Consider the following 71,337-nt stretch of genomic DNA (forward strand, 5'->3'; position numbering starts at 1 on the left):
AACAGCCAATCAAGAATGCTTTACCTATCAAAGTTGTCATTCAGAAATGAGACAAACACTTTCCCTAACAAACAAAAGTTGAGAGAGTTCATCGCCACTAGAACTCCCTTATAATTAATGCTGAAAGGAGTTCTTCAAGCACCAATGAAGGGATGCTAATTAGTAACACAAAAACATTCAACACACTGATACAGGTAAGCATATAGTTAGATTCAGATATTCTAATACTGTGCTATGGTGGTATGCTAACCACTTAACTCTAGTATAAAGGTTAAACACAGAAGTGTTAAAAATAGTTATAGCTACAATAATTTGCTAATGAACACACAATATAAAAAGAGGTAAATAGTGACATGAAAAACATAAAAAGGGGGAATAAAAGGGTGAAATTTTTGTATGCAATCAAAGTTAAATTGTTATCAGCTCACAACACTGTGACAGATAGATAGATGATTGATAGATAGAAAGAAAGAAAGAAGGAAGGAAGGAAGGAAGGAAATGATGTTTTACGCAAGCTTCAGGGTAACCTGAAGCAAAAACCTACAGTAGAGTCACAAAAAATTAAGAGAAGAGGATCAAAGAATACCACTAAAGAAAATCATCAATTCACAAAGGAAGACAGCAAGAGAGGAAGAAAGGAACAAGGGAACTACAAAACAGACAAAAACCAATTAGAAAGATGGCATTAATAAGTCCTTATCTATCAATAATTACTCTAAATGTAAATGGATTGAATTCTCCAATGAAAAGACACAGAGTGGCTGAGAAAACAAGACTGCTATATGTAGCCTATAAGAAACTCACTTCAGCTTTAAGAACACACATAGGCTAAATGAAGGGATGGAAAAGATATTCCATACAAGTGGAAACCAAAAGAAAGTAGAGGTGGCTATACATATATCAGACAAAATAAGACGTTAAGCCAAATATGGTAAAAAAAAAAAAAAAAAAGGAAGGTCATTATATAATGATCAAAAAGATATAACAATCATAAACATATATGCATTCAACATCAGAGCACCTAAATATATTAAGCAAATACTAACAGATCTGAAGAGAGAAACGGACAATACAATAATAGTAGGAGACTTCAATACCCCAATTTCAACAATGGATAGGTTATCCAGATAGAAAATCAAAAGGATACATTGGACTTCAACCCTACTTTAGACCAAGTGGACCTATAACAGACATATACAGAACATTCCTTCCAACAAAAGTGGACTACACATTCTTCTCAAGTGCAGAACATTCTCCAGAATAGATCATTTGTTAGACCAAAAAACAAGTCTCAGCGAATTTAAGAACGCTGAAATCATACCAAGTATCTTCTCCAAACACAATAGTATGAAACTAGAAATCAATAACAAAAGGAAAGCTGGAAAATGCACAAATGTATGGAAATTAACACACTCCTGAACAACCAATAGGTCAAAGAAATCGAGCAGAAAATCAAAAAATATCTTGAAACAAACAAAAATGGAAACACAACATACCAAAACCTATGCAAGGCTGCAAAAACAGCTCTAAAAGGGAAGTTTTTAGCAATAAATGCCTACATTAAGAAAAAAGGAAGATCTCAAATAAACAACCTCACTTTACACCTCAAGCAACTGGAAAAAGAAAAACAAACTAAGCCCAAAGTTAGTAGAAGGAATGAAATAACTAAAGTCAGAGTGAAAATAAATGAAACACAGACCAGAAAAACAATAGAAAAGATTAACAAAACTAAGAGCTGGTGTTTTGAAAAGATAAACAAAATTGACAAACCTTTAGTGAGACTAAGAAAAAAAGAGAAAAGACTCAAATAAATAAAATCAGAAATGAAATGAGGGACATTACAACTGATACTACAGAAATACAAAGGATCATGAGAGACTACTATGAAAAATTACATAGCAACAAACTGGATAACCTAGAAAAACAGAAAAATTCCTAGAAACATATAGCCTACCAAGACTGAAGCAGGAAGTAATAGAAAATCTGAACAGACCAATAACAAGTGAGTATACTGAATCAGTAATCACATACTTCCCAACAAAGAAAAGGCCAGGACGAGATGGTTTCACTAAATAATTCTACCAAACATTTTTAAAAATTAACAGCAATCCTTCCCAAACTCTTCCCAAAAATTCAAGAGGAGGGAACACTACCAAACCCATTTTACAAGGCCAGCATTACCTTGATACCAAAGCCAGATAAGGGTACAAGAAAAGGCCAATGTTCCTGACATATAGATACAAAAATTCTCAACAAAATTAACAAGCCAAATTCAACAGCACATTTAAAGGATCATACACCATGATCAAGTGGCATTCATCCCTGGGTTACAAGGATGGTTCAACATACAAAAATTATCAACTGTGACACACCACATTAATAAAATGAAAGGCAAAAATCACAGGATCATCTCAATAGATACAGAAAAAGCATTCAACTAATTATAACATTCTTTCACGATAAAAACTCTCAACAAATTGTGTAGAGAAGGAACATACCTGAACACAATAAAGGTCATATATGACAGGACCACAACTAACATCATACTCAATGATAAAAGGTTGAAAGCTTTTCCTCTAAGTTCAGAAAAAGGCAAGGGGGCCCACTCTCACCATTCCTACTCAACATAGTACTGCAAGTCCTAGTTAGACGAATCAAGTAAGAAAAAGAAATAAAAGTCATCCAAATCAGAAAGAAGTAAAATTGTCTCTGCAGATATGATCCTATATATAGAAAATCCTAAGAACTCCACCAAAAAACTGGTAGAACTAATAAATCAATTTAGTAAAGTTACAGGTTACAAACTAAACACATAAAAATCAGTCTCCTTTCTATATACTAACAGTGAAACACCAAAAAAGAAAGAAAATGATCCCATTCACAATAACATCAAAAACAATAAAATACTTAGGAATAAATTCAACTAAGGAAGTGAAATTTCTATATACCAAAAACTATAACTTAGATTAAAGAAACTGAAGGCACAAAAAAATGGAAATATATCCTGTGTTCATGGATTGGAAGAATTAATATTGCTAAAATGTCCATACTACTCAAGCCAAGTATAAATTCAACACAACCTCTATCAAAATTCCAATGGCATTTTTCACAGACATAGAAAAAATAATCCTAAGATTTGTGTGGAACTACAAAAGACCACAAAAAAGTAATAACCAAAGCAATCATGAGAAAAAAGAACAAAGCCAGAGGCATCACACTTCCTAATTTCAAATTATACTACAAAGCTATCATAATTAAAACATAAAAAAACTAGCATAAAAAGAGACACATAGACCAATGCAACTAAATAGAGAGTGCAGAAATAAACTCCTGCATTTACAGTCAACTAATATTTGACAAGGGAGCCAAGAACACTCAATGAGAAAGGACAGTCTTTTCAACAAAACTATGTGTTGCAAGAACTGGATAACCACATGCAGAAAAATGAAATTGGACCACTATCTTACACCACTCCCCAAAATTAACTCAAAATAGATTAAAGACTTAAACTAACACATGATACCATAAAATTCCTAGAAGAAAACATATGGAGGAAGCTCCTTGACATCAGTCTTAGCCACAATTTTTTAGATATCACACCAAAAGCACAAGCAACAAAAGCAAAAATCAGGAGGTGGGACTACATCAAACTAAAAAACTTCTGCACAGCAAAAGACACAATCAAAAAAAAAAGAAAGAAAGAAAGAAAAGACAACCTACGGAATAAGAGAAAATATTTGCAAACCATATATCTGATAAGAAGATAAGAAGTTAATATCCAAAATAGATAAAGAACTCATACAACTCAGTAACAAAACAAAACAAAAACTAAAAACAATCCAATTTTTAAAATGTGCAGAGGAACTAAACAGACATTTTTCTTAAGAAGACATACAAATAGTCCAAAGATCATTTTTTTAGAGTCACAAGCAGTTGACTGACTCAGTGTGACTCAAGACCACAAAGAAACCATTTCTAATTCACACTGTTCTGAGTCCTAGGGTTGGGGTCCAGGCTGGCAAGAATGATGCTTGGGACCCATTCCCATGAAAAGGTACTCAACATCACTAATCATCAGGGAAATGCAAATCAAAACCACAATGAAATATCACCTCACATCTATTAGAATGGTTATCATCAAGAAGACAAGAAGAGATAACAAGTGTTGGTGAGGATGTGGATCAAGGGGAACCCTAGCACACTCTTGGAGGGGATGAAAACTAGTACAGCCACTATGGAAAACAGTACGGAGTTTCCTCAAAAGATTAAAAATAGAACTACTATATGATCCAGCAATTCCACTTCTGGGTATATATCCAAAGGAAATGAAAGCAGGATATTGAAGAGATACATGCACTCCCATGTTTATTGCAGCATTATTCACAATAGCAAGGTATGGAAACAACCATAGGGTCCATTTGCAATGAATGGATAAAGAAGATGTGGTATACATATGTAAGAAAATATTATTCGGCCATAAGAAAGAAGGAAATCTTGCCATTTGCAATAACATGGAGAGACCTTGAGGTTATTATGCTAGGTGAGAAAAGTCAGAGAAAGACAAATGCTATATTTTATGATACCACTTATATGTGGAATCTAAAAAAGCCAAACTCATAGAAACAGAGAGTAGACTGGTGGTTACCAGAGGCTAGGAGGTGGAGGAATTGGGCAATGCAGTTTAAAGATGCAAACTTTCAACCAGTAGATAAGTTCTGGAGATCTAATGCATAGTACAGTCATTATAGGCATACCTTGGAGAAATCACAGGTCCAGTTCTAGACTACCAGAATAAAGCGAATATTGCAATAAAGCAAGTCACATGAATTTTTGGTTTCCCAGGGCATACCGAAGTTATGTCTACACTACACTGTAGTCTATTAAGTGTGCAGTAGTATTATGCCTTGAAAAACAATATACATACCTTAATTTTAAAATACTTTATTGCTAAAAAATGCTTTCCATCATCTGAGCCTGCAGCAAGTCATAATAGTAATGTCAAAGATCACTGATCACAGATCACCATAACAAATATAATTATGATGAAAAAGTTTGAAATATTGTGAGAATTACCAGAACATGACACAGAGACACAAAGTGAGCAAATGCTATTGAAAAATGGCACTGATAGATTTCCTGGATGAAGTGTTGCTACAAACTTTCAATTTGTGAAAAACATAGTATCTGCAAAGTGCAATAAAGCAAAGTTCAATAAAATGAGGTATGCCTGTATAGACATTATATTACCAACTTCCAAGTTGCTAAGAGATTAGATCTTAGTTGCTCTCACCACAAAAAAGAAATGACAATTACATGACATGACAGAAGTGTTAGCTAACACTTCGATAATTGCAATAAATGTATCACATTTTGTACACCTAAACATTTACAATGTTATATGTCAATTATATCCCCATAAAAATTAACTTTTTTAAAAAAGGAAAGGATCTCATCATTTTGCCCTTATACTTACCATGTTATTGCAATCCTAATAGCCAGAATTAAGATAGCCAGCCAAGCAGCAGTAGTAGAAGCAGTACTAACAGAGAATTTACCATACGCCAGGCTTTGTTCTAAGCACTTTAAATTTTTAACTTATTTTATCCTGACAATAACTCTATGAAGTAGGAACTATTATCTTCATTTTGCATACGAGGAAACCAAGGCAAACAAGGGTTAATTTGCCCAAGGTCAAAAAGCCGGTAAGTGGCAGACTAAAATTTTGTGCCAAGGCTGTCTGTCTCTTCCCAAATTCATGCTCATAACCACTCCTCTTTACTTCCCATTAATCACCTATTTTGGTGGGACTGGGGAAGGTGGGGGGGGTCATTAAAATCAATAAGTGTATTCCCCATTCATTCAAAGATTTATTTAAGTATTAAAGTCTGAAGAAAGTATTATTCTGTTCTTCATTTTCCACCTACCCAAACAGCTGTTTTTCTACATTCCCAACAAACTTTGGATCGGGTACATGCTTACTCCATAGATGAAATGTCCCTTGACAGTCTTCATTTATGTCTTCAGGTGTCTCCCCTGCCACCAGGAAATCTGAGCAGTAATTCCTACCGCTGTGCTAGAGTTGCTAGGGGAGCCCGTCCTCTAGTGGTCCCATGCTGATATGCAGCCAGTTAAAGCATTCACAGAAATTGCCCCAAAGACATTTTTTTACTATTATTAGGTGCAGTGGCAGAACACACATAAGACAAAAGAAAATATTAAAAAGCAAACAGAAACATTCATCGTTGGTCTTAATGCATTATTGTGTTTAATTGAGGGGATGACACTAGTCTTAGATTGATAGGGCAGAACATGAGGTCTCAAAGGACAATTATTTCACTCCTGACTGAGATGTAGACTTTAGTATACTAGAGCTTTTTAAAAAACATACCACCCCCATATCTTAATAACTTTCAAAAAGGGACTGAAAATGACAATTCTTATTCTGAAATAAATGCCATACAACATGGTTTCAACCATGGTTGCTGTGAAAACCACACCACGCCTATACATTCCCCAGGCTTAAGGGACTTGAAAGTAAATGTAATCCTCTTCCTTTTTCCTTTCTTTCTCAAGAGAATATGTGATTGATGGGGAGCTCCTGAGTATAAGTTCTAGTCAAAAACCATATGTATCTTCCTCATGTACAGTTAAGAGGCAATAACAGAAATGACTTTTTTTAAAAAGCTAAAAAAAAAGCTAAATATAACCAAGTGCAATCTTAGCCAGTTGTAATAACTGAGATCAGAAAGTAAGCTACCAGATTTATCAGCAGCTGCGCTACATGATATCCAGTTTTCCTTTTCCCAGGCCATAGCGTCTATGTATCAAAGTAAAATTTGTCTTCAATGCTACTTTCTTGGGCCCTAATATTAACTGACTCTGGAGCATATAAATGAGACCTTCTGCAACTATAACAAAGCATATAAGGAATACTTATGTCCTGTAGCTAGGAACAACCAAAATGAGAATGAGTGAAAAAGGAAAAACCCAACTTTCTGATGTCTAGTCCCTCTTCACTGAAATCACTGTTAATTCAACAAGTATATATTTATGGCATATGGAAAGTATTGAGTAGATAAAAATGAAGACATGGTCCTTATATCAAAGAGCTTACAAACTAGTAAGAAGAGAATTTCAACAGCAACCCCAAAAAACAACGGAGATCACCTTTCAGACTGAGGGGATAAGTAACGTTTCATGAAGCAGCACTTGAGCTTTCCAGGATGGGAAGGATTTCACCAGGCAGGTAGAGAGGGAAGGAATTCTAGGCAGAGGGAATTGCAAGCACTCAATGCCCATGTTGCTGATGGCATCTGCAGAATGACAAGTGTGCAGGAGCAGACTGAAAGGGAAAATTGCGAGCTGAGGATGAAATGGTACTTTGGACTTTAACCTGTAAGCAAAGGAAAATTATTAAAGGTAATCAATGAGTAGGGGAGGAAAGGGCATGAGCAGGGTTTGGTTTCAGGAAGATTATTCTGGTGGCAACGTGTAAGCTGAACTAGGGCTGAGAAAGCTAGAGGCAAGCCAACTACCTAGAAGGTTATCCTAATGGAAGAAGTGAGGAGTAATAAAAGCTCACATGACAACCGTGAAGGCAGATGTCAATGTCTAACCAAGGGGGTTGAGCTGGAAAAATTATTATCTGCATCTTCAGCCCAAAAAACCCCCCTGCAGTTTAGGATACATGTTTATCCATGATAGTGCCTCACAACCTCACTAATGATAAGAAAGGCCATGGTTGGGGAAGCCATCCAAGCCCTTCCCTGGGAGGGCAAATGGGGGAGGTGTATCAGAATCTCTGGAGAGAGCAGTATGTTATTTTAAATTGGAAACAAAAAAAGAAAAAAAAAAAAAAAGCAGCAGCACCCATATCATTCTGATTCATTTCCTGTGACAATCACTGAATGAGAACTCCAAGATCCTTCTGGCTTCTAAAGTCTGTAACTCTCACTTTGGTTCTATCTCATGCATTGATTCCCTTCATTTATGCTGACCATAGTTCTGGGATATGAAAGGTGGCCTAGATCACAAAGATAATTCGAAGCAAATGAAATTAACTGTACCAGCAAATAAATAATAAATACAAATGATCTCGACAAGGAGCCTCTGTGGGTTTAGAAACATGAGGACAGAGGTCTAGCCTTAACCTCTTAAAACCTCCATTTCTTGAAAATGAGTAATAGATATAAAATGTCCTTTTATTACCTACTGGCCACCTATATTGGGTCAATTAAATAAAAAAGATAATGAAACAGGCAAATAGAAAGATAAAAGAGACACTACCTCTTTCCATATTTTTAATTACCATTATTGCACCAATACAGCATACATATGCTCTATATACATATATCTGAAAGTTCATTTTCAATTTTTCAGCAATTCAAATACATAATATATTATCATCTTGAGAATACAAAGAACACAACATAGAGGAAGATTGAGAAAATAGGCTCCCAGTAGTTAGTCACTAGTGATTCTACAGGCTTTCCTTTTAGTGTTTTCTATTGGAATTTTTAAATGTCCTGCCATGGCTCTGCAAGAATAGAGCTGCCTGGAACGGGAAGTAATGGAAAAAAAAATGGACCCAAAGTTAAAAAGAGTCAAGAAGGAAATCCAAGAGAGAGAATCTATTTTGAAACTAAATATAAGGACTCCCTTCAGCCAGAGGGTACACATCCACATAGGTGCTAAGGGAAGAAGTGAGATCCTCCCATTTCACTCTCAAAATTGCCCCTTAGCAGACAAAGTAGCTGGTGCCAGCTCACCTAAGAGCGGGACCGCTTCACAGCATTGTAAAAGGAATGGTGGGTAGAGGGAGGGAAAGTGGTGGGGGGCAACTTGCTTCTGAGATACTCCTGGTGATGGGTATTGCAGCCGTCATTTGGGCAAAACCTAGCACAGCTAAAGCCATGGCTCTCCAGCTTGCTTCATAAATGATGGTACATGTAACAGCAGCTTTCTGTTGAAGAGCTGGTGGACTGAAAAAATAAATGTGTATGAAAAGGAGCCAGATACCCAGGCAGCAAGGTAATGTGGGTACTGAACAAGAGTTAAGTGCTTTCAACCTCTCTGCTCTACAAATTAGGTTAAAAACTCTAAACCCTTTAACTTTAGGACAAATAATGGGGCCATTACAAAGTAACGCTGTGCTTCAAATGCAGCAACTAGATGGAGCTGCAAGAAAGTAACTGCTTCTCTAGAATATAAGTAGGAAAACATAGTCCCTTGAACCTCCTTCATCCAAGAGACACCCACTGATCAGAGATGCTGCACTATTCCACAAAAGAAGAGTGGGGTGCCACCAACACAACCCTCTTGTCACAGGAAGAGACATGTAAACACACTAGACACTAGAGGGTCAGGGGGCTGCACCCAGCACTGGATGTTCACTGAATAAGACAAGCCTGAGGGAGGATATACAGCAGAGACCCAGCAAACAGGTCTTTCTTCACACCTACCCCTATCAAAATTCTGAATCTGTAAACACTGTGATCAGTCTGTCCATTTTTAGAGTCTTCAGTTAATGGAAAAGGAAGTTCTGAGGTTTTTGTCTCCCCTGAAATTGCTAAACAGAGCTTCACAAAGAGGTACACAAGGGTCATGAGATGATTCTGAAAAAAGTTAAAGAATTTAAAGATGGAGAAAATTTTACAGATGTTGGAGGTTATTTCCCCACCAAAGAGACCCTGGCCTTTAGAGCCCTGCAAAAGTCAGCCACAAGTATCAGAAGACCCACTATGCCCCTGCCCTGATAGTGAACAGGAGATAAGAAATACTTTCTCGGCTGTACAGCAAGGAACACCGGGGAGTGACACACCAGCCTGAACGCAATGGAGAAGCTATGAAAACAACCGTTCAATAATTTTGCTTCTGGGGAGGGAAGGGGTTCCGAGCTCCCCTCAGATTGGTGCCCTCAAGGTCATTGTGATTCTTCAAGTCTGTCCTTAACGTCCTGCCGGTGCTCCTCAGAACTGGACCCAGTTGGACGGCTGTGGTGCCTGGTTTGGAACAGAGCTGTGAGACAGAACAGAGAGATAGCCAAAGGCATATTAGGATAGGGACTCCATCCTTAACAGTAAGAAATTTCTGCCCAGAATTCCTGAAACTGTACTTCACAGCAATTCTACTTACCAAGGCCTGAGATATTCCACTCAAGCTTCATGCTACAGCTTTCTTATCCCACCATCCCCAGCACTCCTATACTTCCTTACCTAGAATTCCTGCTGAAGACTCTATATGACCTACAAATGCCCTGCTTTCCCAGATCAGAGACTTCATTTGACTGTACATACATCATCAATACCCTGGTTGAGAGTATGCTGGTTTCCCTATGCTAATACCTGGATGCAGTGCTAAAGTCACCCCACAAGTCACTGCTTGCAGAAACTGGAGCTGGTGCTGGTGTCGTTACAGGAGCAGGAGAATCCAAATCTAAAAGGATATCTGAATACAAGGTAAGAGAAGAAATAAGAAAAGGGGAAACAGAATAAAAATTTTAGAAACAAAAACTTATGTTCACACAAAAACCTATACGTAAATGTTCACAGTGACTTTGTTTGTAACAGCCAAAAACTGGAAACAACCCAGATGCTTTTCCATGGGTGATGATTAAACATACTGTGGTACATCCATACCATGGAATACTACTCAGCAATAAATAGGAACAAACTGTTGCTATATACAACTTGATGACTCTCAAGGGAATCATCCTGAGTGGGAAAAGTCAATCCCAAAGGTTATATACTATATGGTTCCATTTAGGTAACATTCCTGAAGTGACAAAATTAGAGATGGAGAACAGATTAGTGACTGATTGCTGAGAGTTAGGGATTGTGGGGAGAGGCAAAGAGGTGTGGCTATAAGGGATCCTTGTCATGGTGGAACTGTTCAGTATCCTGACCATGGTGGTGGATCCAGGAACCTACACATGACAAAACTGCACAGAACGACAGCCGACCCTTGAACGACATGGGTCTGAACTGCGTGGGTCCACTTACTCAGGGATTTTTTTTCAATAAACACTCACTACAGTACTACGTGATCTGTGGTTGGCTGAATCTGCAGATTTGGAACCGCAGATACAGAAGGACAACTATGAAGTTATACACAGATTTTTGACTGCATGGGGGGGTGGGCAGGGAGGAAGTGGTCAGTGCACCTGAGCCCTGCACTGTTCAAGGGTCAACTGCACACACAAATGAGAATACGTAAAAACGACGAAATCTAAGTAAGATGATGAGATGGTCTCAATGTCAATTTTGCAAAATGTTGAGGGTAACTGGGTAAAGGGTATGTGGGATTTCTTTGTATTATTTTTTACAACTGCATGTGAATCTACAATTATCAAGTTTAGTTTTAAAAAATAAAAATAAATAAACCTTAGATACTATCCTCAGTGCCTTCTGGCAACACTTACCAAAAGAAGTAGCCTATAACCACTTTTACCTCAAAAATTCCAGAAAGAGAAAGTTTGCTCTTAGCAATCAATTACAAATGATTAATGATATAATTTAAAACTTAAATTATGTTAAATTATAATTAACTAATTAATGATATAACTTAAAACTCCCAGATTCTAATACTAGGTTCTCTAAACCTAGGAAAATTCCTTCCCAAGTTCTAATTTCTCATCTTTTAAATGGAAATAACTATATCTATTCTTTTTTCCCACCAGACGGTAAAGAAAAACGAAAATGTACTCATAAACCCAGATGTCGTCTCATTTCCTCTCATTGCCCTTGTGAAGAAATGGAACGGATTAAGAAATGACATTCACTGAACGGCTACTATATTCCAAGAACTGGGCTAGGTGCCATCACTTCATTTCACCCTCACAGTCTTGGGGTAGTTTTACATCTCCATTTTACAGGTAAGGATACTGAGACTCAAAGAAATTAAATAATGTTACCCAACACATTCAGATAAAAAGTAGCAGAGCCATGACCAAAATCTTGGTCCATCTGACTCGCAGGCCCACTAGCATCTCTGTCACCAAGGTACAGTGAAGGAAACAGTCTTCTCAATATCTACTCATTTTCAGCCAAAGAACCACCCAGAACCATGACTCTCAGCTCACTAGAAAAGCTTCAATGCCTTGCTAGAGGCTTCCAGAATCACCTTGTCAGTGTCAAGCACCATTTAACAGCAAAACCATCGACACTCTCCTTGGCAAATAGGTGTTACCCAGTTAAACCCTAAGATATGATTTCTCAAGGTTAAAGTGCTAGAGAGAGTTACCTGCATCAGTACCTCCATGACTGGATTTTGGTACGGGCGGTGGAGTGACATGATTGCTGATGGCAACTGAGGAGGACGGTGGGGGAATTGTGACTCTGCCTCCAGGCGGTGGTGGGAGTAAGCTTAGGCCCCCAGTCGCTGTAGTCTTGGGCCTAGAAGCACCTCCTTTCTTGGTTGTGATGTTCTACAAAAAAAAAAAAAAAGAAGCAGAGTGAGAAAAGAAAAAGAGCAAGTCACAGGCTTATGGAAATACAAGGAGGGGTGGGGGGAACCATACTCACCCCAATACTCAACTTGATGGTCTGCCCTTCCTTGAAACCCAGATCCAACTTGGGACGATTATCCATTTCCTGAGATTCTTTGGAAATCTCAGATTCCTGCTTTACCCACCTTCAGTAAAAGAGTAAGTTATTTTAATTGGGATTCCCTGAAAGCGGAGTCTGACACACAAATTTGAGTGTAGCTAATTTATGTGAAACATGATTCCAGAAAGTAGAGTAAGGGAACATGAGATGTGAGAAAGGAAAGGAAGAAAAGCCAAGAAAGGGCAACTGGGGTTCAATACCGCTGAGGAACCATTCAAAAGGCATATTAAACTTGTCCCTCCAAAAGAGGGCACTTAGCCACCAATTCCCATCCCCCATGGTTGAGGGCGGCCCCTGAGGGGGTGTTAATTCCTCAGTCCTTCCAGGTTGCCCCCCTTGCTAACTGGCTGGCCTGCCACAGTTTCAGGAAGTCCTAAGGCAGAAAAGCCTGCGCTTGAGGTAGGAAGCCAACAGCGTGCATGGTGCTGTCCACCACAGCTGAGCCAAGATCGAATGGGCTGAAGAAGTACTGCAACAGGCACTAAACATGTCAGCTACATGGAGTAAGAAAACTGGCACATAACTCCCCACATATCTCACAGACAGCCCTGCTGTTACTGTTATGCCTCCTTCAGCCACCTAAAAGCAAGGGCAAATTCCCCAGAGGCATAAACAAAAGCCCCATCTCAAACCACTGTACAAGGGATTAAAAACATATTCTAGCTATAAGGAAAGGATAGAACAGATACAAATATAATGTAAGAAAACAGAGTGAATGGGAAGATTTATATTCACGTGAACTAGTTTACCAAGTAAAGAAACCAGGAGGTAAGAGAGATAGTGCCCACTCAACTGAGGAGCAGCATTCCCCAAACATTTAACCTGGTAACTAAAGACAAGCTTCACTCACTTGAAGTGATCTTGCAAAGAGACATTAAAGTCAAAGGCATCACCCCGATCTGAGAAGCCAATGCCAATGAAAGCACTACGCCCTGTGAAAAAGACAGGAATCTTCAGAACAGGAAGTATCCCTTAGGGCAAACTCTATCCAATGAAAATATCAATGTAATATTTACCCTAACTAGATAACATCTGTGAATGTGAAATATTTTCTCATGGACCAGGGATCGGCAAACTGCATGCAGCCCATGGGCCAAATGCTGCCAGAGCTTGTTCCTGTAAATAAAGTTTCACTGGAACAAAGGCACACCAGTTTGTTTACATACCATCCATGGCAGCGTTCACATTACATCAACAGAACTGAGTAGTTGCAAGAGATCATTTGGCCCACAAAACCTAAAATATTTATTATCTGTGTATTTACAGAAAAAATTTGCCAACCTCTGATTGGAGAAAAGATGACTGCCGTAAACACATTTGATGTAAGATAGTCCCACAAAAAACCACCACAACAATGAAGAGGCAATATGTGTCAATTCTTTGGTTAGATAAACATTTTGATTTATTTACGTCTACTTTTAATAACCACATCTTGGAACTTGTGTTCATATCTATTACAAACATGTTAATCCTTCTCCTTTAGCAACTAGAATTAACTTTGGACAAAGGGGAGGAAAAATTTAGTAAACTGAAGTAAGATAAATGCATTGGGGCACACTTCTGTTGAACTGCATTAACTATTTTCCTAACCTCAACCCATTCAAAATCCCTGATCCCTTACCAGTACCATCCTGGATCCGGATTACAAAGTAGCGGCTGGAATCTGTCACTGTCTCCACAGCAATACCAGGATATTGTTCTACTGGTGCTTGAGCAAAGAGCTCCCCTGACAGGTAAGGAAAAGACTTCTTTGAGCAAAGGAAACAAACATTTGAAACTCAATTAACAAGTATTTCCATGCCAGTCCCCAATTTGAAGGTATTTATAAAAGAACACCAAACCAATATCCTTAATATGTTAGAGAGTCACCAGCACAGATTACCTGAAACTTTATCCTCAAGTTTGATATAAGCGATCTTCCCTTTTGAAGTGATTCGGAGGCGACCAGTCCAATCAGGTTGATCTAATTTCCAGTCAGATGCCCTAGGATAGGAAAATGGAGAAGCCTCAGGCCTCGGGTCAACGTCTTTAATACACTAAAAACCTACGCAGGATCATTTGCCATATTTCTATTTCCCTCTTCTGAACTGCTTACTCTTTCTACGTATTAAATAATCAAAAGACTAACTCATGATTCTCTCTATACAGATGCCTCATGTTACACACAGTCCAAAGCAAACAGAAGGTTACTACTGAAGTCCAAAAAGCATCAATAAAAGTATATAAAAGTACAAAAAGGGCTTCCCTGGTGGCGCAGTGGTTGAGAATCTGCCTGCCAATGCAGAGGACACGGGTTCGAGCCCTGGTCTGGGAGGATCCCACATGCCGCGGAGCGACTGGGCCCGTGAGCCACAATTGCTGAGCCTGCGCGTCTGGAGCCTGTGCTCCGCAACAAGAGAGGCCGCGATAATGAGAGGCCCGCGCACTGCGATGAAGAGTGGTCCCCACTTGCCACAACTAGAGAAAGCCCTCGCACAGAAATGAAGACCCAACACAGCCATAAATAAATAAATAAAACTTAAAAAAAAAAAAAAAAAAGTACAAAAAAAAGCAATTTAAAAATTTATCACAATGACACTATTTTATATAATACTGTAGATGGTATTTTATATAATAGTGTTTTGCTGATCAGGGAACAACAAAGTCTACTAAATGAAATATATTAGGTAACAGAAGCCTCCCAAATCCCTAAACATATTATCTTTCACTGAATTCAACCAATATTTACAGAGTGTGTATTAAGTTGCAGGTACTGTTCTAGGTACTTGGGATACAAGATGGAACCAAATTTAAAGCCGTCATGAAGCTTTCATTCTAATAGAAGACAGATAATAAAAAAGAAGCAATAAATAAGTAAAATAATTAACATCTCAGAAGGTGATAACTGCTACGGTAAAAAGAAAATGCAGAGGCAGAAAAGGGAGATCGGGAGGGTCGTGGGAGAATGAACATGTTGCAGCATTCAAAAGATGTGGCACATATATACAATGGAATATTACTCAGCCATAAAAAGAAACGAAATGGAGGTATTTGTAGTGAGGTGGATGGAGTTAGAGTCTGTCATACAGAGTGAAGTAAGTCAGAAAGAGAAAAACAAATACAGTATGCTAACACATATATATGGAATCTAAGGGGGAAAAAAAAAAAAAAGGTCATGAAGAACCTAGTGGCAAGATGGGAATAAAGACACAGACCTACTAGAGAATGGACTTGAGGATATGGGGAGGGGGAAGGGTAAGCTGGGACAAAGTGAGAGAGTGGCATGGACATATATACACTACCAAATGTAAAATAGATAGCTAGTGGGAAGCAACCGCACAGCACAGGGAGATCAGCTCGGTGTTTTGTGACCACCTAGAGGGGTGGGATAGGGAGGGTGGGAGGGAGGGAGATGCAAGAGGGAAGAGATATGGGAACATATTGTATATGTATAACTGATTAACTTTGTTATAAAGCAGAAACTAACACACCATTGTAAAGCAATTATACTCCAATAAAGATGTTAAAAAAAAAAAAAAGGGTGGTCAAGGTTAATAAGGCAGGCCTTATTAACAAGGTGAAATGTGAGCAAAAATGTGAAGGAAGTGAGAGTTACCCATGCAGATATCTGGAGGAAAACCATTCCAGATGTAGGAAACAGCTAGTGCAAAGATGCTAAGATAGGAGCATGCCTGCCATTATCTGCCCTCAAGCAAGGAGGCCACTGTGGTTAGAATAAAGAGATGAAGTGGGAGAGCTAACTGAGGGACAGGTCATGTAGGGTTTTATAAGCCATTGTAAGAACTCTGGCTTTTACTGTGAGTGAAAAAGAAGCCATTTAAGAAGAGGTGTGGCTTCCCTGGTGGCGCAGTGGTTGAGAAACTGCCTGCCAATGCAGGGGACACGGGTTCGTGCCCTGGTCTGGGAAGATCCCACATGCCACGGAGCAGCTAAGCCTGTGAGCCACAACTACTGAGCCTGCGCGTCTGGAGCCTGTGCTCCGCAACAAGAGAGGCCGCAATAGTGAGAGGCCCGTGCACCGCGATGAAGAGTGGTCCCCTCTTGCCGCAACTAGAGAAAGCCCTCGCACAGAAACGAAGACCCAACACAGCCATAAATAAATAAATAAATAAATAAAATTTAAAAAAAAGAAAAGAGTGAATGGCAGGATTAGCTTCCTTTAAAAAAAAAAAAAAAAAAAAAAAAAAAAAAGAAGAGGTGTGACATGATCTCCCTTTTAGTTTAAGAGGATTACTTTGCTATCATAGCAGAGATGCAGCAATATGAACACTGAAGCAGGGGGATTAGTTAAGAGACTACTGTACTAATCTAGGAGAGTCACGATGGTGACTAGGAAGAGAAAGGAGCAGAAGTGGCTAGACTGTGGATATATTTAATGTAAGGCAGCGGGATTTTCTAATGGAATGGATTTGAGGTAGAAGAGAAAGAGAGACATCAAAGATAAAATCAAGGATGACTCCAAGGTTTTTAGCCTGAACAGAGGAATTGCCAATAATTGAGATGAGGAAGGCTACAAGTAGAGCAAGTCTGGGAAGAAAGATCAGGAGTTCAGTTTTGGCTATGTTGAGTCTGAGATGTCTTACAGATTTTCAAGAGGAGATACAGAGTATGTGTTTGAATATATGAATCTGGACTTCAGGAAGGACTTGTGGATTAGAGATACAAATGTCCATGGGAACAGTACAAACACTGAATCCTTATGATCTGTGTTATAAATGAATCTGAATGAAATCTAAGACATTATTTAAACATGAAACAATTTTACAAAACATTGTATTTGTGATTTTGTTTTGCCAGCAGTGTGGAAAAGGGAGGGCAAATAAAAGTCAGTAATAACTCATCCCAAAAAAAAAAAAAAAACTCATCCCTTGGGAATCTGAATAAAAATAAGTTTCACAAGATGATAAGCAAATGGTGGAAAGGAAGAAATGAAAATTTAAATTAGGACAAGTTCTGAATAGGATTTACAAGATAAAACCTTTGTCACACCCTTCTCTCTTGATGTCCCGCCTCAAAGACCCTCAAGTACCTGAATCTGATCCAGATTAGAGCAAGCTCTAGAGGTCCCTGTCTATGAAATTTTTTTAATGAGCCGTTACTTATTCCACTATACCGCCATGAGCTAGACATAGTGGAAATGGGCTACTGAAAATATTAGGAACAAGCCTACTAGACACGCTTCTTTGGACAGCTTCCTAGGCTTATTTGTGTGTCTGGTGGCCAATATTTAACAAATCCTCAGTAAATGAATGGATACTCATGGCAGCAGTTTCCCTCAGCCCTGAGCCTTACCTCCTCTGCCACTCCCCTGACCTACCCTGAGGAACTCTTGGTTTTACTGATCTTCTAAACCAACCTCACAAATTTTCATCTACCTTGGCAATAAGTCTTATAGCAGCTGTATGGAATAGGCATAAAAGTCTACCACCTCTCTCTAAATGAAGAAATAGACAATAACACACTAAGTAACAATCCCTAACTTCAAAGTCCAGCATTCTTTTCATTACATTAAAACACACTATAGGGTTTAATACTGATTTAGCTGAGGAGGAGGGTAATGATGAATAAAAAAAAGTTTTATAGGTTGGGAAACCATTTTCTAACCATTTATAAGTTTTGCATCAACCTAAATTCCGTAAGTCTGGTCAGTGAAAGTCTGGGAAGCAACAGCTTATGCTAAGTGAACCAAAGTCAATTATTCCCTCTCATCTTACTAGTCACTCAAAGAAAGCATTTCTCCTGCTTCCTACAAAGTCCAGTTTTTCCTTTAATGGCAGCCTAGAGAACAAATCATGCTCATAATGTAAAATGGACACAGACAAAAAGGGAGAAAAGTAGTATTTATCAAGCACCTGTTCCAGGCATTATGCCCATTCTTGTGAAAATTGAGAGGATCTCACAAAGTAAGTAATATTATATCCATTTCTACAGACGAGGAAACTAAAGTTCGAAAGAGTTAAGTGACTTGCCAAAGGTAACCCAGCAAATAAATGAGAATCACAATTCAAACTCAGTTCTGCTCTCTTCACTGACTAAGAGTGGTTGATGTAAAAAGCCTCTTGTAAGATAAGATGACAATAATAAGCATGGAAAACACAGAATGACAAAAAGAAAAAGGGTAAAAGAGGAGAATTAAGAAATTGCTTTGATGGCTCAATGCAGTTAATTGACATAAGGATAAAGGATAAACCAGAAGTGAAGACAGAGAAAGCAGATGGGTGAGAGAAGCTTCAAGCTTTTAAAAAGCTTTAAGTAGAAGAAAAAGAACAGAACCTCACTTCAACGTGTATCATATCCTTTAGGAAGTCTCAACGCGTAAAGTTGGAGGTCATGAGCTATTTTACCTTATTTCACAGCTCAATCAATGCTAATTTAAATGTAATCTACTAATTTCTTTAAGTCAACATTTACAGAGTCTCCACCATGTGCCAGAAACTGTGCTAGACCCTAGGAATATAAAGTTTAAAAAGACCTCAAGTTGTTCACAGTCTAGTCTGGAGAACTGGGAGACCAAACAATCAATGAGAATGCAGAAGGAAGAGCTCTGTGATAAAGACAAGCCCAGGTGCTATGGAAGCACCAAGAGCACACCTAAGCCAGAATGGAAGGTCAAGGAGGGCTCGCCAAAGAAGGAGAGTTCTCAACTGACGCACACGTATTAGTACCTGTGACTACCATCAAAAAGCATGCAGAGTCTTATTCATGGTCAATCTGGAGTATGATTGAAAGCTTGAAATCAGGACTACCTCTTTGCCAAAAGGTACAACCCACAGGGTCTAGTGCACAGGTCAGCAAGCAGAAAGATACTGATTCACGATGAATGAACCTCTGATAACGAGGCAAAACATTGGACACAGGGAGAAAATAACTTTTCAGCCGAGGTAATAATAAATGCCAAGAGGAAAATCCTGATGGTGATGTGAGTCAGAGAGAGAAATCAAACCAGTATCTCATATTTATATACTGCTTTACTGTTTTCCTAAATTCTTTTTAGGAAATTTACCTTAAATTCTTTTTCATATTTATTGTATGATTTCATTTAACCCTCTAAAAACTTCTACAAGGTACCTAGCTAGAGCAGGTTTTATTACCACCTTTTTTTTTTTTTCTATTTTACAGATGAGAAAACTGAGGCTTGGAGAGGCTAAGAGACTTGTCTCAAATCATACAGCTGTAAAGTCGCGAGGGCTCACACTCATATTTTTTAACATGCAACCCAGTGAGTTACATGTGAACTCTTTGGACTACATGACTTGGTGACTTCCTACAGCATACTCAGACCCTCCCAGTCATTGGATTACAAGGTGGTTAGTCAGCCCTCCAGTGAAAATGCTGCCTTAACTCTGGAAGTAAAAGCTATAGGCGAAATGGAGAGAAGGGGGTAGGGAAGAAAGATTGAAAATACTACAGTATCACCAAGAAAACATATTGAAAAGAGACAGACCGGACAACCATTGGAAAACTTAGGATCATAACCTTTGCCCACTGGCAAAAGAGCTGAAAGGAAAAACCATATGGTGGATGATGAGATTTGGTGACAAGACGGAACAGCACAAGAGACAAATTAGCTCATCCAGAGAGGGGCCAACGACACAAAGATTACCCACAAATACGCACGAGGTACTGGAAATGGGGGGCGGGGACAGACAGCGAGGGGAAGATGAGGGTGACAAGCTAAAGGACGCAGGGAAGAGCGAAGGAAAGGTGACTGGTGATAGAGCAGACACGACTGGAAACGGATGGAGAGCAAAGGGGTAACCCAGAGGGGGTCCGGGGGAGGAGGGGTGGGAGAATGCAGGATAGTCATTTTTTTAAGCGGCGGAAACAAGGATGACAGCAGTCCAGAGTGGGGGAAGAGCAGGAGGACAGGGTGACAACAACCCAGGTGGGGAGCCTAGCAAGGTGACAACCCAGAGGTGGCAGTGGCAGGCACGGGCAGCGTGCTACTGAGGAGCAAAGTGTCAGCCCCGACCGGGTACGCGCGTGCCGCAGTACCTCGGGGTTAGTACCTGTAACCGCGGTTGGAGGCCCGGGGCGGAATCCGGTAGACGCTGACGTCGGGCTTCACACACAGAACAGACTCGTACTCCAACTCGGCCGCCATCTTAGCTCTGCTCGCCGCCCAGCTGGGGGCGCGGCGTCAGCACGGGGGCGGGACGTGGAGGCGGGGAGTCGCGTTACGCAACAACTTCCGTTTACGCTACTTCCGCGAGAGTTCCGCTGGGTTCCTGAGATTAACCTCCGGTGCTGCGGGTCCGGGAAGCCATGTTGAAACCTGGAAACGGTGAGTTTGCGCGACTCACCATCTTGGGTAAGGGCAAGGGTGGCCTCCAAGTGAGTGATTCCCGTTAAGGAGCTCTCCATCCCCGAGAAGCGAGGAGGGAAAGCGCCATCTTGCTCTGGCAAGGGTCCGCATTGCTCTGGGAGGGTGCCGACCTTCGTGAAGTCGGGCGAGTTTCTTTCTTCCAAGAGTCACTTTAAGAAGTGTCTTAGAAACCGTAGTTTCCAAGCAGAAAAGGGGAATCCGCCCGTCGGTATTCCCCAGTTGGGTCCCTACAGAAAGTGTTATGACCCAGGCGTAGACAGACGTGGTGGATTTTAACCTTCCAGAGTCCAAACTTCAAAAATGGCCACCCAGCCTGATCCATTGCTTTATAACACCTTTTTATCTCAGAGTTTCGAGAACGGCACCGTTGAAATAGTCTGCCACACTTTCAGTGTGTATTCTGGTTATCTTTTTGGAAATTTTGCCCGTGTTAAACTGTAAATGGGATCAACTCATTCCTGACCCATTGGGAAAGCACCATGAACTATTTAATAGCCGCTGTTTGCTCCCAGTCTTATTATAATGATAGATTCTACTGTCTCCATAAACACATGCCTCGTACACTCCAAAGGTAAACTTGCCACCACTCCATCAGTTAATTGATTCAAGTAGCACAGACAGCAAATGGAAAACCGAGATACCAACTCAAGGCTGTCTGACTGCAACAGCGGTGATCTTCACCACTTCATTATGTTGACTGGTTGGAAACCTGTCTCTAATTTGTCTACCCTGCTTAGCAAAGTGATATCTTAAAATTCAAAGAGAATCATAATATCTAGCCCTTATGAGGAGGTGGGGAATCAGCTACTCTCGTACACTGTGAGCAGGAAGGTAATTTGGTACAGCATTTCTGAAGGTAAATTTAGAATTGACAGAATAGTGTAGGTAACCTTCAGTGTAGCAAATCCACTAATAGCTATTTTAGAGAAGTTTTTAATGTGTGCAAAAAAGTATGTATAATAATGTTTATTACAGCATGGTTTGTAATAGTGAAAAATGGAAACAACATGAATGTCTATCAACAGAAAATGGGTAATGGCATATCCATTACTATAGGATGTTTTGAGGTGTGTGTGTGTATAATATATATATAGTAAATAAATAAGTATAGGTATATAGATATTAAGGCCATAAAAGAGATCCAAGATTTTTTTTTAAAAGCAGACATTCACTTAAAATTTCAGTAATCCTCAACTACTTAAGGTTTCCTGAGTTGTCCATGTTCTTCCTATTCTTCATACCTTTACATGCATTAAACCTTCTGTCTTAAACACTCTCCCCTAGCTTGTTAATTTTGCAAACTAATATGGTCACACATCAGCTCAAATTGTACCTCCTCCTGTGACTTTGCCAGGTCCTTTAGATGAACTTTCTCTAATGCTTCCACTTGCTTCTGTTATACCTTTTCGTTGTACCTAACGTGTTATTATTCTTCAAATATCTCCCACTAAACCATCAGCTCTATAAAGGCAAGAACTTTGCTTTTTTGGCACCCAGCACATTGCCTTTCACATAGTAGGCAGTAATAATTGTTGAATAATACAAGATTTCTGCTTAAGTCCAATCATTTAACTTATTAACTTGGCCATTTCCCCAAATCCCCCAATGTAAGGACCCTACATATACTTTGCAAAAAATTCAGAGAATATGAAATTATAAAATGAAACGTGAACTTCCACATCTCTATATTATTAACAACTTTATGCCAACAAATTTAATAAATGGTAATTGATGTACACAATTTACCAAAAATAATTCAAGAGATAGAAAATTTGAATAGCCCTGTACCTGTTAAAGAATTTGAATTTATAAGTAAAAACCTTCCCACAAAAAAACAAAGACAAACCTTCGTGCCCAAAAAGTTTCATCATTGATCAAACATTTTAGGAAGAAATAATGTAAATCCCACACAAATGCTCTTAAAAAAAAAGAAGAGATAAGACACTTTCCAACTAATTTTTATAAGACAATACTACCTTGATACCAAAACCAGAAAAAGATGTTACAAGAAAAAAAAAATATATATATATATATATATATATATATATATATGGAACTACAACGAGATAACACAGCACACCTAATATAATGGCTTAAAAGAAAACTTGACGACAGCAAACAGTGCTGGCAAGAATATGGAGCAAAAATACAGAGAAACTTTCATACATTGGTAGTGGGGAGTTAAAATGGCACAACCATTTTGGAAAACATAGTTTTGTATTTTCTTAAAATTTAAATATATCATTTATCACATGACCCAGCATTTTACTCTGAAATATTTACCCAAGAGAAACTAAAACATATGTTCACAAAAAGACATATATACAAATATTCAGAGCAGTTTTTTTACAGTGGTTAGAAACTAGAAACAACACTAAATGTCTATCAACAGGTGAATGGGTAAACAAATTGTGGTGTATCCCTATAATACTGTCATATTGACATACAATAGTAATAAAATAAATCGAATAGCAATAAAGAGGATCAAATACTAACACTCAGGGATAACAATTTTAAAAATTGAACTACTAACACCTACAATGACATGGATAGATCTCAAAAACATTATACCAAACAACAACAACAACAAAAAGCCAAGCCCAAAAGAGTACATACTGTATGACTCCATTTATATGAAATTCTTAAAAAGACTAATCTACAGGGCTTCCCTGGTGGCGCAGTAGTTAAGAATTCACTGCAGCATTGTTTATCATTTATAACAGCGAGACATTGGAAATACATGTCCATCATTAGGACAAATCAATTGTGCTGTATTCATGTAACAGGATAGTGTAAATAAATAGTGAACATGAATGAACTACTTGCTATGGACAACATGGATAGATCACAAAAACTTAATTTTAGGAGAAGAAAAAAGTAAGTTTAACAAAAGATAAAACAAAATTGTCCATTTGGACAATGTTTAAAAACAGACAGGGCTTCCCTGGTGGTGCAGTGGTTGAGAATCTGCCTGCCGATGCAGGGGACACGGGTTCGAGCCCTGGTCTGGGAAGATCCCACATGCCGCGGAGCAACTAGGCCCGTGAGCCACAGTTACTGAGCCTGCGCGTCTGGAGCTTGTGCTCTGCAACAAGAGAGGCCACGATAGTGAGAGGCCCGCGCACCGCGATGAAGAGTGGCCCCCGCTTGCCGCAACTAGAGAAAGCCCTTGCACAGAAACGAAGACCCAACACAGAAATAAATAAATAAATAAATAAATAAATAAATAAATAAATAAATAATAAAAATAAAGGAATTCCTTAAAAAAAAAAAAAGACAAATCTAAAACTGTATTGTTTGGGGGTATCCAGTTAAATGGCAAAGCCATATTTAACATGTAAGAAAATGATAAACACAAAATTCCCAGTTGTGGATTCTTGGGAGGCGGGGTTCAGGAAGGTGATTAGGGCAGGCACAGGAGGTGCTCCAGAGATACGGGTAGCATTCTACTCCTAAAACTGGATGGTAAGCTCATGGTAGTCATTTTATTATTATTTAAAATACACATATTTATTATAGACACTCTTTCAAATGGATTATATACCTCACAATAAAATTTAACAGGTGCTATGTGAATCAACTAAGTTTTTAGTTATTGATTTCAACAATAAACATTTTGTATAACAATAATTATGATAATATTACCTGATATTTACATAGCACCTTTAAGATTACAAAGTGTTTTCATATACACTATCTCATTCATTTTTCACAACAGTCTTGCCCGTAGGTAGCATTATCCCCATTTTCATTAAAAAAAATTGCTGAGATACAGAAAGTTCATTGACTTACTCATCCAATATTTAAGTGTCAGGAGAGAAATCCTTACATTTCTGATACAAACATAACAGCTGCTTATCCCTTATATTTAAATGTTTGCATGAATAATTAGTACTCCTGTGCCTATTGGTTGAATTATAGTAAAGAGTAGCATTTATTAAGTACTGAGTACTGTTCTGCATGCTTGTGTGCATTATATTATTAATCCTAACAACAGATATGTACTATTATTATCCTGCTGTGAGATTAAGTAATTATTGTGCACAGTCACAAGTGACAGACATAGATCTAAGTGTCTCCAGGCCCGGGTCCTTAACCAATATGCAATTCTGCCCTAACAGCTCTATCCAGAGAATGGACAGAATATACAACTTTTAGCAAGTACAGTAGATCCTCCTCATTCATGGATTCCAATATCTGTGAGTTTGCCTATTTGCTTAAATTTATTCGTAACCCCCAAATCAACATTCACAGTCACTCCCTAACATGCACAGGGTGGCAAAACAATTTGAGTCACTAGACAAGTGCATCATCAGCTGAGGTCAATCCAGGTGGCGCTCTGCCTTCTTGTTTCATCTCTCTTACTGTAAACAAGGATCCTTTACACAGCCTATTTAGTGCCAAGTTTTTTGCATTTTCGTACTTTTTGTTGGTGATTTTGCTGTTTAAAATGACCCCTAAGCATAGCGCTGGAGTGCTATATAGTGTCCATAAGCACAAGAAGGCTGAGATATATATGTGTTAGTTCATCTTGTTTGGGCATGAATTATAGTGCTGTTGGCAGAGAGGTCAATGTTAATGAATCAACAATATAAAATAAGGTTTCTCAGGACGACCTTCAAGATGGCGGAGGAGTAAGACATGGAGATCACCTTCCTCCCCACAAATACATCAGAAATACATCTACATGTGGAACAGTTCCTGCAGAACACCTACTGAACGCTGGCAGAAGACCTCAGACTTCCCAAAAGGCAAGAAACTCCCCACGTACCTGGGTAGGGCAAAAGAAAAAAGAAAAAACAGAGAAAAAGAATAGGGATGGGACCTGGACCTCTGGGAGGGAGCTGTGAAGGAGGAAAAGTTTCCACACACTAGGAAGCCCCTCAACTGGCAGAGACGGGGTGGGGTGGGGGGTGGAGGTGGGGGGGGGGGAAGCTTCAGAGCCACGGAGGAGAGCGCAGCAACAGGGGTGCGGAGGGCAAAAATATTTGATCATTTGACCAAAATGCAGTGACCAGAGGCTGGCAGAACTCAACCCCATACATCCCCTAGCAGCAGTGGTCCAGTGTCTGCTAATTCCATGTTCCTGGTGGCATTATAGAACATAACTTCCACGAACACGGAGACAGGACCGGATTAGCATTCACAGGGCAGCATGGTGGCTAAGAGCATAGGCTCTGGAGGCCAGCTGTGTGGTTCTAAGTCTGCCATTTACATTGTGGTGTGAATTTGGATAACTCATTAGCCTCTTTGCATCTCAGTGTCCTTTTTGACAATGAGGTACTAATATTAGTACCTATCTCATCATTGGGGTGTCGTTAGAGTTAAATAACATGCAGCCAATGAAGCACTCAGCACAGTGTCTGGTAGATGTCCTCAACGTGTAAGTTATCACTATTATTAATATTAATTTATATTTGGAACAAGAATGATCATGTTTGTTTAGGTAATTATAAACATAGACACATTCAGTTTTAGAATTTCAGAAGCTGTAGAAAAAAACATGTCACCTGAAATGAGTATGCATGCTACTGTGATTTATAATAGGAAATATATATATCTTGATCTGTGCCCCCGGCTCCTAAAGCCCTTGTAAATTCCTAGGTGATAAGAGCATTAGGAGCATCTTTTGTTCTAGTATTTGGTCACTGACCCCGGTTTCTGACACAAGGGAAACCCTTGTAATTTCCTGGTGATAGGAGTGTCTTTTGATCCAATGAGGTGACTGGGTGGGCTCTTGGATGGCTCCTGGATAAGGGCTCTGGAGAGACCAAGCCATGATTAGAAGTTTAGAATTTTCAGTTCCACCCCCCGTGCTCTTGAGAAGGGAGAAGGACTGGAAATGAAGTTAATAATTAAGCTTGCCTGTGTGATGAAGCCTCCAAAAAATCGCAATAATATGGGGTTGAGAGAACTTCCAGGTTGGTGAACACATCCATGTACCGAAAGGGTGGCACACCCCAACCCTACTGGAGACAGAAGTTCCTGCACTCAGGACCCTCCCAGACTTCGCCTTATGTAGCTCTTCATCTGGCTGTTCATCTGTGTCCTTTATCATATCCTTTAATAAACTGGTAAACCTAAATAAATGTTTCCCTGAGTCTGTGAGCCACTCTAGCAAATAATCCAATCCAAGGGGAAGAAAGTCATGGGAACCTCTGATTTGTAGCCAAGACAGAGAGAAGTTGTGGGTAACCTGGGGATCTACAACTTGCGATTGGCATCTGAAGTGGGGAGCAGTCTTGTGGAACTCAGCCCTTAACCTGTGGGATGTGATGCTATCTCCAGGTAGACAGTGTCAGAATTGAGTTAAATTGTAGGACACCCAGCTGATGTTGCAGAATTGTTTGATGTGGGGGGAAAAAAACACACACATTTGGTGACCACAAGTGTCAGAAGTGAAGTGTCCTGTGTGAAAGTAAAGGAGACACATGGGAGATGGAGACCTGTGGTTTTCCCTGCACAGAAGGAAAAACTGGGTGGTTTTCAACCCAACATCATTTTGTATCACCACTTTCTTCGCCCACATTCTAGTGGAAATGAAATGGGGAAGAAAAGGCAAAGGATAAATGAAATGGAGAAGACATTTTCTAAATAATGCACAAATAGGATAGCTACCCTAAAAAATCCGTCAAAATTTACTCAAAAATTTATCTACACTTAAAACATTTATGAGAGCCATCTACCCCTCAATAATCCTGAACTCTGTCACCCGTGCAAAATTTTCTTATGCCTTCTCATTAGATCAGATAAACACAAACTGAAACCTAGTCCCTGGTCCATTTTGGGTTTCATGGAACTAAAGTCACAAAGGGTGTTCATGAAAACACTCAGTTTACTTCCCCTTCAATCTCCCTTCCTTGGCTGACTGCCCTGGATACATATTGTAATAGAAAATCAATAATCAATAAATCAATAGAAGAAACAAAGTTTGCTAAATTTTCTTTAAACCACTCAGATTTGAATGATTCATCATGCCAAATTTGGCTGGATTCTTTCAAGATCCAGGCATCAGTGCATCAGATATTTGTTATGATTGGATTAACAGTTTTTTGTTTGTTTTATTTTATTTACCTTTTGACTGAATTACTTTAATTTCTGGGTGACTTTGTTCTTCAGTTTGTGCTCTTACTTTGTTTTATTATAACTATGTGCATAATTAGGCAGCTATACTATAGGGAGTAGAGAGTGTGTCAAATCTACATCCTTGAGGGCTATGGGTTAGAATTTGATTCGACAGAAAGGATGTAACTTAACAATGTGAAGGGAACATTCTGTAAATTATTTGCTAAGAGTCCAAGATGGGAGAATAGTTTTGATACGATAGGCAACTGGAAGCCACATTAGTTTTTTGACATAATAACTGCTAACATTTATTGAATGCTTATGTGCCAGCAGTGTCTTAAGCGCTTTGCATGTATTAATTTATTTACTCCTAGCAGTCCTATAGAGTAGGTACAGTGAATATTCCCCAACTGTCATTGCCCAGCCAGGAAAACAAAACCATTGTATGTATTTCAAACAAGATATTTAATACAAGGACTTGGTTGCAAAAGTGTTGGAAGGACTAGAGGAATAAAGGGGGAGAAGATAATATAACTTCAGGAAGGTACTTCCCTAAAATTGGAAGAGAAATTCTCACAGGGCTGCAGCTGCTGCTGAAACCAGTAATCCTGCCAGAGCCCACAGCTGCCAGCAGCTGCCAAGGTCACACCTGCCACCTCTGTTACGGAAACCCACCAGAGCTGTCTGCTGCTGAAGGAGCCAGAAAATAAATGATCCCCCTTTCAATCTCTCTCTTTTTATTTTAATATTTTTAATGTTTATGCTATTTTATGGTTTTGTTCTTTTATTTTTAAAACATATTTGCAAACTCTGCACAAACTAAATGTCCATCAATGGAGGAATGGATAAAGAAGATGTGGTACATATATACAATGGAATATTACTCAGCCATAAAAAAGAATGACATAAGGCCATTTGCAGCGACATGGATGGACCTCGAGATTGTCATACTGAGTGAAGTAAGTCAAACAGAGAAAGACAAATACCATATGATATCACTTATATGTGGAATCTAAAAAAATGGTACAAATGAACCTATTTACAAAACAGAAATAGAGTCACAGATGTAGGAAACAAACTTACGGTTACCAGGGGTAAAGGGTGGGGAGGGATAAATTGGAAGATTGGGATGGACATACGCACACTGCTATATATAAAATAGATAACTAATAAGGACCTACTGTATAGCACAATGAACTCTACTCAGTACTTTGTAATGGCCTCTATAGGAAAAGAATCTAAAAAGGAGTGAATACATGTATATGTAGAACTGATGAACACAACATTGTAAATCAACCATACTCCAATAAAAATTAATCTCAAAAGAAAAGAATCAAATACAATGATTCCCTTCTCTCTTCACTTCCCAAGAGCACATGAACATGCCCCTCTGGCAGAGCCTAGGCAGACCCTGCCTGAGAGGCAGTCTCGGAAATGCAGTACCCAGGCTTCACTTAGGGAAATAATAAGGAAGAGTGGAAATGGGCCTGAGTATCAATAAATAAAACCTGACACAATCCCTGTTTTTCAGGTGAGGAAATGAAAACACAGAATCTGAAAAATTCCTGTGCAACCACACAATTAGTCAGTGGCAGAGCTGGGATTCAAGCTCAGCCTCTCTACGCACCTTCTATTGCTCCCTGTGTGCTTTTTACTCCAGCCAGACCACTTTACCTGTGTCATTCACTCACGCTGGGCTTACCTCCACCTTAATGTGTGTTTTCCCCCTACTTGAAATGGGAGAATTATAGATCGTTAGATGTAAAAGAAACCTTAAAGATCACTCGAGCCAACCCTTTAATTTTACATCTAAGAAAAAAATTCTAGGTCAAGCATCCAGCCCAAGGTCAAGTATTTAGTTATTACTAAAACTAGAACTCAAATTCCTAATCTAGAGCAGTTTTCACCTCAAGAATGTTCTTCCATGAAAATTTTCCAGCTAATTCTAACCTCCACCAGGTTTCATCAGATTTGTCCTTTGCTAGCTAGCCATAGCATTTGTCTATGTCATCCATAGTTTTTAGCACTTGGTTATTTTTTCATTTAGAGTATAATTATACTTGGTCTAATAATGAATCTTATCATTTTTCGTCAAAGTCCTTAAGGACAGAAACTTTGTCATATATTTATTTTTCATTCTCTCAGAGCAGGCTAGAGATCATACAATTCTATAATTTTTATTTTGGCCAAATGACTACAGATTTCCATCATTGAAAATGTAGAATTAATCAGTGACTCATAAAATGTTTTAATATGGCTGTGTTTGCAACATATATTCAAAATTTCACTCTTTCCAAAGCATCTGAGCTCTGCTTAGAAACTTATAACTAGATATTAAAACGGAACAAAACAGAAGAGAATCACATAAATTCCCCCCAGGTTTTCCACGTTACACCATAAAACTAGTACTTCATAAGAAGGGACAGAAGCCGTCTAGAAATAGGAGCCCTATTCACAAGGTGTTTTCAGTAATTTCCTTCCTGATCTGAAAATCCAAGTAATACAGCTGGAAGTTCTCCAACTGGTTTTAATTGCTGTATAATCTTTAGAGAAAAAGGAATCAGTAAAACTGGATCCACACCAGAAACGACTTTAAAGACTCAAATTAATTCTTTGAATTATATTCAAAAGCCAACATCCTTTTCAACCAAACTTTCATTCATTCATTCATTGGTGCCCCAGACATGTATTATTCCAGGCATGGTAGTAGGCTCTGGAGATAGGAACAAACTCCTGGTCTAGTAGGGCAGAGAGACAGATAAATTATTTTATAGCACTATTAGTGTCTGTCAAATTCCTACCCAGCCTTAAAGCCCAGCTCAAGTGTTGTCTCTTCAGTGCGTTATCTTCATGTTTGTTTCAGTGAGAATGTCTTTCCCTCTTCCATGTTCCCAGGACTACCCTGCTAGCAGCCCTTACTCAATTATAATTATATATTTACATCTTTCATTGCTTCTGCATCTTCTACAGTGCAAAGCATAGTGTCTATATTAAGAGCAGAGTACTTGTTTATGATACTGAACTTAATGATAAAGACCTTACCTTTTGCAAATGGAATAGATACCCTCGCCACCGTTGTTGGAAGTGTAAATTGGTGGAATCTCTTTAGTGGGAAATGCCATACCTTTCAAAAATGTAAATTCACATACATAGATTTAGCAATTACAGTCCTAGGAAACTATTCTACAGAAATTTTCATAGATGTGTAAAATGCAAGGGTACTCATTGAAACATTGTTTATAACTGCTTTAAAATTTGACAAAAACAGAATATCCATGAAAAAGGGAATAATTGACTAAATGGTATAATATAGAATAATTTTAAAAGTATGATGTGGGGACTTCCCTGGTGGTCCAGTGGTTAAGACTCTGCACTTCCACTGCAGGGGGTACGGGTTCGATCCCTGGTCGGGGAACTAAGATTCCCACATGCCCTGAAATGGCCCCAAAAATAATAATAATAAAGATAGTAAAAGTAAACAGCTTGTCACCTCTTTCTAGAGAAGTCCCATAATTCTTGAAGAACCTGCCCAGACCTTATTTCTACCTTAAGACTGTCCTAGATTGCCCCAGGCTAAATACACCCCTACATGTTATTTTCTACTCTTTTACTTCTACTGCTATTTCTATCATTATAGTCTGAATTGTATTACAGGTGTTTTTTGTTGTTGTTGTATGGGTACATATTCTCACCAGACTGTGAATCTCTAGAGATTAGAACATAGTTTAATTCATCTGATTTTTGCATGACACACTTCCCTGACACATATTAAGCATATAAGAGATGTTACTTGAAATTCATTACATGGGGTTGTGCACGTCATTCCCCCCAGTTACTCCCCACCCCTATTCTCACATACCATAGGATCATTTTTGTGCATTTCCAAAACAAAACGAATCCAAAAACCTATAAAGTGGGAAGCTGATGTACAAAAGTACTCTCTCTCTAAGCATACTCTGTGTCCTGCAGAAAATTTTTGAGAACCACGCTCTCCCACTTCTGTTTTTCGTACTTTTCTTATATGAAACATTTAGAAATGACTCACTTTGAAACTCTTCCTGTGGAGTCAGATAGTTGTCAAAAGTGTTGGGTTTCATTTATCATCAGAAACGAAGAGAGAGAGGAAAGAGGAGGTGCTCAGCAAATTTCCTAAACATTCTTGACTGTGGTCAAGACGGGACTCGTGGAGACCTCCAGATCCATGCTGAAGTCTTCAGCTACTATCTCGGGTTTTTGGTAAGGAAACCTAGATCCACCTGAGGGCTTGTGCCCAGCTTGTTTTGCTCGTTATTGATAATGGTTTGAGGGTCATTATTTTCTATTTCCGCTTATTCCTTCCCCAACTTTTATTTCTTTTGCTTTATTTCCATGTCCACCTTTTTCTTTTTCTAAATATTCCACATTCTATTTATCTTTGTTCTTAATATTTTCATTCTCGAACTAATATTGAATTTTTACATCATTTTTCCCTCTCTTAAACTGGCTGTTTCTCCTTCTCACCTTTGATTCCAGCTTTCTCCAATAGTTTTGTTTTCCAAATCATTGATTGCCTATTTTTTTTTTTTTAATAAATTTCTTTTATTTATTTATTTTTGGCTGCATTGGGTCTTTGTTGCTGTGCATGGGCTTTCTCTAGTTGCAGCGAGCAGGGGCTACTCTTCACTGCAGTGTGCAGGCTTCTCTTGCTGCAGAGCACAGGCTCTAGGCACGTGGGCTTCAGGTGGGCTCAGTAGTTGTGGCTCGCAGGCTCTAGAGCGCATGCTCATTAGTTGTGGCGCACGAGCTTTGTTGCTCCACTGCATATGGGATCTTCCCAGACCAGGGCTCAAACCCGTGTCCCCTGCATTGGCAGGCGGATTCTTAACCACTGCACAACCAGGGAAGCCCCTGCCTATTCTTTCTTAATATATATATATTTTTTCCTCATTCCATTTCTCTTATTTATTTATTTTGCTCATTCCTTATTGCTACTGATTCTGTCATCGTATCATTAGTTCTGATTCTGGAATCTATTTTTCTTTCCCTATCATAGTTGAATTTTGGTTTCAGGATTTTACTTATCTTTTTAATTACTGGTTGGCCAATTCAGTATTGAAAACTAAAAAAAAAAAAAAATGTAGAGGTACTTTTCAGCCAAAACACTTGTCAAAATATAAAATGTTATCTTGCCCAGAAAGATTTTTAAGATTCTGATTCATATATGCTTTCATTTCAAGACAGATACTATGTAATATTTAAAATATAGCTCACGCCAGATGACTCAATTTCTTTGTATTGGGATTTTGCTCTTTTCAATCTTTATCACTTCCTTATTATTCTTTATTATTGTGCAGCTCTTGGTGCCTTTCCCTTTGTTAGCAATACCAAAGGCTTTTCAGTTATGTGATTATTTGTAGTAAAAAGGGTATTGGCCTGACAGTCATTGGACCTAGGATTTGACAACCCTCCTAGTTGTGAATACGTAAAAGTGCCCTAATTTGCTGAGTTTCAGTGTCCAAAACTACAAGATAAAAATAGAGACAAGAAGAGATGATTGCTAGCTTTCCTTTCAGTCCTAGAATTCTATGACTCTATCGGTCTCTCAATATTTTATGGGTCTATGTGTGAATATGTGTGTAGGATCAGGGATAGATGCCACATACAACAGCAAAGGAAGTGACCCTGACAGGACTTGAATATTGGAATAAGCAAGGTTACCGAAAGGAGAATGAGAATCACTTCTTCTTTTTTAGTATTTTGTTGTCTTAGTTATTTTAACTTCTGCTAATCCCTATGGCAGCTTGTAGTTAACTCAGCAGAACAGCTTCAAGTCACACAAGTATTTTGGACTTCTACAAAAGGAAACGTAAAATGCTGTTATAGCCAGTAAGAATTAGGAACTGGAAAACAAAAAAGGAAGTTAGAAGAGACAGCATCCTTACTGGATTAAATGGATAAGAATAAGAATTTTTCATTTAGTTGAAAAAGAAAAAAAGTTAACCCCCAAAATGAGCATCTATCCATTCAAGTAATCTTTAATTGTGCTAAATTCTGTGGAACGAGCATTTAGGGACAAGATTCTTTTTTACCATTATGAAACTTAAGGCCAGAATGATAGATAAGACAGCCACAAAAAGAATTATAATACAAGATGAAATGCATCATTGCACAGAGAATATGAAAAGAAGTTCAACCCCCCACACACACACCCAAAAATAGGAGGCTGAAGAAATAAATTATGACTGGGATTATAAGAGAAGTTTCAAGGAAGATATATTTGAGCTTGATCTTAAAGAATGGCTAGGATTTCAACAGATAGAGATTAAGAATGGAGGAAAGAGGAGGTTAAGGTGGAGGATATAATTCCATACAGAAGTAAACAGCACTAACCAAGGAATAGAAAATGGTATTGACTTGGAATAGTGAGTTGTTCAGGAAAGCTATAAAGTAGGGTATGTTTATGGGAATGTTGAAAATCAGGGAATGGTAATGTCACAGAGGCCAAGAGAAGAAAGTGTTAAGAAGCCAGTGTATCAAATGACATGGATATTGTGGAGGATAAAGACAGAGAAAAAGATGCTTGGGTTTGTTATCTAGAGTTAGTTTTAGCAGCATGATGGGGCAGAAGACCAATTACAAAGGGTTGTGAAGTGAGTGGTGAGAACAACAGACCCCAAAACAAGCCAGTATCCTTGAAAAAGAGAAACAATGCTACATTAAGAGACTTAAAAAACATCCTGATGCAGTGTGATCCTAGACTAGACTGGATATAATTGTTGACAAATCAGGTATAAAGGATTATTTTGGGGACAGTTGGAAAAAATGGATAAAGTCTGAGTATTCCTTAAGGTACAATGTTACTGTATAATGCGGAAACTGCTAACTGATAAAAGAGATAAAAGAAAGCAGTTTATATAAAACACTATGCATTTACACCCATGTTCATAGCAGCATTATCCACAATAGCTACAATGTGGAAGCAACTCAAATATCCATCGACAGATGAATGGATAAACGAAATGTGGTACATCCATACAGTGGAATATTATTCAGTCTTACAAAGGAAGAAAATTCTGACAAACACTACAACATGGATGAAACTTGAGGGCATTTTGCCAAGTGAAATAAGCCAGTTACAAAAAGACAAATGCTGTAGGATTACATTTAGATGAGGTATCTAGAGGAGTCAAATGCATAGAAACTGAAAGTAAGATGGTGATTGCCAGGAGCTGCGGGGAAAGGGAAGTGAGGAGTTGTTTTCTAATAGGTATAGAGTTTCGGGTTCACAAGATGAGAAAGTTCTAAAAATTGGCTGCACGATAATGTAAATATACCTAACACTACTGAACTGTACACTTAAAAATAGTTTAGATGGTAAGTTTTGTTATATGTATTTCACCACAATTAAAATAATTTTAAACCAATATGCACAGTATAATCTAATTTTGTTAAATTTTGCTTAACAAAAAATATACATACATATAGTATACATGTATGTATGTGAAAAAAGATCCAGAAGGATGTAAATTAAGATACTAAAATAGTAATCCCTGACTAGTAGTATATGACATTTTTATTTTCTTATTTTTGCTTGCTTATGTTTTCCAAGTTTCTTCATGAATGATTTCTTTTTTTGTTTTGTTTTGTTTTGTTTTGTTGGTCATGCCAGGTGGCTTGCAAGATCTTAGTTCCCCGACCAGGGATGGAACCTGCGCCTCTTGCAGTGGAAGCGTGGAGTCGTAACCCCTTGACCGCCAGGGAATTCCCTATCTCCATGAATGATTTCTGTTTCTGCAATAATCAAGCTATTTTTCTCAAGTTATACTCATAAAAAACAAATAAGAAAGAAATGATGAGTGGTAAGGAAATCAACGCAAAGAGGGAAAACAACTCTTGATAAATTTGACAGCAAAAGGAAAAAATGAGGGTGTTTCTAAAAGACATAATGGAGGGAATTCCCTGATGGTCCAGGGGTTAGGATTCTGAGCTTTCACTGCCGAGGGCCTGGGTTTGACCCCTAGTTGGAGAACTAGGATCCCACAGGTGGTGCAGGGCACGGCCAAAAAAGAAAAATTTTTTTTAAATTTTAATGAAGTATAGTTGATTTACCATGTTGTGTTCATTTCTACTGTACGGCAAAATGACTCAGCTATAAATATATATATATATATATATATTCTTTTCCATTATGGTTTATCACAGATATTGAATATAGTTCCCTGTGCTCTACAGTAGGACCTTGTTGTTTATCCATCCTATATATACTAGTTTGCATCTGCTAATCCCAAACTCCCAATACTCCCCTCCCCCACCACCCCCTTTGGCAACCCCAAGTCTGTTCTCTATGTCAATACAGTAGATTTTAAATTGTCTTTCAGGGAATGTTTTTGTGTAATCCAATGTGAAGTCGGAAAATAAAACTAAAACAGTGTGAGGGTCTTTGTGACTCTACATCTTTATGTGGGGAGGTTAGAATTCTAAGAATATGCATTTTTTTAAAGATAGTTTTAACATTTTTGTTTATATTTTTATAAAAGTTTAGCAATGGAGTCTTTCTCTGCTGAGACCAATTCAACTGACCTACCATCACAGCCCTGGGATGAACCCCAAGTAGTTCTCTCCATGGTCATTCTCTGTTTCACTTTCCTACTGGGATTGCCAGGCAACGGGCTGGTGCTGTGGGTGGCTGGCCTAAAGATGCAACGAAGTGTGAGCACAGTTTGGTTTCTGCATCTCACCTTGGCTGACTTTCTCTGCTGCCTCTCCCTGCCCTTCTCCCTGGTTCACTTGGCTCTCCAAGGACACTGGCCCTACGGCTGGTTCCTATGCAAGCTCATCCCCTCCATCATTGTCCTCAACATGTTTGCCAGCGTCTTCCTGCTGACCGCCATTAGCCTGGACCGCTGTCTTTTGGTACTCAAGCCAATCTGGTGCCAGAATCATCGCAACGTGGGGACAGCCTTCACTATCTGTGGATGTATCTGGGTGGTGGCTTTTGTAATGTGCATACCTGTGTTCATATACCGCGAAACGTTCACTATAGACAACCATAGTATGTGTGGCTACAATTTTGGTCTCTACAGATCATTAGATTATTCAGACTTCAACTTTGATCTACTGGAAAACGGGTCTCTTGACAACTCCATTGTTGAGCTGCCTGAAGAAATGGATGATAGGTTCGATTCTTTCTCTCAGCAAACAAATGATTGTCCCTGGGCAGCCACCGCTGGCCTCTGTTCTCAAATATTTCAAAGAACTTCTGGACATTCACTCCCTATGGATTCAGCTAGATTGTCTGTTCAACATCCATATTATAAGGTATTTAAACCAGCTGATGAGGTCTCAGCTACAATCCCCAGTGATTTTCCCATTGAAGATCACAGAACTAACCCACTGGAGAACTCTGATGCTTTTCTTCCTGCTGATTTAGAGCTTTTCTCTAGTGCCTCCGGCAACTCCTCATACACGTGGGAGCTATTGGAAGATTTCCAGGATGATGATTCAGGCCAATTTGCATATGGCCATCAAGTGCCAACACCCCAGGTAGCAATAACCATCACTAGGCTCGTGCTGGGTTTCCTGTTGCCCTTTATCCTCATGGTGGCCTGTTACAGCCTCATTATCTTCCGAATGCGTCGGAGACGCTTCACCAAGTCTCGGAGCAAAACCTTGAGAGTGGCTATGGTGGTGGTGGCTGTCTTCCTTGTCTGCTGGGCTCCGTACCACATTGTTGGAGCCCTCTTACTGTTTATTGACCCAGAAACTCCCTTTGGGGAAGCTCTGTTGTCCTGGGACCATGTGTCTCTTGCTTTAGCATCTGCCAATAGTTGCTTCAATCCCTTCCTCTATGCCCTTCTGGGGAAAGATTTTAGGAAAAAAGCAAGACAGTCCATGCAGGGAATTCTGGAGGCAGCTTTCAGTGAGGACTTGACACACTCTACCAGCTGCCCCCCAAACAAAGTCTCTTTGGAAAAAAACAGTATCAGTACAGTTGTGTGAAAATATGGAGCAGTTGACCCAAGCAGAGGTCCTTAGGCATTCACCCAGTGCATCATATTTCTAAAAAGACGACAGAGATGGGGAGCAGGGGATTTCAGAAACTGTCAAAGAATCAATCCAGAGGGTCTTAAAGTGTGGTCCCAGACTAGTGGCATCGGTATCACCTGGTTGATAGAAATACAAATTCTCCAGCCCCACCAGAGATTTGCTGAATCAGTCTCTGGGGGTGGGGCTCAGTGTTTTCACAAGCTCCCTTGTTTCGGATGAATGCTAAATTTGGGAAGCATTGTAAAAATTAGTCTATTTCTATCGCAAACAAAGCCACGTGAAATAAATGCGAAGGCAGTCTCCTTTAAAATGTTTCCATCATTAAATTTCTTTCTAATTTCCTTCCAGATTCAAGTTAAAACCATTTCTTCTAGTCCTACCTGAGTGAAAGGTGATCATTTATTCTGTGGCTTTGTTGTGGTGACGGTGGTGGTGATAGTTTTAAATGAAAAAAAAAAAAGGTGCAAAAAGAAAGCCTATAAAAACAAGGAGTTATGAGTCTGAGTCTGGAGCAGAGTACAATGCCAGATGCCTGCAACTTGGAATACTCCTGGATACAGGACGTAGGAATTCTGAGTTTCCATTATTACAACTAAGTAAGCATCTCTTGTGTAAAGACAGACTACTTAGGGATCTAAAGACTTTCTCATGAAACAGTATGTAAGCCGCAGTTTGGGGAGTTCTCTCTTCCCTCTGTTTGCTCTATCTGCCTATTGATAGAATCATCTATCTTTCATTCCTTTCCTTAAGCTCCTTAATTCCCTTATTCCTCCTCTGCCTCTAAATCTTCTTCCAGACTTTATGCCTCTAATAACCAATAGTTTCATAAGATGCAAATTACTCCCCTCCTCTAGCTCCACATTAGTACTTTCCAAGAAACTCATTTCAAATGAAAGGAGAAAGACGGTGGAGGATAGGGCAACTATTCTTGAATTCACTGCAATATAACAGAGTACCCTCTGGGCACGTTATCCAACTTTAAAAGAAATCATGACTGTAGGTGTGTATCTTTCATGCCAAAATTACCAGATATATCTTCGGGTTTTTTAAAATTAATCTTTATCTTTACCAAAGTAATGCATGCACATAACTTAAAGAGAACCTAAGGCTTATAATGAAATCTAACAGGTTTCCTGCCCCACTCTGCCCAGCCCCTCCTTCCGCCCACTCCCACTTCCCAGGGATAACCTTTGAAATGATTTTAGATGTTTCCTCTGATATTCACCATGATATTTCTAAGTCATGACCTTATGCTGCTAGTTTCTGTAGACGTGATAAAATGACTTCTTGTTTTGAAAGATGACGAATTTTATCCAAACACATTCATATTTTTTGTTTATTCAGCATCCCAATATTCATTACCCATCATCCTTTAATTTGTTCATGATCACACATTTTCTTCTACTTTGTTGACCCATTCCAACCCCCCTTCTCTTTTTCTTTCACTTGTTTCAGAAAACATTATTAAACCCCCATCACCTTCTCATTTTTCTCTGTATATAAAGTTTTATGTGTTAAACCTCTAAATTTTCAGGTTTTGTTTGTACTACAACATAGCCTCATCTGCGTACAGTGATTTAATCTGAAAAATAGAAAATGAGATGTCTTAGACTTTACAAGGCACTATCCTTTGTTCAGTGGTTGAGGGGAGGGTCTGGACTACAAATAAGTTATAAAGTACTATGTGGAAAAATTTCAAATCACTAGGAATGCTTTCAGTTGTGCAGTAATGATATCTGACATGATGTGAGATTTGCCATGCTACCTTCCAATTTAATCTGATCATATATTTGATGTGAATAAATGCTTTCTTTCTGAATGGTTCCTTGCAAGGCTGAGAAATTCATGGATCCTTTTAATTGTTTGACCCTCAGAATATATCATAATCTCTAAACATACGGCAAATATAAATCTCATAGTGGGTAGCTGTAGGCTTGCTATAATGATGATTAGCTGGGCTTCTGGAAATCCCAACATTTCTCACGGGACCCTGGGTATAAGTCCCTAACTTCTAGGGTTACTGTATAGGATACCAGGGTGAATGATTCTGGCATAGTTATAAAGATTCAATAGTTCAATAGTTGACATTTCTGGACTCCTTTTGAGAGTTCTATTTACCCTGGAAATGTATTCTGAAGAAATCCCTACAATGGAATTCCCTCATTTCCAATGAAAAACTCTGGCGAGTACCTGTAAGTGTTCCCTGGAAGTCCCAGAGGGGGACCCAAGTCCTCCTCAAATTGTAGTATGTTTAATCTTTAAAATATCCCAGAATGCAAGCAAGATGTCTTAGTCCACACATCAAGCTGCAAGGGGGGACTGCCTCTCCCAACAATATTTCGCTATATTTAATAGCATTTGAAAAAAAGAATGTTAAAGGCATGCTTTTAATTCTTTTTTCCCATCTATCTTACAAAAAATGTCAGGGTCAACTAATCAAACCCAGTGAGGGGTGGTGAGGAGGGGCAGTAGAAGACAAATGCTTTCACGTTTCTCTTTTCCTACCCTGGCAAAAACAAATTTGAGACCAGCACCAGGAAGATAAAACCATAAACATTCTTTTTTTTTTTTATTAAGAAAGCATGCAAACAACAACAACTTGTGAGACCATACACCCCCCGCCGCAGCCTGCACCAATGCAAAGCATTATGGGTGGTATGAAGGACTCACCAAACCAGAAACATGGGGGTTGAAGAGAGAAGGGCAGGGATGGGTGGATCAATACCAAAGAATTGCTCCTTCCGTCCCTCTCCTCCACTTTCTCCCTTACTTCCTCTTTTAGGCAGTGAGCTCCTGCAGTTTTGCACACATCACCCAAGACAACAACAATGACAAAACTTTCACAGCCAGCAACGCTGGACCAACAAGACAAAGTAGGATTCTTTCCATTTCATGGAGGGGAGGGGAAACCGAGGTCCAAAGAGGGTCAGGTTTGTCCTGTGCCATTTAGCAAGGCTGGGTTTAGTGGAGAGGAGCTAAAATCCCAGAAGGCCTGACGGCCAATCTCCAGCCCTAGCCCCAGACTTCAGTTACTCTGGCTGCCTGCCAGAGTTCTTAATGACCCTCGTTTTTGACCCTTCTTAATGACCCAGAAGACACAGATGAAATATAAACAAGAGACATTTACATGTCTGATTTAGTCTACCCTTGCAAATCCTGTATGGATCTGGGTAGAAAAGGGGTTTAGAAAAGAGTGATGATTTGTCAAGGGGGAATCTTAGGGAGAACAGATGGGACGTTGTATGTAGGAGGCACCTTGATTGGAAGGATAAGGAAGACACGCCTCAGATAAGGACACTGGGCCAAGGCGTGTCACCACCCTCAAGAGAAATTCTCCTTTCCCCAAGAGGAAATCTTACGGCATACTTCAACCCCACTGACTGCCCTCCGACACCATGGGGGATTCACACCACTCACACCCCTACTTCTTACAAAGAACTTCAAAGAAATAAAGTGCTGTTTAGTTAACTGCCCTTTCTTGCCCCCTGACTTCAGCCTCACTGGACGTCTTCAACAAACTCTCATATAGAATCCCTTACAAAGAAAGGAAGGGGCGGATGAGGGGGGAAAGCAGGAGAGCAGAAAGCATGGGTAAATAAAAGAATATGAACACAAAGCAGAAATCACAGAGAGAGTGGCCTTGTCCATTCCGTACATTTTGTCCTGCAGCTTTGAGAAAGTGAACATTCAGCAAAATAAAAACGGAAGTAAAATTGTTCTTCCCTCTCATGACTAAAATTCAACGATTAATATCAAATATACACTAAGTACTTTGCAGCAATAAATCATGGCCACTCCTTGTTAAAGGAGGTAAGTTATCCCTGTACCTATCTCTGGGGGGTCTCCCTTGGCCCTCATGGAGCTCTTTGCTTTAGGTTATTTATTCCCCTCTACCAATTTCCCTTCACCCCTCAAAAGGCTGATTGCAAAAGCTTCAGCCCCAATGATCTGGATTCCAAGAGAAGCATTTGCCTACATAGTTAAATAACTGAAATATTCTCCACCCATGTCTATGCCAGCTCCCCTCTCCTCCCCGCACCCTCCTGCCACCAGTACTGTAGGTTTGGTTCTGCTATGGTGGGTGGGAAAGAGATTCCCGTCTTGCCCTAGGACATGGTGAGACTACAAGGAATAATGGGTTACTCTCCTTTCTTGAGAATGCCAGAAAATGAGGGAAGAAAATACCATAGGTGGAAGAGGTGAGCAGACAACTAAAGGAGGACAAAATAATATTTGCTGAATGAGATAAGGGGGTGAAAGGATAATTGGTAAATGCAAATAAAAGCCACAGTTAATTTCCAGAGAAAATGATGTTTAAAAGTCAAAATGGTTCAATTGAAACCATCTCCAAAAAGCTGAACCTATGCTGAAGAGTTGTCCTCATTTCCACCAGAGAAGCAGAGTTCTGGCTAAGCCCGACTCTATCTCCTACAGAGAACAGGCCAGGAATAAGCCAATGACAGTTTATCTGACAGAGTAGCATAGACGCAATTTCTGACTGTTTTATATTCCATCACCCCTCTACGATATTCTACTCGACCCAACCCAGACCTCTTATTCCACTAGGGTTTTACTGCCACCACCATCACTCTTGTCCTTGATGGGGAATGAGATTCAGCAGAAGTAGGACTGGAGAAATAAAGGGACAAGGAAGAGTTCAGAGGACAAAATTAGCACCATTGAGTAAAACCTGCAAATTCATGGCTGCCAAGCAGTGTTTTAGATCCCTTCTACTTGATAACGTGGCTTCTCCAGTCCTGGATAGAACGGATATCCACAGAAAACAATGTGGGGCTGAAAGGTGGGACTAGCGCTGACTTTCCCAACACGAAAGGGAAATCAAAATTTGAGACCTTTCTCTGCGGCTCTCATGGCCTCACCTTCCAGCCAGATGATTTTAAATTAGCAAGAGGTGGACGTGGTCCATGGTGGAGGGACAGGAGACTGGAGACAGCATATAACCAATAATAATAATAATAATATAATAAGAATAATAATAAAAGAATTAGGAGAAAAACAAGAAGGAAGAGGAAGAATGAGGCAGAAAAGAGGGGGTTATCTTCGGCAGCATCTTGCGGTGGCTTCTCTGGCAGAGAAAGAAAAAAAAAAAAAAAAAGAGGATATATATCTATATACAGGCAAGGGCGGAAGGGATGGGCTGGGGCTGTGCTTTCCCCACTGCCAGACTTCACCACCCAGCCCTGGGCTGATGGCCAGGCGCTCAGATGCACTAGGTAATCAAGTCCCAGTCGAAATCATCGGGGATCTCCTCACTGGCCCCAGGAGGTGGAACTGGCGGCCGAGGGACCATGTGGTGTGCTGTGGGGAAGAGAGAAGGAGATTAAAAGGAGAGGGGATGGGAAGCCGTTCTATCCATCTTGATGGACGGTGGTCAACCCCAAACACCACCATGGGGAGGGTCTGGGGAAACTATTATCCTGATCAGCCCAGGGTTATTTTTGTTTCCAGACACCACTTCAGTGAGATCTCAGGAAAGACTCAGAGTAAACTAGGCCACATGGCAATGTCACAGTATGCAGCCATTAAAAATTATACTCATGGGGACTTCCCTGGCGGTCCAGTGGTTAGGACTCTGCGCTTTCACTGCCAAGGGCCCAGGTGTGATCCCTGGTCGGGGAACTAAGATCCCGCAAGCCACGATGGGTGGCCAAAAAACAACAAAAAAATTATACTTATGAAGACTATGTAATAATGACAAAAAAACATACAGAATATACTATTACGTGAAATAGCAATACAGAAATTTGTATATAAATCACACGGAGAAGGAATACATGCACAAAGAGCTGAACATCTCCTCCAAAATCGAAAACACTGTGGTTAGGCAGCATGATAACAGTGATTTTTCTCAAGTGCATTTAAAGGTGAAGGATCTGTTCGTTTTGTAGTATTTATGGCAATTTAGGGTCTCCCCACCTACTCTCACCATCAGAGGTAGTTCCATCCCAGAACCCTGATACTAGAGGTCAGGAAGACAAGAAAGCAGACATGGGCACAAAGCAGGTACATTCGCATAACATGTTCATGTCATTTGTCTGAGTGTATCTCCCACCTAGATTCCGAAGCTAGGCATAAATGTTCTACACGTCTATCTTTTGTTTATAGCCATGCTTCTACTTCCTTTCATCACTGCCGGCACGAGCTCATTTTAAAGTAAGTTGGTCTTCTTTAGTCTCCCATGACATACACCTCCCTAGCAGGTGGACCACCCTCCAGCCTTGAGAATCAGGAAGGCTCACCCCCTCCCAGCAGGTGCAGGCAAAAGAGCCAAGAATGCAGACTCGGAGCCATAGGAAAGCCAAACGACTCGCTGGCGGTGAAACAAGCTTCCTGGCTCTTACCTGGGCGATTGTATCCTGCTGAGTCCTGGGTGGCAAGTGGGTACATTGGTGATGGACCCGGGTAGAGGTGGGGGGCTTGAGGGTGCACGTAAGAGTTCACTGCCAAAGCAAGACAAGAGTTAAGTGAGTGGGACCATCGTATTCAAGGAAGCAGAGTCAGATAGAGAGGGAGAAAAAAATACTCTTGCTCCCCTTCATCTCTTCTCCCTTCCCTGCTCTGTTCTGTAGCTCCTGTGGGCATCAAGGCTTTCTGCAGAAGCTATCAGTCCTCACCACTTAGGGCACAAAGGGACCCGATACCAGTGGAGTTCAATATCACAGCTATCAGAAGGATGACAAATATAGAACCGTGATCATCGACTCTTACTTCACCAGTTTGAAGACCATATAACTGTAGAGAATCACAACTCCACCTAATTACGATCCAGGGAGGGGTTACTGAGACACAAATTTGGAACAGGGACTTCCTCTTCCCTTTTCTTCAGTAACCCTGACCTCCCAGATCAAGATCTAAAAGGAATCATATGGTCTATTTCTTTGGCATTTGGATCACTGCTCATAAGCTGATGTCTCTCAGTTCTCTTCTGCCCTTCTCGTCCCCCTTCCTTTTCATCATCCAGTCTCCACCTCCTTGGCAGCTTGCTTTGTGCGGTACCTTGGTTCATGGCTGGCTCCTGTTTGCCACTAGTGAGGGCACAGGAATCAGCAATGCGGGCGGGGGCGGGTGGCCGGTGGGAGCCCCCCTGGGGGGGCACGTGACCAGTCTGAGTGAGGAAGTGGTTGAGGGAGTCACACAGATTGGCAATGTGATGCTGGTCCAGGCTCCAGTTCTTCTGCTCTGCCTGCCGCAGACTCTCCATCAGCTCTGCAAACAGAGCAGCAAGAAAGGCTAGCCTTGCAGAGGCCCCAGTGCCCCTAGCGGTTCTATGCCCAACTCACTGCTCCAACTACATGGCCAATCAACACCGCTGATTATATGCGCTACCAATAATTGACATCTGTTAGAGTCCTACATTTTCAAACTCTCATTCTATTTCTTCCTTACTAAATTCTTTTCTTTCTAAAAAAATTTTTTAACATCTTTATTGGAGTATAATTGCTTTACAATGGTGTGTTAGTTGCTGCTGTATAACAAAGTGAATCAACTATACATATACATATGTCCCCATATCTCTTCCCTCTTGCGTCTCCCTCACACCCTCCCTATCCCACCCCTCTAGGTGGTCACAAAGCACAGCTCTGTGCTATGCGGCTGCTTCCCACTAGCTATCTATTTTACATTTGGTTCCTTAGTAAATTCTTGTTATAATTTCCATCTTTCTGACGAATAGAAGTTTCAAGTGACTGAGTGAATTAGCTGCGGTCACACTGTCAGTAAATGGTGACAAAACTACAAAATAGTGGTCCAGGGTGCTGAATTCCCGACAGCCTCGTTCTCCTGAAGATAAAGCTCAGTGGAATAAACCACCGTCATATTTTGAGTTAAGGCAAAAATTAATTAAAACTAACTTGAAGAGGGCATCAATATTATCCACCTTGTGTAACATGAAATCCTCCATCCTCAAGCTTCACTTAACCATCCCCTCCTGGTTCCGGCTTCCACTGGGTTTTTCCACGTCCCTATATCCCTCTTCCTTCCAGGCACCATCCTTTGATCACTGACCTGAGAACTGTGACTGCTCAATGCTGGACCAGTTGAGCCGGTTCACCATCTTGAAGCTTTCCTTTAAGGAGTCAATATTGGAGCACCAGTCAGGAGGAAAGGCTGTAAAGAGGAGGGGGATGTGGTAATGAGACAGAGTGAGGGGTAAGACAGCCACCAACTGACAGCAGATTGACTACTGAATGCAAGATTCTTGCGTCTACGTAGGTTATCAGCTGCATGACCAAGATAATTTTGGACTCTCCCTCCCTGGAGATTTAGGACAAACAAAGCTATCAATGCTTTAATTACAGACAGCCAAGCTCATGGGCAGAAGAATATGGAAAATAATCCCGATTTATCCAAGAATTCTCTAATATAGAGCTCTAAGCAGCAACCTCCGCGGCTCAGACGAGCTCTCACGGGAGAGAGGCTACAAGACCCACTGTGAACTTCCTAACCAGTCGCACCTCCTGCCAGAGTCAGAACAGGGGGCTCAGCCCGCAGTCCTCTAGGGTGTCCCTGCACCCTCCCTACTCACCAAAGCCAGTGCTGTTGATGGCAGCCTGGCCTTGTGCCTGTTGCTGCTGCGGCGGCGGCGGCGGCGGCGGCTGGGCAGGGTGGGTGGGGGGATGGTGCTGATGAGGGTGGTAGCCGCCGTGCTGCAGCGGGGGTGGGTGCATGGCCATCACAGGGGGCGGCCCGTAGCCCTCGGCCCCCGCTTGCTTCCCCCCTGGTGGGGCACAACCATCAGGGCTTGGGGTGTGCAGGGGGGGCGCACCGCCCACAGCGGAGGGGCCCTGGGCGGGTGCCTGCTGCGGCTGCGGCTGCGGCTGCGGCTGCGGAGGCGGCGGCTGGGGCGGCGGCGGCGGCGGCGGCTGCTGGTACATGTAGTAGTTGTTAGAGGGCGGCAGGTCCCCCAGGAGAGACGAAAAGCCTGCGGGGAGGGGCGGAGGGGGGGAGGAAGCGGGTACGTGAGTGGGGCAACGCATCGCTCAGGACGTCCACTGGGTGGAGACGGGACGTTCTGGGACAGCAGGGTCCCCTGGGCCCCCTTCCTCCCCCCGGCAGGGTTAACCGACAGACGGAGGCCCTCGACAGCACCGACAACCGCTGAAATTTTAGCCAAAAGGTCAGCATGCACCTTTTCATGCTATTTTTCAAGGATCTGGGATGTAGTCCTGGAATCACAGTTTCAAAAGACATCGGACATCAGGTAAAGTTCCAAAAGCAAATTATAAATAAAACAAAGCCATGGGCCTCTGTTCTCTCCTTTCCCTTATTGTCCTACAGGCTTCTGCCTCCTTGTAGTCAGTACGAAAAACGGAGTCCGGGTGCGCAGTAGAGTGGGGACGGATGAATTTCTCAAACAGATGGGGCAGGGAAGAGCTCGAGATGGAGATCCAGGCTTTCAGCCGTGATTAAACTTGAGTGAACTCTCTGCTGTCCTCGCTCCATCTAATTTTTCCCTTTGTTTCTGGGAGCCCTCCAAGCTCCCTACTTCCAATCAACCAAATCACCTGAGTTGGACTCATTTCTCAAGCAAATGCTGCAATCTAGCAACACAACTCTAGATAGGAATCCCCTGGGATATAAAAGACAATTAATGACAATTAATACAATTTTCCCCAAAGTGACTCCTAACCACTTTTTATCATTCCACTCATCTCCGGTCGCCTATCCAAGGCCACTGGACAGAACAAGATCTGATGATTCACCTAAAGTCCTGACTTCATCCCTACCTCTAAATTCTTTTTAAAAATTTAGGGGAATTCCCTGGTGGTCCAACGGTTAGGACTCCGTGCTTCCACTGCAGGGGGCATGGGTTCAAACCCTGGTCGGGGAATTAAGATCCCGCAAGCCGTGTGGTGCGGCAAAAAAAAAAAAAGTAAAAATAAAATAAAAAATAAAAACTTAAGAAACAGGAATCACAGAGCACTGAACCAGACAATCTCTCAAAAAGTCTCCCAATAACGACTTCAAATCATTCTCATATGTTAATTCGGGAAATTTGAGTATGGATGAGATATAAACTTATATTAAGGAAGCATTATTTACTGTGTTAGGAGTCATCATGGCAATGCATAACTAAAAGAAAAGTCTTTATCATTAAGGATGCATACTGAACCAGTATTTGCAGGTAGAATGATGTGCATTAAATTCCTCCGTTTAAAAGAAAAGCTGGGTGGTAAACAAAACAAGCTTAACATATCGGTAACTGGTAAAGTTGGGCAATGAAAATATGAGGGTTTATTATACTATTTTCTCTATTTTTGCATCTGTTTGAAATTGTTCCTAATAAAAATTAACATAAATACGCTAAAAAATAAATTCTTCTCACAGTGAAACGCAGGGATCCTTAGGAAAAGGAAACTACTGCTGTCCCCTAGTGGCCATCCTCAGAATGACTTGCTGGCAGCCATAAAATCACGGCCCTTAGTTCTAATAGATGGGGGATTCCTCCAACTCACTTACTGAAACTAATGACCTAGCCCGCCTCATGAAACAGCTGTCCTTCAGAACTAAGCCAGAAGAGCTCTGACTCCAAGCAGTTTTGGCTCATGACATGCTTTCCCTGACCAGTGATCAACCTCTCCTTGTGTTACAAGTAAGAAAGAGGGAAAGAAGAGAATGTCCCCATCTGTTCAAAAACCCAAGGACGTCTCTGCTCCCCTCCCCACTCCAGACTCACCGTGCTGAGAGGAGGAAGAGGACTTCTCCAGCATGGATTTGTAGAGGTTGCGGAAGGACCAGCTTAGATCCTGAAAATTGATCTCTGAGTAGGAGAATTTGAAGTCATGGGTGGTGTTGTACAGGGGAGGGGGACCCTCGGTGCTCTCTCGGCCTGGAGCCCCTGCTGCCACGGCTCCGCCATCCACAGACCCTGTGCCCTGCAGAAAGAGGTAAGAAAGACTCGATCCGTGTCCTACGTGAGGGACCAATACAACCCTTTAGTGGACACCAAGTTCTCCTGCCTGTCCTCTTCATCTTCTCCCACCTTTTCAATGAATGAGCATCATTTTCTCCTTTTCTCATTCGTTCCTATCTTGATGTAGCTTCTTGCCCTTTTCCTGTGCTACATCCATAGTCATCTTTCCTTTCTCATAACCTTTTTGGCTCTCTTTCTTGTCTTCTCACCACTTTTTTTCTGATCTTTCTTAAAATTTTGTTGTCTCTCTCTCTCTCTCTCCATCTCTCTCTCAGCTTCCCTCTTTCCCTTTCTCCTTTCCCAATTCATCTGCCTACTACAGCACAGATACTCAACACATAATTTTGAACCAACAGATATATGAATCTATTCTACCACCCACCCACCCACCCATTCACCCATCCATCCATCCATCCCTCCCTATATCCCCTGCCACCTCCACCTCCTACCTGGCTGTAGCTGGCGATAGATGTGGGGCTCTGGAGTGGCATCTGAGGATTCCCCTCGGGAGGCAGTGAGGCTTCTCCACTCCCTGGAACGCCTCCCCGTGGGCTCTTGCTTGCCTCCTGTTCTGGTGAGTCCTGGGATAGCTGAGGGTTGTAAAAGAAGAGAAATCTATAAGCAGATGCTAAACATCCTCCCAAGACCAATGGTTCCACACCTGCTGGTATTTGACCTTGGCCCCAAATTTAGGAAATGACTGAAGAAGCAGGCAAAGATGTGGAAGGAGCAGCTGGCCCATAAATGGCATCTCATTGAGGTGGAGACTTACATCATCATCTGGAGGGTGTCTTCTCTTCCGGGAGATGTCAGGGCAGGTATCGATTGTCCAATAAGAGCCCTAGAAGGAGAACCCATCCCCATAAAGAAAAAAAAAATCATTATATACGGAAATTCCCACCTTTGGAAAAGTAGACATTTGAAGGGATTTTCACATAAAATAAGAGTTATATTTTTAAAAATGACTGGATTGTAATTCAACTATACTTCAATTTAAAAAAATAAATAAATAACATTAACATTAAAGAAGATCATCTATCTGGAACCTTAAAAAAAAAAAGAAATGAAAAAGGACTGGAAATTCACATAGAATCCTGAGGGTACCAGCTATTTTTGAGGAATAAATTTGTCCTAACAGCTCACTGAGGCCTCGATCATACTAGAGGGACAGAACACAGTATCTAGTTCAAAGAGCTGGAAATGTCCAGACCAACCCTTCCCTTCCATGTGATCTGAGGCAAAACTCTCTTGGACTTCAGCATCCACAGCTGTCAAACAAAGAGGATGATCTATCCCGTCTCTCTTTTGAAGGTAAAAAATCATGGGATTTTTATATAGAAAAACTCCTACAAAGGTTATTAAGCCCACCTTTTACATCTAGAAAGAGCACCATGCACAAAAAAGGGGGCATCAAAGTCCATTTTTTACATAAATATTTCTTTTAAAAAAAATTTCAGTCTTCCTTAGTCATTCACTCTCATGGGGACCCACTTGCTTGATAACCAAGCTCTTCCTTTGAGGAAAAAAATAAAGCTGCTTCTCTAATTAACATGATTTCCTCTTCTGGGTAATTAAAACAGCCATAGGACTCTAAGCTGTCAACTACTTCTCGCTCCTTCCTGCTCCTCCCTTCACCGCTTACAGCAGAATCTCACCTTCCCAGGGTCATCCCGAGGTCTGGGCACCTTCCGGAAACACTTGTTGAGAGAAAGGTTGTGCCGAATTGAATTCTGGGGAAGCAGAGAAGCAAGTTAAATTTGAGCATTGTGCAAAGCAGAAAATTTTCCAGTAGTGCACAGACGGACACAAAGGGATATAACACACACTAAAGTTCAAGTATCAGGGTAAACAAAGCACCTCTTAACTATACTTATGGAGGAAATTACCTATCAGATAGCAAGAGCAATGAGATAAGAAAAAGGAAGCAATTAAATTGATGAGAGGTAATGGCTGTAAATTTGACTACCAGGTGCTTCTAGAAAGCTGATTATATAGTTTTTCAATCTTTCCACCCAACTAATAACAGGTATATAAATGCCTCAAAATCACATCTGCCCAAACCTAAGTGTCCATCAATAGATGAATGGATAAAGATGTGGAGTGTGTGCATACACACACACACACACACACACACACACACACACACACACACAACAGAATACTACTCAGCCATCATAAAGAATGAAATTTTGCATCTGCAGCAACATGGATGGACTTGGAGAGCATTATGCTTAGTGGAATAAGTCAGACAGAGAAAGACAAATACTGTACGATATCGCTAACGTGTGGAATCTGAAAAATACAACAAACTAGGGAATATAACAATAAAGAAGCAAAGTTACAGATATAGAGAACAAACTAGTGGTTATTAGTGAGGAGAGGGGAGTAGGGGCAATATAGGAATAGGGGAGTAAAAGGTACAAACTATTGTGTATAAAATAAGCTGCAAGGATATATTGTACAATATGGGAAATATAGCCAATATTTCATAATAACTATAAATGGAGTATAACCTTTAAAAATTGTGAGTCACTATATTGTACACCTATAACTTACATAATATTGTATAGCAACTATACTTCAATTAAAAAAAATCACATCTGCCCAGTCCCTTAACTCATTCTATCAGTATTGAAAGAACAATGTTTTAAAACTGATGATGTGGGAATTCCCCGGCGGTCCAGTGGTTAGGACTCGAGCTTTCACTGCCAAGGGCGTGGGTTTGATCCCTACTCGGGGAACTAAGATCACACAAGTCGAGTGGTGTGGCCAAGGAAAAAAAAAAAAGCAGAAACTGATGATGTAAATGATAACAAAATATAAATTATGAGTGAAACAAGGCACAGTTCGCCTTTGTCTTCTCAACAGCCCATGGAATGGTCACATTTGGAGGAAAGAAATATTGTTGCTACATGTCTTGGGTGAGGTGGCTGGAGGCTGTGGCAGCTAGCAGGAACATATTTCTAAAGGAAAAACTAAATGCTTTCAACGGTCTCCAGCTCGTCATCTGGTCTGTATGTCAGCCGGTGATTTACAGAGTGACAGACCTACATTAAATCCCCATTCCTACTCAACAATTGGCAAGCGAGTGATTGCTCCAAAGGACTGAGAACATCAGTCTTCCTTCTTTGCTTGGAAGGGGAGGCCCCTTTTTCCTTTATCTCCAGCCAAACAACTTATCCTCTCCTTCCTTGCATGGTGGATGAGCTGCTGGGGAAGAACCTAATTATATTATTCTTTTTCTTCGTACACAATTTTTTAAAAGATGACGACTATGTGGAATGAAGCTCTGCAAACCTGATGAGATGCTACCTCTAGGTAGGATGGAGCAATGCCACACTTTGCACGTGACTTCAACAGAGTAGAGTGGCAATAAATATCTGTGAAATGAACCAGAGGATAAGAGGGTCTGATAAGCGTCAGCATCCTGTTGCCCCCATAACTATACTTAGTGGCTCGGTATCACAGGAGTTTCCCCAATACACCTTATGGAAGTTGTTCAACTCTGGAAAAAAAGTAACGGATGGGAGATTTGAGATTTTTAAGTTCACACATCTGAGACGCTCAGAGTGAACTGGACCAGGTTATAGGAAGAAATAAAAGTAGAGGAAAAGGTTGTCAAGGCTAAGAATCATCTCAGGGTATAGAAGCCGTCCCACCTTCCAACCAATGCCAGCATTCTTGTAATAGGGGAAGTTATCACAGATCCAGCGGTAAATCTCACTGAGGGTCATCTTCTTGGCTGGAGAAGAGTTGATGGCATAGGTGATGAGGGTGGCGTAGCTGTATCGGGGTTTGCCATCCTGGTGGACGGCTGCCTCATCTTTGCTCAGGGTGGCGTTAGGATCTGTGGGTGAGCCTGGTGGACATTTGCGGTTGCCGCCTGGAGGCCCAGCCTGGGAGGCGCTCCCAAGCTTCTCAATGGTAGCCCGGAGGGTCAGCTGGGGGAGCCAGTCTATGGAGGTGAGGCTACTCTCTAGGTCAGAAGCCATGGTACTTCTGGGTTCTGCAGAGAAGAGGAAAAAGAGGAAAACAGAATAGACAAATATTACCTGTGGTTACTGGTGGCAAGTAATACACAAATCCTAGGGCTTTAAGGGAAGGAGAGGTTCTTCCCACTCTAATTCCTGTAGAAGACTCCTCTCATGGGATAGCCCTCGACCAGGTGTTACCAGAACCCCCAAATGGATATGTCACCAATTACCTACCAGGTGATAGACTGGTACTTATTCTACATCTGCACATGGAACATGGCCAAGAGGCCTCTCCCTTCGCACAGGACTAAAAAGGAGATCAAACCACCCACCAAACTGAGCTATTCCCTCAATTCTTCTCACTTAAAGCCCTATAACATAATTTTTTTAAACTATGTAGAAATAAATTTTAAAAATAAAATAAATAGCAGGTAAAATCAGCCAAAGTCTATTCTCCAATTACGTGATGTTTGTTATATTTACATTCAACATCCACAGATAGATAGCACGGGTGAATGTGTAAAGAAAAACAACCAGAGTAAACACAAGTATACACTGATGAAGCACACACCAACACTTTTAAAGATGTTTCATGTTAGTTCCTTTTTATCCCACATACGCGTGCACATGAGGCATATTACATACTTCCCAACTTAAGTTACATGTGACAACCAGCCAAGCACAGATGCAAGACAGACACATCAACAGTGGCTCACGACCAGAGATCACAATGAGATACACGGCATAACGTTACCCATAGGGCACAAAGTCACACACACAGCGAACGGAGCCCGAACACAGCTGCCCTGGCACCTTTAAAGCTCCCCCTGGCGAGCTCCCGCCCACAGACACCGACACCAGGAAGAAGTCACTGGCAAGGCCCTCCCACCTCTCGGCCTGCCCTGCTGCACTGAGCCAGGGAGACACCCAGCTGCGCGCTCACCGGTAACAATCAGATCGCCGGGCTAAAAATAACCACTCTGGGGCTAAGGGCTAGCTCCCCTTCTCCCGCCCTCCTCCTCTCTCCTTCCTTCCCGGCCTGGCACGCACGCTCGCTGCACCTCCATGCAAACTCCTGACGTTGCCAACCCGCCTACGCCTGCTGTCTGCACGCCCTGCTGCCACCCACGCAGCCTGGGCGCTCTTGCAGGCGGAGAGGTGCAGCTAGAGTGACGTCTCGGTGGGGGAAGGTGAAGAACGGTGGGTGAGATCTGCATCGCAGAATCTGGAAAGGCTGGCAGGAACCACTTGGTAGCCATTTGGCTCTCCCCTGGGGTCGATGCCAGCCACCCCCCAAGCGCTTGCTGCCTGACCGGCTCGTGCCTGCACAGCCGGCCAGATTCCAGCTAGGATTTCTTCCTCGGACCCCTGCTGAGGGTCCATCGAGGCGTCGCTCTAGAGGAGCCAAGGCTAACATGCCTCAGAATCCTGGACAGAAAACCTATTCCGTATATAACCTCTAAATCCACACCCAGATAATACGCACCAGCGTCACATACAACTACACACACATCCACACACTTTGTAGTTAGAAGCTCAATCGCAGATGTGCCTGCCTACCCCAGTCTCCGCCTCCAACACATCTTTCTCTCAGGCTATTGGCTCACTCTTCTAGTTAGTGACTCTTCTCCCCTGGAGACATTCTCCAGAGGGTCAGCATTCTCACTCATCTCCCAATTCCCCAAGTTCCCCACCCACGCAGTCTCTGCAAGCACGCGCATGTCCCCTGCCCTGCGCTCCTCACCAGCAACATGCCCACTCCCGAAGGCTCAAGGAAACACCTTAGCGCCTCGGGGGCTTGGGCAGCATGAGACCCAACCGCAACCCAAGAACCGCTTGACTGGAGAAAAAACTTTAAAGGCCCTGTTCAGAAACAGCACCACGATGGGCTTTCCCCTTTATCCTTAGCTCCTCTCCCCACCACTCTCCTTCCCATCCCACCACGACCATCTTTCCTTCCCATCCCACCACGACCATCTTGCCCCAAAACCATGGAAACTTGGAAACTAATAGGGATATTTAAGCATTCCAGGAAGCCTCAGCCCTCCTAGCACTTTACTGCGTCAAAGCAGCACAGCTTCTGGGGTAAAGCAGGGTGCGAAGCGCAGCCACCTGGTCCTGGAGCTGGGTTGTCCCAGCCGAACGGGAACATGGCAACGAGCGGGTTCACGATGACCAGGCTTCTCCTGGGTCTGTAAGGAAGTTTTACCCTATTCCCTACTGTCTCCTGCTAAAGATCCTTGGGAAGTCTCACCTTAAGTACACAGAAGGCTTCAGGGGACATTTCATTTGAAACTCTCCAGACATTGGACAGGGAGGGACATGAGAGTACAATCAAAGGGGTTTACAGAACCCATTTGGCAGTGCCAATCACTGTGAATCCCGGAAAGCGAAGCACCCTTGGCCTTTTGCTACTTGTTCTATGCCCTTCCCTAGCACTTCCCCAGTACCAGGTTAGGACACTGAGGTTAAATTTAACCTTTCTCCAGCACCCTCCCAGCCAGCCCTCCAGATACCGGCCCAGCACTCAAAATACCTTCCGATAGACGCTTGCAGCACAAGATCCTTCTGATCTTTCAGCACCGTTCTTCCTAAACCCATCCCACTTCCTCACCCCCATCACTTCCCCATTCTTGAAGGGCAGCCCAGTGTGTGGAACCTCAGAGAGTGAGGTTCCTTGATTCTATTCCGAACCTTGACATTAACTCACTAAATGTCCCTAACCGCCCCTTGCTCCCTGAAGTCTTCCTGCCTCAGTTTCCCCCTTTCAGTAAAAGGGATGCAGTCATAAACACTGTCCAAGCTTCATTCCTGGAGGGACGTGAAGGAAGCTTAAAGAGCCAGTGGCTGCCACACATTCCACACTCCCCAAAATAATGGCACCAGGCTAATGTTCAGGGCTATTATTAGAAAGGCACACAAAAGGTACTTCCATTTCTCAGTCCAACCAACCTAGTTACCCAGACCTCTCTCTCCAGGTGGGCCTCGTGCCACTGGGCTGGGGCAGAACCTGAGTCAGGCTACATTCTTCTCTGCGAGCTGGAAGACTGAAAGGAAATACCCATAGAAACTGGGAAAGGCAGCCAAAGGGCAGGCTCCATCACATCCATGGAACGTCTAATGAACACTACGCTACTGGGAGAAAGGCAGAGAAGAACAGAAAGACATTCTATGGGGGGGGGGGGAGGACTGATCCTGGGTGAGACATGTAAGACCCAAAATAATAGGCACAGTTTTCTTCCCATTTTCTCTGAAAGGTCAGTAATTGTTCTCTGTACGGTGCCAAGGTCAGACATTAAGGAATGATAACTTCCTGCTCTGTACATAACGCAGAAACTAATAGAACAGTGGCTAAGTCTGCCACATTACCGATTACCAGCCAGGCTGCCTGGGTTTCAATCCTGGCTTCACTACCTACTGGCTGTGCAACCTCAGGCAAGTTACTTAACCTCTCTGTGTTGTAGTTTCTTCATTGGAAAACAGAGGTGATAACCGTACCTACATAGGGTTGTTGGGAGGATTACCTTGAGTTAAAATTTTTAAAGCACTAGTGTTATGTAAGTATAGCAATTACCATTTTTGAATGAGAGAAAAAGGAGAATATTAGAAATTGAAAATTAGAAAATGGACAGACCATACAGGTAAGCCTGGAAGTAGCAAACTTGCAGTGGTTTACACCTGCACTGAGTTCTCAATAGTTTTCAGGATGTCAGGATCTCAAACTTTTCCTTTGGGGGGAGTGTGGCCCCAGGACTGACCAATGCCAGGACTAGTAAACTCCCCAGGATGAAGAAATGGGGGAATATCATCCCTTATTTTTCAGGGGGAACTAGGTCTAGTCATAAGACATGATCTGGAAAATAGCACTCTCTAAGCATAGCTACTCCAACTCAATAGCCATATGTTTCTAACTGATTCCACGGAGGCAAGGAGAACTAGGGAAACTCAGTCCCAGCAGGGCCAGTTACACTGTGTGGCAGTGAGACACCTGCAGGTGTTGTGGTCCAGCTCACTCTGAGCCATTCAACAAGTAGCATTCCAGCATCTGGTAAAGTACTTTGTGAGAAATAGTCTGCTGTTGCACAGAGCTGGCTCTTTTCAAAACATGGGGGAGGGAGTTCTAGAGTTAAGAGCCAAGGATCCTCATGCTTTTTAGACCAGAAACATCAGAAATGAAGCTCTCTGATCAGTCCTAGAAGAAGTGGTCCTAGCCTGAGACTGGGCTGCCCTGCTGCGTGGGATGGCTCTCAGGCAGCCATCCATGAGCGCTCCCACTGGACAGCGCAGGCCAAGCCTTTCCTCCCAGCGGGGCATTCTCACCAGCACCCTCTCCACGTTCCTGCACAGGGGCACCTGCTCTTAGAGGCCTACCAGAAATGCACATTTCTAGGTAACTGGAGGCTAAGTCTGAAAAGCACACGTGTACCTGTCCCCGCACCTTGCACGGATGTGGATAGAGCCACATCCACCTGAAGTAAGAAACAGATGCACATCATTCTACAGCACAGCCATACAAACCTGAATTAGAGCCCTGTCTCACTGACCATGACTAACAGGTAACTTCCAGGACCTGGTGGATGTACTTAGAGACTCAGACAGTCCACCCAGGGCCCAGACAGAGAAAGGAGGAAACATAAAAACCCAAATAAGATGAAGCCTCCCACTTGGACTCTCTGTGGGGTCCTAATGCCCCTTACAGGAGACGAAGTATTTCCTAAAGGTGAGGCAGGAAAGCAGGCACCCAGCTACGGATCCCAGGTTGAAAGGCAGAGCGCTACTAAACCCACAGCCCAGTCTCAGCCAGAAGGAGTTCCTGGCACCTTTTTCTTCCCTTTTCTGAACAGTCTGGGCTTTGATGATTCCTGCTATTATCTTATGAAAGAAGACTTACATACAAGGTTCCAGAGACCCAGAATTGAACAAGAAACAGGAAGGCAGAGGGTGAGACTATTAGGTGCTTTTCTGAAAGGAAACTCCTTGGGGGGTCAAATCTCCCTGGCAGTCAACTGATTTCAATGGAAGACTGGAAGGAGGCTGGGCAGCAACCCTCCTCTCCTCCCCTCCAGGATCTGCTTTTTCCTGGGGAACTGTCAGCAAGACAGGAGTGGTGTAGGGCACTGGCGCAGTGGTACCCAGCCAACACTAGGGAAGAACTTCAACCCAGGAGCTGGCATTCCCCCGCACCCTTTCTTCTTGCCTCGGGACATGGGATCCCCATTTTCCCTGTGGACTTTGTGCTTCTGGCCAGGAATGGAGATGTCATGAGAGGAGGCCTCTTGGTGCTGGAGGCAGGGTGAGTGGAGACAGACTGGTTTTCTTGTCAAGGGAGCAGTAATCACAGTGGGCTGCAGAGAACAGCTCTGGTGGACATTAAGTGACCTAAGGTTACAGGTAAGAAAACGTAATACCAACGGAAGCCCCAGACAAGGCCAGGCCACCAAATGCCACCACGACTTTACTGGGAGCCCACTCTCTGCATGAAAAGGCCCAAGGATGGAGGGTGGCATGGGAGTCTGGCTGGGATGTGGCTTGCCATCATTATTACACTGTGTGGATGCAGTGCTGAAGGTGCAGGTGTGTTCTGATATCCCTTTTGCCCTCAGCATGAAAACATACACTTCCCTAGGGACCTCAAATGAATCCCATCCCTTTAGTCCCCCAACACTAAGAAACCCATTTCTCAGAGCCTCTGCAGCAAGATGAGGGCTTGAATCCAGTAGCTTCAGAACACATTTCCCAGAGGGTTCTCGAGTTGTTACTCTACCTTCCCCAGTAATGAAACCCAAGAGTCACCATCTCAGCCCCCTACACCCACTAGTGCCTAAAGATGACAGAGAGAAGATGAAAGAAAGAAAGCACTGACCTGTCTCCAAGTCCCCCCCAGCAGAGGGAGAGGACCACTTGGTACTGGAGTTTGGGGTTGGAGGGACTCCCCTCTTCAGAGGCAGATGAAGAGTCTCATCCTCAGTGGCTCTTCCTGTACTTGGCTGAGCCTCCCAAGCTGGGGAGGGGAACTGGGTCCCCCGATGAGGAGGAGCGGGGGGAGGGGGAGGGGGAGGAGAAGGAGGTCCCACCTGGGGAAGGTGGCACAGTCCCCACACTCGGCCGGTGACCCTGGGGACGAGGGGAGGAGCCTCTCCCAACCGGGAGTTGTCTCCTCCCCCTTGGGGGAGTCCCCCTCCCCCCCAAACTGAATCTGTCGGGAGTGGAGGCCTCTTTCTGTCCGCTGGAGATCTGAGCGGAGGGGCTCTGCCCTGTTCCACTGTCTAGGTACAAGGAAGTCGGGGGGAGTTCTTCCCCTCTCCTGAAAGGCTGAGAGCCGAGTCCTCTTCTTTCCCTGGAGTGTCCTCTGCCGCTGAGTGTAAGGAGTCCTCTCCCCTGTGGACGGGATGGAGGGTGTCTACTCCATAGGCATATCCCCCTTCCTTTATGCCTCAAAAGTCCAGAACTGAGGAGAGTGGGTTTGGAGGAGTGGAGGCTCGCCGGGGCGGTCTCACTCGCTGCCTTTGGTAAGGATCACCCCTCTCTACTTCGGGAGCTCCATCCCCGGGCCGGTACGGGGATCTTCCTCGCCTCTAGGAAGAAGAGACTCGTCCCCTAGAGAGGTCTCTTCTTGCCCTCGCCCGAACGCGAAGGGTCATCTCTCCGGCCGGGGGAGAGGTGGCTCCCGTCCCCGCTCCCGCCTCCGCTCCTGGGGCTGCCCCCGAGGGTGGGGTTCTCGTACTCCCCGCTCTCCCGGAGCTGGCCTGGGCAGCTGGGGCCGGGAGGCCGCGGCTCCCGACGCCCGTCACTGCTGCTGCGGCGGCCGCGCCTCCTCTCTGGTCCCGTCCCGTCCGCTCCGCTCCGGCCGGCGCGTGGCGCTCCCCGCGCCGCCACAGCTCGGGCTCCGGCCAGTCCGGGCTCCCGGGGAACCAGGAGGCGGACGGACGGTGTCAAGGCTCGGTCGGGGCTCGGGCTCCGCTCTGCTCCGCTGCAGGCCCCGGCTCCTCCCCGGCCTCCGCGCCGCGCTCGGCGCTCCTCCCCCGCCCCCGCCCGCCGGGCCGCCGCCGCCGCCGCCTCCCCGCGCGGGTTAAGGAGGAGCGGGCGGAGCCGAGCCGCGGGCCGCGCCGCCGGGGATGAGCTGCGCCGGAGGAGCCGCGCCACCGACCCCGCGCTCCCTGGGGACACGCCGCGCGCCTCCCGCGGCCCCGGGGACGCACGCCGCGCTCGCTCCCCTCCGGCCGCCACCCCGCCACTTGGCCCCGTGCAGCTTGCCATCCACCCGCGACGACACCCCCCTGCTGTCTGTCAGGGGAGTCCCTGTTTCGCGCCGCAGGAACTGTCAATTTCAGTTCAAAGCTAGTTCTGCCACACTGACCTTTTTTCATTGTCTTCTGTACGCAGATGAACATCGGTTTTCTCAGGAATGTCTTTGATGGGCTTCTTTTTCCCCTGGGATAGCTTTTAAAGGGGTATGGGGTTGGGCCGAAGTTAGTCTGTTAGTCTTGATATCATCCCGGAGTTCAATAAATGCTTGTGGAATGACTGAGTGTAGAAAGGGAAAAACGAGCGTGCAACGGAGAAAACTCTGGACTAAACATCAGAAAATCTAGCTTTATAAATTTGTGCAAGGCCCTCGTTCTATGGAATCTTGGTTAGCGAAGAGGGTATTCTGATGCTCGCCCTGCCCACCCAATAAGGCTGCTGCAGGAATCAAATGAGCTCACTTATGTGAAAATGCTTTTTAAACTGTACAGTATACAAAGGATAAAAGATATTGTTCAAAAAAAAATATTGTTCAGTTCACTTGACAATTCTATAACAAATCTTATCCAGGTCACAGTATAGAATGTTCACATCCTCTGCCCCTTATAGAATAATCCTCACCCAAAGACAGAAAACGCCATCAGGCAGACCACCTCCATTTTTCCTCCTGGAATCATATTATTCCTCTGCAAATTCTTATATATTTCAGCCTCTGGCCTATTAAACTTTTCTCAAAGTACTCTACTTTCTGTCACATAAAGTAATAAGAAGGCAAAAATATTATCCATGAAATATTTTAATTGCTAAAAAAAAAAGAATGCATATTCAGGATTACAGCTTGATCACTACATTTCACATTTAGATATTAAAGGTATTTTTTTGTCTTCTAGCTAAATATATAATACTATATATATATAAATTACATTATATTTACAATGTGCTAGGAATTCAGCTATGCATGCATTATCACATTTAATTTTTCCCAGTCCCATAAGGCACTATTTTTAAACCTATTTTACAGATGAGAGAACTGACTTAGAGGCATTGACTATTTCTGAGTACAAATGATTAGTAAGAAGCAAAGTTAGGACTTAAATTAACATATCCAAAATCCAAATGACTCTTAACTTATATTCCATTTTCCTGAGCTGTCAGAATTAAAAGTCATTCCTTTAAATGTAATGAAAGGCAGTAAATTCCAGTTGAGCCTTTTCTTTCTTTCCACCCTTGCAATATCCAGGATTAAAACTGTATTTTCCCTTCTTCTTTGAAACATGAACTCATTCTCCCATACACAGATAATTTGGCATCAAATGTTTCTTGCTATGTGTTACATGTTTTGTTATGTTTCTTTTTCCAACCCTTTTTTGACATTTTTTATGTATGTGAAATTTGAGGATCAGGGGTAGAGAGGTCAAAGTACTAAAAATGGGAAAGTTAGGGAAGGATTAGACTCTGTTTTCCTGGAAATTGAGAAAAATAAAAAGCTCAAGAACTTATTTGACATATACAAGACATTTGCTGCAGCATTATTTATAACTGTAGGAAATCAGATAAATATCCATAATAAGGTTACTGTTAAGTATACTATGGTACAGTTACATAATAGGATACTACTTAGCTTTTAAATGAGTAATTTTATTTAACTCTGGGAAGTGGAATTAGTGAGGAATTCTTTTTCTTTTTATGTCTTCTTTACCATTTAGATATTTGCAATAGTCACGTATTATTTTAAAGAACGAATTTTTTTTTCATGTATCTAAATATATTCCAGTGAGAAAATCATGTTAAAAAACAGTTTGTAGGCAGGCGCCGACTGTCCCTTTGGCGGATGCGCCGGATCACGGGGAGCCCGGGAAGGGGGAGGTAGAATTAGAAGATCATGTAACGCCGGAGTGTGAAGATTTATCTTGGTGACTAGGATGCTGGTTCCACTGCAGGTATAATTATGCAAAGCTAAAAATCCAGGAAAGACTTGACAGAGAAGGAATTAAAAACAAGATTTTATATGAAAGTACCCACCTTGATCCTGAAAGAAAACAAACCAACAGTGGCAGCAGCAGCAATTGAGCAGTCTTGAGCACAGAAAACCCAGATACAACTCACTTCAGTGGGAACAAAGCTGAGATCAACTATAGAAAGCATTTTATGTACCACAAGGCTTTCAATCAAGTAAATAAAGTATGTGTAAGTTGTAGTTTTTTTACACGTGTATGAATATTTACAACCTTATTCTGGCCCTGTATCTACTGTCAGTATAGCACATAGTGGACTCAGTTAAAATAAACCTCGTGTTTAACATGCTTAAAAAAAAAAAAAAGAAAAAACAATTTGTATAATATGATTATATAGTTGCTTTTTAAAATATATATGTATGTGTATGTATATATTTGTGTATGTACATACACACAAACACATAGATGGATATATACCAAAGATGTAAGCTTAAAGATTATTATAATTTACCTCATTTTCCACTATATCTATAATTAGCATTTGTATGACTTTTGCTTATGTGATTTTTTTAAATCAAAAAAAGAAAACGATAAGCTAGTTTTGTTTTGCTTTTGCCCTGAGACAGGGAGAAGCACTTGCATTCATTTTCCATTTACTTTCTATTAAGGAGGGTGATATGGAGCAGAATAAAAATATAGTCACTGAAACATGCAAGGAATCAAAATGTAAAAGATTCACCCTTCTCAATAATAGAACATATTATATAATTCTTTTTTTTTTTAACATCTTTATTGGAGTATAATTGCTTTACAGTGGTGTGTTAGTTTCTGCTTTATAACAAAGTGAATCAGTTATACATATACATATGTTCCCATATCTCTTCCCTCTTGCATCTCCCTCCCTCCCACCCTCCCTATATATAATTCTTCATGAGTGCTAGTCTGCCTTGAGCGAAATGCTTCTTCATACTATTGGTGACCAATATGCCACAATACGTATTTTAGAAGCACTTATGGAAGACCTGTGTGTTATATGAAACATGGTATAGTGGATAAAATTTGTGTGTTCAAATCCCAGCTTTGACACTCAATAACTGAGAACTTAAGTCATTTAACTGATCTGGTAGGCAGTTTCCTCATCAGTAAAATGGGGATAATAATATTACCTACTTCATAGTGTTGGGGAGGGACTGTGTGATTTCATGCATGGAATGCACTTAGATAAGTGCATGAAGGAAGAGTAACCTAGAAATTGAAAGAGGCTTAAAAGATGAGGCAACCAAATGCAATCTATATGGATCAAGAGACATATCTGTCAAATACAATATATGGACATTTGGGGAGATCCTGATTTGAACAAAGCAACTGGAAAAAACATTATCAAGCAATTGGTGAAATTTCAATTCTGACTTCGGTGATATAAAAGAATTACTGTTATATTTTAGATATGTTAATAGAATTGTGTTATTATTTTTTAAAGATATTTATCTTTTAAAGAGGCATACTAAAGTATTTAGTCATGAAAAGCCTGAAATTTGCTTCAAAATAATCAAGTGATGGGGAAGAGAGGTATAGGTAATAAATGACTAGCCAAGTGTTGCTTATTACAACGTGGGTTTTTTTCATTTGTCTTTTTTTAATACTATTCTCTCTCTACTTTTGCATATGTTTGAAATTTTACAAAATAAATAGTTTTTTTAAAATACTGTTTAAAAGCACTGGAACATAGTAAGGACTCTGTAAATGTTTACTACTATTACATGCTTTATATTTATAATATTATCTAATGTTTGTTTACACCTTTCAGATCACAGTGTGTTTTCATTTACACGAAGTCTTTTAGTACTAACACTAAACCTAGAAGGTATCCCCATTTTACAACTGAGAAGACTGAACTAGAGGCAAGACTGCAAGGCGGCCCGATATACCACCTCCGCTCTTCCAGCTTCCAGGGGACCCTCGGTAAAAGGACTAGGAGGTAACCCGCAACCTCTAAGCAAAGGGTTCTTGCTTCCTTTAGAGGCTGTCGTCAGATCTAGTGGGGAGAGAATAAACAAACATACAAATGATTCACTTAAAAATATTTATCAGACAAAATCTGAGCCCACATTTGCGCATCAGAAAAATTCTAGCTGCTACTTTAAAAGGTAATCTCGGAGGAAAAGAATAGAACACAGAAGAAGAGATTACATCGTAAAGGAAAAGTTCTCTCCGTGGTTTGTATTTCTTTTACGTAACTTTATTATTGTAAGTTTCATTAGTTTACCTACCTAACCTGTTTATTCTTTCTAAAAATAAGACTAGGACTAAGGTTAGGGGACCAGAGATGAGAAACTGCGTGGGAAGCGAAGCTGGGAGGCAGGAGGACGTCACATCCCAGTTGTTTAGAGGCCCAGCCACCTAACAGCTCTGCGCCACCTTAAGAAGCGTTAGCCTCTCCCCAAGCCGAGCAGGCCCTCGGCTCCTCCCACTCCCGTGTCAGCTCCGACCCGGGAACGTGGGGAAGGGAGGAGAGACACACTGAATGGAAAGGTTGGCGCCGGAGTCTGCAGGGTCTCCCCTTCCCCCTACTCTACCGGCGCGGGGAGGAACGTGTAAAGCACGGGCCTTTGGGGTTTGGTTCCTTTCCTGATGATTCAGGATGGGAATGTGTTCTACTGAAATGGGGGGCGAGCGGGCGGAGGGATGTGAGTGGTGGGGCTCATCTTGGGGTGAGGTCGAAGGGGGACAGAACTGGGGCGTTTGAGACACGCAGTATGCAGTGATCGTTGGTCGAAAATTGTTAAGTTCAAGAAATCCGGACGCACCTCTTCAAAGCATTTCCAAAAGAGGGGGCAAGTTTTCCATTCTCCGCCCAATTCCCCGTCTTCATTTTAATTGATTGGGTTTAAGGTAGGCCGGGCCCAAGGTTGCTTGCTGATTGGCTGCGTAAGTAATCTATCAGGATGACGCAAGCGAGAGGCGGATGTTTGGGAAGGAAGTGAAGATTATTTTAGTACCTCCCACCCCAACTACTGATTGGTTGGGATTTGCCGTGATGTAAAACAAGGCGTAAAGATGTCCGCGAAAGGGAAGGGCCAATTGGCCATTTTCTCAGGGTCGCTGTCTACGGTGGGATTGGGAAGAGTGAGACGGAGTCCGCTACTGTAGTGAAGGACCAAATGGATTGAAACCCGGAAATGAGTTTAGAAGGGAACTGAAGGAGAAAGGGAAATCCGCGAAACCTTCGTTGCCCTCAAACAAGGCCATTTCCTGCGTGGGATCGATAGTTTCCTGTTTACTCAGTGAAGTTAGCGACTACCGTGGTTTTCTAAAATATACGTGATAATTAAATTCGTATGAGCCTTTGGTCCCAGACTTCCCATTTACTTATACTAAAAGGATGAAAGAGACAGAAGAAAGGAAAAGCGTGGGGTTTAGCCTTGCCTTTAGGGAAGGATGGGGAAACCAAGGTTCTTATACAGAAAGTTAAGGACTGACCCTGGATCACAGTATCCGAGCAGCTGGGTTCCTAAAGAAACCATTCACAAAATAATTGGAGAGGCTGCGTGGAAGTGAAGGAAACTGTAAAAGTTTGTCTGAAGGAAGGGCATTAATCACATTACAGAAACCTGCTTGGATATGGAGTGTATTTTATTCATCTTTGCATATCCAGTGTCTAGCAGTGTCTGATACATAGCAGGTTATGAACCGAACCAAAATGAGAAGACTTTTTACAAAGTATGCCAGACCTTTAAAATATGTTTTTAAAGGTATCTATGCCAATTTTATGATTCTGGAAAAATGTTTCACATTCACCACCTGGGTTTTTCCAGCCATAAATTGAAAGATAAATCTGCTCCCACAGATCTACCTAGGAAGCTACCTACCTGTGAAAATGCTACCATTTTCTCCTTAACACCCTGAGGCATTTAAAATTTGAAAGTAGATTTCCCCTCAACCTACCTTCCTAGAAAAATTGAAAAGATAGATGGAATTGGAGAAAAGATATCCTCTACATCCAGTGAATGAAAAATAAGGTGTTTAACCTACAATCTGCAATTCCAGAGTAGGAAGAACTTTGAGAGTGTTAAGAGATGCCATCTATACTGTAAATTATGGAATTCCCTTGCTTCCCAGCACAAATGGACCTTTTTTTTTTTTTCCTAGTCCAGACTTTTTCTTATAGCTACATTTCAGCAAAGCTTTAACACTGTCTAAAAATTGTGCTTTGAAATTGAGGGACCAGAGTAAGGACTTCCCATTAGTATTATAACTGTCCCCACTGCAGAGCTGCAAGGGCTATGGGTCAAGATTCAGTAACAGGTACCTTCTGTTCATCCAAAGTGATCCCATCTTTTTATGATTTTCCAGGATCTCCTAGGCCAGATAGTTTACAAGAGAGTATATCATACTAGCCCTTCAGTATCGTTATGGCCATAGTTTAGAAATAAGAGGAGGAACGAGAGGCAGCTGTATCTGCAATAATAAAAGTACCATGGGAAAATTATTACTAGGCTGTAAATAATTCTAGCATAATAAGGTATATCTTGCTTATGCCAAAGTGGGATTGAGGGTGGGGCAAGGGACGGGGAGGATGTTAAAAGTATTTTCAAGAATTGTCTAGGCTTCCGGGCGCGTCGGTTACTCGGCTGGGGGAACCGTTGGCGTGTTGGTCGCCTGGGTAGTTCCCGCCGCGTGAGAGGAGGACGAGGAGGGTTTGAGCATGAGCATGGGAGAAGGGGACACCCTGATATCAGTGGGTTATGAAACTGGGGGGAAGGCACACGGGGTGTTTTTCCGCAAATATACTCAGGCTGAGGGGCAAAAGCTGGAATTTGGAGGCTGGGTCCAGGACACCAACCAGGGCACAGTATGAGGGCAATTTCAAGGTCCCATCTCCAAAGTGCGTCATATGCAGGGATGGTTTGAAAAAGAGGGAATCCCAAAACTAACGTACGTCGACAGAGCAAACTTCTACAATGAGAAAGTCATCTCAAAGTTGGATTACTCAGATTCCTAACTTGTAAAATAATGGCCAGAATTTAAAATTTCCAAGATAAACTAAGTGGTTTTGTTTCTTATTGTTAGTAGAGATAGAACTATTCTGTGTTCAGTATTAGAATTTATCAGTAAGTTATTTTAGTATCAGATATTTGATTCTTACTGCATATTATATGTATGATGGAAGGATTACAACTACAATTCTAATCAATAAAAACACATTAGAACCTTTAAAAAAAATTGTGTTTATGAGAGAAAAGGGCATTTTGTTCCTAGTAATGTTAAATGAATATGTGGAAACATGCAATATTATTTTTAGGTTAATAATTCATATACTTAAAGAACTGTCACTTTTCCTGTGATGAGACCCAATAAGCAAAAGCAGAAATTGTCTCTGAAGAGACCTAGATCTCAAGGAAAAAAAACTGCTGCTGTTCCTCATCACAGGCCCAAGCCCTCCAGTGAGTAAAGATAAACCACTGGCATCTTGATTAGTGAGAACATGAGACACTGAGTCAGATAGCCTCTTGGGCATCAGGAAAATCAGGAGAAACACCAGGACCTGCTTAGGACCTGCCGAATGAACTTGGACAAGTCACCTTACCACTGGGCCTTCATGTATTGTGAACTAAAATTAGTATTACAGATAAATATTAACATTTAAGAAAGGAGGGGGGAAAAAGGTATGGAAGAAACAGTTTGTAAAAGGAACATATACAGTAGTACCCTCTTAGCACTTTCACTTTCTGAGATTTCAGTTACCCATGGTCAACTGCTGTCTGAAATATATTAAATGGAAAATTCCAGAAATAAACAATCCACAGGTTTTAAATTGCGCGCCACTCTACGTAGCATCATGAAATCTCAAGCCATCCCATTTCGTCCTGCCAGGGACGGGAATCATCCCGTGGTCCAGTTTATTGATGCTGATTACTCACTTGGCAGCCGGCTGCTTTATCAGATGTACTGTCATGGTATCACATTCACATAAATTTTATTACAGTATGTTGTTACAACTCTTCTATTTTCTTGTGAGTTACTGCTGTTAATCTCTTACTGTGACTAATTTATAAATTAATCTTTATCATGTGTATGTATGTATGTATAAGAAAAAACATAGTATATATAGGGTTGGATACAATCTGCGGTTTCAGGCATCCATTGAGGGTCTTGGAAAGTATCCCCCGTGGATAAGAGGGAACTACTGTAATAAGAAAAAAATATTTAAAAAATAAGGAAGGGGACTTCCCTAGTGGTCCAGTGGTTAACAATCCACCTTCTGATGCAGGGGATGCAGGTTTGATCCCTGGTCTGGGAACTAAGACCCATATGCTGTGGGGCAACTAAGCCCATGGGCCACAACTACTGAGCCCCCACATTCTAGAGCCCGTGCTCCACAACTAGAGAGCCCACATGCTCTGGAGCCCATGCGCCACAATGAAAGATCCCGCATGCAACAACTAAGACCCGACTCAGCCAAATAAATAAATAAATATATTTTTTAAAAAATAAGGAAGGCATTAGTTTAGTGAAGCTCTTAGTTCCCTTAAGGGTCTGAAAGTCTATTATTTAACTTTTTTTCTGTACTCCTAATAACCTTCTACATGGACCTCAACTTGTAGACTTATGCCAACCTTACTTAGGCCATCTAGTCCTGTTCAGTGACCCAGATTTAATGAGGAGAAACACAGATTTTTTTTCATGTCACTGTATTTGTTCAAAAGCATTCCATGGCTACCAATAAAATATAAAACACACTATTCAGCTTGGCATTCAAAGCCCTCCTCAACCTGTCCCTAACCCATATTTTGCACAATTCCGGCTCCCAAAAAACAACTGGCATCACCTAAACAGGTGCCTTTATTTCTGTTACCATTTTCCCCCATTTCTACAAATATTCATTGAGCTTATTAATCAACTTCTATGTCCCAGACTTTATGTTGGAAACTTCAACAAGTTCAAAGATGAATCAGGCTCAGCCCCTGCTAGAGTGTGCATCCATACCAGCTTGCCCAAGACCATCTTGGGTTTAGTGCTAAAAGTCCCCTGTTGTGAGAAACCCCTGAGTCCTGGGGAAAGTGAGACAGTTGATCACCCTGGTCCCTGCCCACGAGAAATTATGAGCCTCTTAAGATCCCTTCTGACTCAGAAACGCTGCATAGATGCCTATTCTTTTCCCCAACTTTCTTCAAGGTAATTATTTTGGACTTCCCTAACAGTTAGTATAGTATTAAAGACTACGCCCAAGGAATGACTTTTATTTGTAACACCTCCTAGATGATGTACTCCTGGGAGGCAGAGACATCTTTCCAGGACTCCACAGTGCCTCCTAGTGCCTTATTTACTAATATAGTGACTATAAAATGAATGTATGTTGAATTGAATAGAGGAGAACTTGGACAAATTAATAATAGTTAAGGCTTTTTTTTCTTTTTTTAATAAATTTATTTTATTTATTTATTTTTGGATCTGTTGGGTCTTCGTTGCTGCGCATGGGCTTTCTCTAGTTGCGGCGAGCGGGGGCTACTCTTCGTTGAGGTGCGCAGGCTTCCCATTGCAGTAGTTTTTCTTGTTGCAGAGCACAGGCTCCAGGCGCGTGGGCTTCAGTAGTTGCAGCACGCAGGCTCAGTAGTTGTGGCGCACGGGCTTAGTTGCTCCGCAGCATGTGGGATCTTCCCGGACCAGGGCTCGAACCTGTGTCCCCTACATTGGCAGGCGGATTCTTAACCACTGCGCCACCAGGGAAGTCCCTTTTTTTTTCTTAATTAAAAACATTTTTAAGTAAAACACATGGAAAAATGCTCAGTTCGATTATTGTTTTTACAAAGTTAACAGCACCCCGACAAAATCACAGAACACACCCCAGAAGTCCTGGTGTCCCCTCCCAGTCACAACCCCCCAAAGGATAACCACAGATTTAGATTTATGACACCACAGCTTAGTTTTGCCTGTTTTTGAACCTTTATATAAATGGAATCATTCGATATGTCCTCTTTTGCACCTGGTTTCTTCCACTCAAATTTGTGAGATTCATCCATATAATTGCAGGTTGCTGTAGCACATTCACTCTCATTGCTGTATAATATTCCATTGTGTGGATATAACACAATGTAATTATTCATTCTTCTCTTAAAGGACATTTGGATTATTTCCAGTCTGGCATTGTTATGAATACTGCTGAGATGAACATTCTAATATCTATTTTTTGATGAACGTGTGTATGCATTTCTATTGAGTATGTATCTAGGGGTGGAATTGTTCGGTCATAGGGCAGGCATATGTTCTGTTTGGTTTTTTTAAAATAATTTTTACTGAAGTATAGTTGTGTTTCTTATTGAAGAATGTTGTGTTTCTGGTGTAGAGCAAAGTGATTCAGTATACATACATATTTTTTTTAGATTCTTTTCCATTATAAGTTATTACAAGATATTGAGTATAGTTCCCTGTGCTATACAGTAGGTCCTTGTTGTTTATCTATTTTATATATAGTAGTGTGTATATGTTAATCCTAAACTCCTAGTTTATCCCCCCCCACTTCCCCCTTTGGTAACCACAAGTTTGTTTTCTATGTCTGTGAGTCTATTTCTGTTTCGTAAACAAGTTCATTTCTATCATTTTATTAAGATTCCACATGTAAGTGATATCATATAATATTTATCCTTCTCTGACTTACCTCACTTAATATGATAATCTCCAGGTCCATCCATGTTGCTGCAAATGGCATTGTTTCATTCTTTTTTATGGCTGAGTAACATTCCATTATATACATATGTTCTGTTTTAATAAATATTGCTAAATATTTTCCAAAGTGCGCCAGTTTATCAACTTAACCGCGTATGAAAGTTCTGGTCTCCCGTATTTGGCATTCTCTCTCTCTTTCCTTTTCCTCCTCCTTCATTTTAACCATCCTGGTGGGTGTACGGTAGCATCTCCTGTGGTTTTAATTTGGAGTTGCCTGATATGACCAATTCAGTTGCACACCTTTTTCCTGAGTTTATTGCTCACTGGGAATATTCCCTTTTGAGAAGTGTAATGCAGACATTTTTTAAAAAAACCTTGTCACTACTGCTTCAGCCCTTGCTAAAGGCCATGCTATCACTATGAGGCTCCAAATAATTCCAAGTTAGCTAGGGGACAAGGGGGAGAACAATCTCTCCAAAGCACCGGTCCCTCTCTTGCCCACCAACCCCTCCCCGGACAGCACCCACGAGGCAGCGCGGGACGA

At 41.6% G+C, this 71,337-nt stretch overlaps 3 protein-coding genes and 1 pseudogene across 12 annotated transcripts; 2 read left to right on the top strand and 2 right to left on the bottom strand.

The window, feature by feature from the left end:
* Window positions 1–8,286: 8,286 nt before the first annotated feature.
* Window positions 8,287–20,742, bottom strand: NECAP1 (NECAP endocytosis associated 1). Of its 3 annotated transcripts, XM_036866465.1 has the most exons (8): window positions 20,615–20,741; window positions 14,488–14,588; window positions 14,227–14,331; window positions 13,456–13,537; window positions 12,522–12,630; window positions 12,241–12,424; window positions 10,344–10,446; window positions 8,287–10,017 (listed from the first exon to the last, which is right to left on the bottom strand). In XM_036866465.1, exons 1-8 carry the CDS (start codon window positions 20,707–20,709, stop codon window positions 9,969–9,971), a joined length of 828 nt encoding a protein of 275 aa, XP_036722360.1. In that variant the 5' UTR covers window positions 20,710–20,741; the 3' UTR covers window positions 8,287–9,968. The 3 variants fall into 3 exon arrangements, 2 of the variants coding, with proteins under 2 accessions (XP_036722360.1, XP_036722361.1); XR_005021543.1 differs by lacking the exon at window positions 13,456–13,537 and having other exon boundaries at window positions 20,615–20,740; XM_036866466.1 differs by lacking the exon at window positions 13,456–13,537 and having other exon boundaries at window positions 14,227–14,353; window positions 20,615–20,742.
* A 96-nt stretch (window positions 20,743–20,838) lies between these two features.
* Window positions 20,839–38,482, top strand: C3AR1 (complement C3a receptor 1). Of its 5 annotated transcripts, none has more exons than XM_036866460.1 (3): window positions 28,921–28,955; window positions 32,104–32,232; window positions 36,513–38,482. In XM_036866460.1, the coding sequence occupies exons 2-3, from the start codon at window positions 32,198–32,200 to the stop codon at window positions 37,972–37,974; spliced, it is 1,497 nt and encodes a 498-aa protein (XP_036722355.1). In that variant the 5' UTR covers window positions 28,921–28,955; window positions 32,104–32,197; the 3' UTR covers window positions 37,975–38,482. The 5 variants fall into 5 exon arrangements, with proteins under 5 accessions (XP_036722358.1, XP_036722355.1, XP_036722356.1 ...); XM_036866461.1 differs by having other exon boundaries at window positions 36,518–38,482; XM_036866463.1 differs by lacking the exons at window positions 28,921–28,955; window positions 32,104–32,232 and adding an exon at window positions 20,839–20,889.
* Window positions 38,483–40,564: 2,082 nt separating this feature from the next.
* On the bottom strand, window positions 40,565–59,923 carry FOXJ2 (forkhead box J2). 4 transcript variants are annotated; one of them, XM_036866381.1, is made up of 12 exons: window positions 59,654–59,923; window positions 58,793–59,307; window positions 52,615–52,961; window positions 50,611–50,685; window positions 49,728–49,796; window positions 49,405–49,545; window positions 48,719–48,917; window positions 46,568–46,963; window positions 46,048–46,149; window positions 45,040–45,249; window positions 44,385–44,483; window positions 40,565–43,341 (listed from the first exon to the last, which is right to left on the bottom strand). In XM_036866381.1, the coding sequence occupies exons 3-12, from the start codon at window positions 52,945–52,947 to the stop codon at window positions 43,253–43,255; spliced, it is 1,713 nt and encodes a 570-aa protein (XP_036722276.1). In that variant the 5' UTR covers window positions 52,948–52,961; window positions 58,793–59,307; window positions 59,654–59,923; the 3' UTR covers window positions 40,565–43,252. The 4 variants fall into 4 exon arrangements, with proteins under 4 accessions (XP_036722276.1, XP_036722275.1, XP_036722273.1 ...); XM_036866380.1 differs by having other exon boundaries at window positions 58,793–59,923; XM_036866378.1 differs by lacking the exons at window positions 58,793–59,307; window positions 59,654–59,923 and adding an exon at window positions 53,164–53,184.
* Window positions 59,924–66,834: 6,911 nt separating this feature from the next.
* LOC118902667 lies at window positions 66,835–67,143 on the top strand (annotated as a pseudogene).
* Window positions 67,144–71,337: the final 4,194 nt, after the last annotated feature.

The sequence above is a fragment of the Balaenoptera musculus genome, chromosome 10, assembly GCF_009873245.2.
Source record: "Balaenoptera musculus isolate JJ_BM4_2016_0621 chromosome 10, mBalMus1.pri.v3, whole genome shotgun sequence".
NCBI lineage: Eukaryota > Metazoa > Chordata > Mammalia > Artiodactyla > Balaenopteridae > Balaenoptera > Balaenoptera musculus.

Excerpts from the sequence above, each read along its gene's own strand:
- NECAP1 (XM_036866465.1), bottom strand. The coding sequence starts at position 20,709 with ATGGCGGCCGAGTTGGAGTACGAGTCTGTTCTGTGTGTGAAGCCCGAC. Across the intron at positions 13,538-14,226 it reads CCGGATCCAGGATGGTACTG|GGCGTAGTGCTTTCATTGGC; the intron begins GTAAGGGATCAG and ends TCTTTTTCACAG. Across the intron at positions 10,018-10,343 it reads GACTTTAGCACTGCATCCAG|CTCTGTTCCAAACCAGGCAC; the intron begins GTATTAGCATAG and ends TCTGTCTCACAG.
- C3AR1 (XM_036866460.1), top strand. The coding sequence starts at position 32,198 with ATGCTGAAGTCTTCAGCTACTATCTCGGGTTTTTG. Across the intron at positions 32,233-36,512 it reads GCTACTATCTCGGGTTTTTG|TTTAGCAATGGAGTCTTTCT; the intron begins GTAAGGAAACCT and ends TTTTTATAAAAG.
- FOXJ2 (XM_036866381.1), bottom strand. The coding sequence starts at position 52,947 with ATGGCTTCTGACCTAGAGAGTAGCCTCACCTCCATAGACTGGCTCCCC. Across the intron at positions 50,686-52,614 it reads ATGCTGGCATTGGTTGGAAG|AATTCAATTCGGCACAACCT; the intron begins GTGGGACGGCTT and ends CTGCTTCCCCAG. Across the intron at positions 49,797-50,610 it reads CTCGGGATGACCCTGGGAAG|GGCTCTTATTGGACAATCGA; the intron begins GTGAGATTCTGC and ends TTCTCCTTCTAG.